Source organism: Muntiacus reevesi, chromosome 3 (genome assembly GCF_963930625.1).
Source record: "Muntiacus reevesi chromosome 3, mMunRee1.1, whole genome shotgun sequence".
Lineage (NCBI taxonomy): Eukaryota > Metazoa > Chordata > Mammalia > Artiodactyla > Cervidae > Muntiacus > Muntiacus reevesi.
In genome coordinates, this window is record NC_089251.1 from 256,158,051 (window position 1) to 256,230,139 (window position 72,089).

The 72,089-nt window shown below is 37.3% G+C and overlaps 1 protein-coding gene across 1 annotated transcript; it reads left to right on the forward strand.

Annotated features, from left to right (window-relative positions):
• The first annotated feature begins 5,739 nt into the window (after positions 1–5,739).
• On the forward strand, positions 5,740–39,227 carry NUP35 (nucleoporin 35). The gene is made up of 9 exons (XM_065927941.1): positions 5,740–5,833; positions 11,419–11,589; positions 13,750–13,877; positions 17,062–17,122; positions 29,809–29,950; positions 32,489–32,558; positions 33,310–33,438; positions 35,535–35,699; positions 36,685–39,227. Exons 1-9 carry the CDS (start codon positions 5,794–5,796, stop codon positions 36,760–36,762), a joined length of 984 nt encoding a protein of 327 aa, XP_065784013.1. The 5' UTR covers positions 5,740–5,793; the 3' UTR covers positions 36,763–39,227.
• Positions 39,228–72,089: the final 32,862 nt, after the last annotated feature.

Here is a 72,089-nt window from a genome sequence, read left to right on the forward strand (position 1 = left end):
TTGATCAAAAATAACACTGATGGAATCATATGTCACTGGAAGGCAGCATTCAGAGAACCACAAACCCAGAATAGAAATGAGGAACAGGTGTTCCACTTTGACATTTTATTTACCATGTTCAGAAAAGAAAGTAGGAAAGCAAGTATTTCAATTAAGATAATAATATCCATGTGCAGAAGACTATGATGAAGACTATGCAGTATTTCTAAAGTAGTTTAACAAGAAACATAAGAAGTAAAATTGTGCTATACAATGTTACTCATTCAAGATAACCCATTTTATTTAATTTTATACAAATTTCACTTTACCAAAAAAGGATAAGCAGAACTACAAATAGGTCTTCAATTTATAATATGTATAATAAGCACTTCTAATAGAATTAATGTGTAAAATTATTATTTTAAACATTTTAAAACATGAAAATTGCATCAAATAAGTTATATCAGATAATTACACTTATTCATTGTTTATATAGAGTTTGTTATTAAAATTTGTTCATTTACTTTTTCAACATAGTTTTCTTGAAAAGTGATAGAAAAACAGAATAGAAAATATTACAATCCTATCCTCAAGAAAATTCATCTAGTAGGGCTGAAAAGAAAACTTAAAAAAAAACAACAAGTATCTTGTAGCAAATGAGTTGGAGAAATGATGGGTTGGGCATTTTGAGATGAATTGATTTTTGAAGGCTGGCAGGGCTGAAGCATGTTTCCTGGTGGAAGAGAGCTGCCACTTGCAATAACAGAAATTTGTAAATTGGGATGGGAAGCAAAGAGATGCTAAACAGGGGTACTGCTGTGAGCAAGGAGTATAATGTGAAGATCTTTCACAAAATGTTGAAACACTTGCAAAGGGGAATAATGGGAGAATTGATTGGAGCAGAAAGCTAGGGTGAGAGCGTGAAGAGACTGTTTTGAAACTGAGGTTCTCACCCACCCCTGGTGAAGGCAGGGTGACAATATATATTCCTTTTAGGGTGCCTGCTGAATCAGCAAAAGAGATGCTCCTGCTGACCTGTCTCAGTTTGTTTGTGCTGTTTGCTTCCCTGGTGGCCCAATGGTAAAGAATCTGCCTGCAGTGCAGGAGGCATGGGTTTGATCCTTGGGCTGGGAAGTTCCCCTGGAGAAGGGAATGGCTATCCACTCTGGTATTCTTGTCTGAAAACTTCCAAGGACAGAGGAGCCTGGCAGGCTACAGTCCATGGGGTTGTGAAGAGTCAGACATGACTGAAGTGACTGACCACACACACAACAGCATACCATAGACTTGGGGGATGTGTTAACAACAGAAGTTTATTTCTTCAAAGTTCTGGAGGCTGGGAAGTCCAAGATCAAGATATGGCAGATTTGGTGTCAAGTGAGAGCCTGCTTCCTGGCTTACAGACAGCATCTTGTTGCTCTATGCTCACATGACCAAAGGGACTGGGGCGTGCTCTGGATGGTTTCCTGTATAAGAGCACTGATCTCATTCATGAGGACTTAACCCTCATGACCTAACCACTTCCCAAAGTTCCCAACTCCCAAATACCATCATACTGGGTGCTAGGATTTCCAACAAATGAACTATGGGAACACAGATATTCAGTCTACAGCAACTTCCACCCACAAAGGATTCTTATTTTCCTCTTCTCTCGTTGCCTGGGTGAGAATGTATACAGTGTAATGGGAGACACCAGTGGCTGGCAAGTGCTCCACATGTGAAGCTTGTGAAGTTGGAGAAAATGAGGCTACTGTAGGGAGTAGGAAGTCAGTGCGAGTTTGGGACAGCTGACTCGTGTGTCCAAGGAAGGGGGCATTGGATAGTGGTGTTTGGTGGGAGAGAATGAAGGCATGGCGTTGTTCAGAGTTGACCGCAATTGTCTAGGCACTGAGGAGAGAGAAAGAATAGGACTTGGTATCTGAGTGTTTGATGGAAGGGAAAATGGAAGTCAGAAAAAGCGAAACGGACCAGGTACTGTACTGAGCATATTGTTATTGTTAAGTCACTAAGTCGTGTTCGAATTTTTTGCACTCCCATGGGCTGTAGCCTGCCAGGCTCCTCTGTCCATGGGATTTCCCAGGCAAGAATACTGGAGTGGGTTGCCATTTCCTTCTCCAGGGGATCTTCCTGACCCAGGGATTAAACCCACTTCTCTTATGTCTCTTGCCTTGGCAGGCAGTCTTTACCATTGAGCCAACAGGGAAGCCTGTACTAAGCATTCACTTCAGTTCACTAAGCATAACCACCTTTCAAAGTAGGTGTTGTTTCTATTTTACAATCTAAAGAGATTGAATACAAATTGAAGTAATACAGGGTTTAAGTGTATGAGTTGAACTTTGAAGAAATGTCTATCGTTTTAGAGTCTACTCTGACATACTGTGATTTTGAATCTCTAAGAGGTCAATAGAAAGAGGGACAACTGGAATGGGGCTGGTTTTAGGGGTAACATGAGTTTATTCTTGAGGCTTGATGTGCTCATCAAGCATCTGGGAAAGTATCAGTTGGCTTTAGAGAGCTGGGGCTTACATTATTGGAATTTTTTTTTTTTTTTTTTTGGCATAGACATGACAATTTACGAGGACTCCCAGAAAGAACATAAAGAATTTAAGAAGAGAGAGGACAAAGTCTTGACTATTAATAATATGTCCAGGTTAGAATAAAGTAGGATCAGGTATAGAAAAACCAGAAAAAGAAAGTTATGGGATAAAATAGGAAGTGTAGCCTCACCAAAAACATAGAAAACATGGTCTAGACGAAAAGATGGTCAAAGCTGTTGACTACTGCAGATATCAAGAAGACAGGCTTAATCTGGCCACAAAGAGAAAAATAGATGGGGATCAGTAATTTCATAAGATTTACATAGTAGCCAGTACGTAATGAATTGAACAATAAGATGGTGAAGTTAGGGAAATAGATCATCTATGAAAATCTGTAGGCTCTTACTTTGAGATCTTGAGAAAAGGAGAGAAAATGTGAGAGAAATTCGTGTATGGTAGTTAGGAAAAAGAACAAGATATAGCAAAGTTTCTGTGAGAGGGACAACTAGGCATCTTTATAACTTGGTAAGGAAAGAGACAATTTTAAAGGGTAGAAGAATGAAAAGCAACTGAAAGAAAATGGCTTTCTTAAAGGAGAGAGAGTGTGTTAATTCGAAGAATACTAAAAATAGTAAATAATGCCTATAATCAACTACTAAAAGTTATATAAGGTAAAATAAGGGCCTTTCTTAAGCCCCCTGATTTACAAACCCCTCTCCCATTCTACCTTCCCTGTTAATAGTTTGGAAGGAATGTTTTCTAGATTTTTCCTTTATTTAAATAAGCATCTCTGTCTCTCTGTCTCTTTGCATCTGTTCTCAAATCTATACTTTTGTTAAGTTAAAATGAAATGATGCTATATAATGTTTTCAAATTGCTTCTTTCACACCAATCATGGAGATTTTTCTAGATCAATACATACAGTCACATATCCCATCCATTTAATTCTTTTTAACAGGTGCATGATGTTCTCTTATTTGGCTAGATCATAATTTATATTGAAATCCCATCATTGATGAATTTTTCTTGGTACCTGGTTTCTAGAAAGGGAATCGCTGGGTGTGGGGGACTGAATGGAGCCTCCAAAGTTATTCACATTTTAATCTCTGGAATCTATGAATGTTACTTTATAGACATGATTATTAACTTAATCACCACAACTGATTACCACCATGGAAGATTATCCTGGATTGTCTGAGTAGGCCCTAAATGTGATTACAAAGATCCTTATAAAATGGACTCAGAGGGGGATTTTACTATACAAGAAAAAGACCATGTGGCGGCAAAAGCAGAGAGAAACAGTGTCAGAGATAGAAGATGCTCTGCCACTGGCTTTGAAGCAGGAAGACAGGGCCAGAAGCTAAGTCCATAATATATGGTTAGCCTTCAGAAGTTAGAAAAGCAAGGAAACAGATTCTCCCTTGGAGCCTCTTGAAGAAACCAGTTTTGTTGACACTTTGGTTTTAGTCCTATAACAAACATTTTGGATCTCTGGCCACTAGAGCTATAAAATATAAATTTGTGTTGGTTTAAGCCCCGAAGTTTGTAGTAATTCAGTATGACTGCATCTGAACATGATTACATCTGCAAAGACTGTATTTCCAAATAAGGTCACATTCATATGTACTGGAGGTTAGGATCTTAACATTTATCTTGGGCGAGAGTTCAACCCATACATAACATCTGTTAAGAAAAAGTCACTTCATCTGTAAGTGGTTTTAAGCTTTGATTTCTGGAAACTTGTCATTTAATGCTGGAATTGTTATTACCTCACCCAGATTAGAAAAATCCTGGCTGGATTTGGGATTTCAGGAAAACCCCAGAGGAAATAGGGAGGATGGTGAGTATTTGGAGGATAGTGAGTTTGGTATGGATCAGAGAGAATCTCAGAATACACACATGTAGCACATCACTTTAATAAAACAAAGTGAGCAAAACTAAACAACATATTTTTTCCTTTTATTTTTTAATTTTAATTTTATACTACAGTTGATTAACAATGTTGTGTTAATTTCAGATGTACAGCCAAGTGATTCAGTTATACAGGTACATATATGAATTCTTTTTCAAATTCTTTTCCCATTTCGGTTATTGCAGTGTTGAGCAGAAGTCCCTGTGTTATACGGTAGGTCCTTGTTGGTTATCTGTTGTAGTCCTAAATTCCCAATTTATCCGTCCTCCCTATCCTCTCCCCTTGTTAATCATAAGTTCTTTCTCTTTCTGTTTTGTAAATTAGTTCATTTGTATCATTTTTTTTTTTTGGATTCTGCATATAAGTGATATTATATTTGTCTTTCTTGGTCTGATTTACTTCACTCACTATGATAATCTCCAGGTCCATTCATGTTGCTGCAAACTTATTTTCACACACACATATTGATAAATAAGATGTGTGTGTGTGTGTGCGCACTCTTCAAATAATATCTAAAGAAAAGCAGCGCAGTAGGGAAAGGCAGACAGCAGGGATGGCATAGGGAGGAACACACAAGATTCTGCAATGTGGTGAGTTCACGGGTATCATTAGCCTTCATTATTTAATCTTTTTTTTATATTCGTATATAATAAGACAGCAAGTATAAGTTATGCTTTAAGTAAAATGGGCTTCCCTGATAGCTCAGCTGGTAAAGAATCAGCCTGCAATGCAGGAGACCCCAGTTCGGTTCCTGGGATGGGAAATTCCGCTGGAGACGGGAAAAGGCTACCCACTCCAGTATTCTGGCCTGGAGAATTTATATAGTCTATGGGGTCGCAAAGAGTAGGACATGACTGAGCGATTTTCACTTTCACTTAAACTGTGCCTCTATAACCTAAAATTAAAAAAAAAAGGCATAGAGATTGTAGAAAATATGCTTTGAGAATGGTGTCATGCAGCTAAGGCCCAGAAATTGACACTGGAAAGCGGCATCATCTGTTTCTCAAAGGCAACTTTTCCAGGCGGTACTTGAGAAAGAGCGTTGGGTAAACTCTCGCTAACTATGAAAGCGTTACTGTAACTTGTATTCCTATACGACTCAAGCATCGACAAATCAGGAGGCTGAAGTCCCGAAATCACAACTTCCACGTTGTTTCATCACTTTACCAGAGAAATTCTTCCCGCACAAGTAGTCTGAGCGGACTGTTGCCCTAAGCCAAAATGACAGCGCCGGCGCCACAAGAGGTACAGCGCATGTCCGGAAGTTGCGCAATCCCATAAGGTAGCGCGCCCACACCCGTGGGGAGAGTTTCCGCCATTTTTGAAAATCAGGAAGGTCCGGGGGTGAGTGCTGCTGCTGCTGTGATGGCAGCCTTTGCTGTGGAACCCCAGGCGCCCACGTTGGGTGAGTAAAAACCTGCTTTTCCTCCGCTAGCACTGCGATGCACACTGTAAGCTTGAAAGCGGGCACGCTGAGAGACAGTAATCGTAGCTTCTTGTCTGCTAATTTCAAGCCGCAAAGAGCTAGCCCTTTGGCACGCCCCCAGGTTCCAAGTCCACCGCTTTCTCTAGGCGTCGCCACCCTGTAGCTACTAAGGGGGCTCCGGGACGCTGCGGGCTCCGAGGAAGTCGAAGAAACGGCGGTCTTGTGGTGACTAAGCCGCTTTGTATCCTCCCCACAAGCCAGAGCCAGACCTGTCCATACCTGAGACTCCGCCGGCGCGGCGGACGCTGTGCTGGGTTCCCGGATCCTGTCAAGCGGTGGTGGGAAGGTCCTCACCTGTGAACGCGTGGGTGGGCGGTTCCCTGGAGTGTGGTCACCTTTCACCGCTCTTCGGTCTCCTAGGCTTCTCCTTACTGCTTGATTGCAACTCCTCCCGGGATTCGCGAAAGGAATGTGTTTTGAATGGAAACTTGAGTTGTTCGCTATTTAATTAACCAGGTGATGGCAACCATTGAGATACTCCCTTAATAGGAAGCCATGAGTTCGCTTCATTTTCTTTATCTTGGGAAAATGACTCTATTGTAGAGGATCTTTTTCTCTACATTACATTCCTCTACATTTACGGTACCCACTCCAGTACTCTTGCCTGGAAAAATCCCATGGACGTAGGAGCCTGGTGGGCTGCAGTCCATGGGGTGGCGAAGAGTCGGACACGACTGAGCGACTTCACTTTCAGTTTTCACATCCATGCATTGAAGCAAGAAATGGCAACCCACTCCAGTGTTCTTGCCTGGAGAATCCCAGGGACGGGGGAGCCTGGTGGGCTGCCGTCTATGGGGTCGCACAGAGTCGAGACACGACTGAAGACACTTAGCAGCAGCAGCAGAATGATTTTAAACAATCATTTCCGTTATATAATGGGGGCATTGCTGATATATGTTGTTGAAAAAAATATTGCATGTCAATCTTGGATGTCGATTATTGTGTGTGTGTCGGTTGAGTTGTGGCTTTTGTGAGAATCGTGGAATAGCTTAAAACAGAACCCCCCCCCCAAAAAAAAAAAAAACAGAAAATAAACTATTATCATAGAGACGTATTTGAAAATTCGATTATAACTTTCTGACTTTGGAAAGGAGAGCAAGCACGGTATGTCTGTGTAGAATGAGTTTTATTAGAATTGAAGGCTATATGATGTTGGCCATGTTTTGTACAAAATCAGTTTCTTTTGACAATAGAGTAATTTGAACTGTTTTACTATTAGTTATAAAAATCTAAATGTGTAATATCAGGGGAGATACTCAGCTAATGGCTAGGTATTTATGTCTTGTATTATTTTAGAGGTCAGAAAACTTTTCATTTCCAGTATGAAAGTGTTCTGCTTAACAAAAGCATTGTCGAGTATATATTTCTTGGGGTTACAATTATGAATAAACCCCTGGTCGAAATCTGACATTAGCTGATATTGTTTAAATCCTTATTCCAGACGAGCTATAAACATTTTCCCAGCACCTTAGTTCAGTTCAGTCACTCAGTCATGTCAGACTCTTTGCGACCCCATGGACTGCAGCATGTCAGGCCTCCCTGTCCATCACCAACTCCTGAAGTTTACTCAAACTCATGTCCATTGAGTCCGTGATACCGTCCAACCATCTCATCCTCTGTTGTCCCCTTCTCCTGCCTTCAGTCTTTCCCGGCATCAGGGTCTTTTCAAATGAGTCAATTCCTTGCATCAGGTGACCAAAGTATTGGAGTTTCAGCTTCAGCATCAGTCCTTCCAATGAATATTCAGAACTGATTTCCTTTAGGATGGACTGGTTGGACCTCCTTGCTGTCCATGGGACTCTGAAGAGTCTTCTCCAACATCACAGTTCAAAAGCATCAATTCTTCAGCGCTCAGCTTTCTTTATGGTCCTACTCTCACATCCATACATGACTACTGGAAAAACCATAGCCTTAACTAGATGGCCCTTTGTAGGCAAAGTAATGTCTCTGCTTTTTAATATGCTGTCTAGGTTGGTCATAACTTTTCTTCCAAGGAGCAAATGTCTTTTAATTTCATGGCTGCAGTCACCATCTGCAGTGATTTTGGACCCCCCAAAAATAAAGTCTGTCACTGTTTCCACTGTCTCTCCATCTATTTGCCGTGAAGTGATGGGGCCAGATGCCATGATCTTAGTTTTCTGAATGTTGAGCTTTAAGCCAACTTTTTCACTATCCTCTTTCACTTTCCTCAAGAGGCTGTTTAGTTGTTCTTCACTTTCTACCATAAACATGATGTCATCTATATATCTGAGATTATTGATATCTCTCCCAGCAATCTTGATTCCAGCTTGTGCTTCATCCAGCCCAGCATTTTGCATGATGTACTCTGCATATAAGTTAAATAATCAGGGTGACAATATACAGTCTTGACGTACTCCTTTCCCGATTTGGTACAGTCTTGTTTTTCCATGTCTGTCCAGGTCTAACTATTTCCTGACCTGCATACGGATTTCTCAGGAGGCAGGTCAGGTGGTCTGGTAGTCCCGTCTCTAAGAATTTTCCACAGTTGTGATTCACACAGTCAAAGACTTTGGCATAGTCAATAAAGCAGAAGTAGATATTTTTCTGGAACTCTCTTGCTTTTTTGATAATCCAACGGATGTTGGCAATTTGATCTCTGGTTCCTCTGCCTTTTCTAAATCCAGCTTGAAGATCTGGAAGTTCATGGTTCATGTACTGTTGAAGCCTGGCTTGGAGACTTTTGAGCATTACTTTGCTAGCGTGTGAGATGAGTGCAATTGTGCAGTAGTTGAGCATTCCTAGCACGTAATGGAGCACTAAAACTAATGGTTACTTCAACAAACAATGCTAGCTGAGTAAGACACACCACTTAACATTTTAGGAGTAGAGACTCGGAAATGGAAATTTAAGGCTTGAGGATCCACCAATGTAACTCTCTAAGGAACATTAGTCTGAGGGCCCGATGGTAAGTGACAGTTTAGGTAAGAGTCCTTTGGCCCTCCCCACTCTGGTTATTTCTCTTGTATCACAATATGTATTTAGATGAGCCAAAAATTTTTTTTTTCTTTTTAATATTACATTTGAGATTATTTTGGGGATTTTTATGATTTTTTAAACTTTTAAATCTATATATACATCTAAAATTTTTGCAGGTTAATGTTTTATTTATTTATTTATTTTTTATTTTTCAGTGGGTTTTGTCATACATTGATATAGATGAGCCAAAATTTTTTTGACTTAATTTTTACTATACTTGGTGTTATTGTTGTTAAGTAGCTAAGTCATGCCTGATTCTTTTTTGACCCCATGGAAGGTTCTGGGGATTTCCCAGGCAAGAATCCTGGAGTGGGTTGCCATTTCCTGTGTCTCCTGCATTGGCAGGTGATTCTTTACCACTTTGCTACCTAGGAAGCCCATATATGTTTTGTATTGTTTTTTTTTTTTTTTCTTTTGGGGCTGGGAGATGGTACCTAAAACTTTGTACTTTGGGTTTATAAATATATGTTCATAATATACTTTTGTTTAGACTTTTGATTTGATTTTAGTATTATGTTCTTTGGAAACATTTAGTAGTACTGTGGTAACATGGTACCTAGCACTTTGAAGTAATTACAATGTAATGTAGCTCTTCACACCTGTTTCAGTATTTGCTTTCTTTTCCTTTTTCATGTGCTTGCATTGTTACTATCAAGGTCTGCTATAGTGAGAAATAAGAGGAAGAGTAAATACTGACAGCATTTGGATAGCACTAAACACAATTTTGATGCTTTCAGTTCAGTTCAGTTGCTCAGTCGTGTCTGACTGTTTGTGACCCCATGAATTGCAGCACTCCAGGCCTCCCTGTCCATCACCAACCGGTGTAGTTAATAAAGGCCGTATAAAGTGTCAAGTGTTTGAACTTTCTGAGTGCCATAAATCACAAATCAGGCTTGTTAGATAATTGAAAAATTAAATTTTCATAAGCAGAAATTGCAAATTCTACATGTACACAGTAGTGAGTTTTGGCTATTGTAAGGTACTATTAGAATAATAATAATAATAATAATAATAATAACTAACACTTGTGAGTACTGATTGTATATTAGGCACTTGAGTTAAGTGCTTTATTAGCTATCTTTCTAATCAAAGCTGAGTGCTGTGATTATGTCCATCTTTCTGAAAGACTTGAAACCGGGTCTCTTGACTCTAGAACTCATGTTTTCCTTACTGTGCTATTTTGTTTTGAAATTAGGAGAAGTAATAGCTTCCTTTTTTGGGCTCCAGAATCACTGCAGATGGTGATTGCAGCCATGAAATTAAAAGATGCTTACTCCTTGGAAGGAAAGTTATGACCAACCTAGATAGCATATTAAAAAGCAGAGACATTACTTTGCCAACAAAGGTCCATCTGGTCAAGGCTGTGGTTTTTCCAGTAGTCATGTATGGATGTGAGAGTTGGACTGTGAGGAAAGCTGAGTGCCAAAAAATTGATGCTTTTGAACTATGGTGTTGGAGAAGACTTTTGAGAGTCCCTTGGACTGCGTGGAGATCCAACCAGTCCGTCCTAAGGGAGATCAGTTCTGGGTGTTCATTGGAAGGACTGATGCTGAAGCTGAAACCCCAATACTTTGGCCACCTGATGCGAAGAGTTGACTCATTGGAAAAGACCCTGATGCTGGGAGGGATTGGGGGCAGGAGGAGAAGGCGATGACAGAGGATGAGATGGCTAGATGGCATCACCGACTCGATGGACATGAGTTTGAGTAAACTCCGGGAGTTTGTGATGGACAGGGAGGCCTGGCGTGCTGCAGTTCATGGGGTCGAAAAGAGTCGGACACGACTGAGTGACTGAACTGAACTGAATAGCTTCCTTATTTTCATAGTTGGAATAATAATATTACTTATCCTATAAATTGTGAAAAATACTTTTGAATGGATCATCATGAAGTATCAGTTCTCCTCTTAATTGGTTTTCTGTTAGGGAGACTTATTAATTATTCCTAACTTTAAAATGAATGGTTTTAAAAAATTACCCCAAGCATATTTCTTAGTTGGTATGCTGTCATCACTGTTATTTCATATGTGCTTTAATGTGCGCATAGTTACACTTTTATTACAGAAATGACACGGTTTTTGTGTATGGGGAAAGAAAAATGGGACATGCAGCTAAACCTGTTGTGTCTAATTTGCTTCGACTTTATGTTGCTAGTTCATCCTGTCCTTGTTTTTGGTTGTTACATAGTAGAAACTGCCAAAAATGGAAAGAAGTTGTTCTATATGTATTAGGGATTTTTTTTTTAGTCAGTAAGCTAAAATTTAAAAATAATTGTTGGTTCTTAAATCTATGAATAATGTAAACAGCTGTCAAATATTATTTTGTTCCAAATATTTTCATATTTTTCTGGAAAAATTTTATGGTTTTTAAAATAATTTAACTGTGGTTCTGTAATATTTAACAATTTTTATTAAATTCTCAAAATTGTTTATACTGGTCCTTGTATCTTTTTGTTACCTATTATTACATTGAAGTCCTTTCTCTGTATTTTATTTTCTGATTCATTTAGGATCTGAACCAATGATGCTGGGTTCACCCACGTCTCCAAAGCCAGGGGTTAATGCCCAATTCTTACCTGGATTCTTAATGGGAGATTTGCCAGCTCCAGTGACTCCACAGCCTCGATCGATTAGTGGCCCTTCCATAGGAGTAATGGAAATGAGATCACCTTTACTTGGAGGTAGGTAAATGCTTGGGCTTCCCTGGTGACTCAGCTATGAAGAAACTCCCTGCCAATGTAGGAGATGCGGGTTGGATCTCTGAGTTGGGAAGATCCGCTGGAGAAGGAAGTGGCAACCCACTCTAGTATTCTTGCCTCGGAAATCCCATGGACAGAGGAGTCTGGCAGCCTACAGTCCATGGAGTCTCAAAAGAGTTGAGACATGACTTAGTAATTTGACGACAACAAAGTTAAATTGCTTAGTGTAGTTTTAAGTACTATCAGTACATGTACTAGAATTTTAAAAAGAGTAGTGATGCAGCTTTCACTTTCATCAACTAAAATTATTGAAACAGGTGTAAGCAGTGTAGTTTACTTTAATTCTAACAATCATTTCCTAAAAATATGCATACTGCATTTTTTCAATCTAGCATTGATTGTAACATTCACCATTAAGCACCACTAGGAGAGAAAAACACTAAATATGATACACCATTTGCCATTTTTTGTAAATTATTCCTATTTCAGAGATGTTAAGTGTGTTTGGGTGGGGAGAGGAGAATATGGTCATTCAACTTCACCTGCTTCAGTTTAAAAAATTCCTCTTAAAATAATAGCAGCAAATATTCAGTCAAAAGAAGTATAATTTGTAAATTTGTAGATATGAATTTAACTTCTAGTCTTAATGAGTTAAGATTCTCACTCACTGTGTTTAGTGAAAGGACTTACTCCACAAACTATGTCTTGCAGTTGCCAGCACAAAATATTGTTATGTAAATGAAACATCTGATACAGACTCTTAGCAAACAAATATTTTAAAAGATAATTTGGAAGTTTTGACCACGAGTATTGAGAGCTACAGAAATGGTGAATTCCAATGTGAGCTAATAAGTGTTTTAATAGATGTTTAAATGGAAATTCTTCTTTCTTTAATTGTCCTTAAGATATTATTGGGCTTCCCAATTAGTGCTAGTGGTAAAGAACCCACCTGCCAATGCCGGAGATGTAAGAGACTTGGGTTTGATCCCTGGGTTGGGAAGATCCCCTGGAGGAGGGCATGGCAACCCACTCTAGTTTTCTTGCCTGGAGAATCCCGTGGACAGAGGAGCCTGGTGGGCTACAGTCCATGGGGTGGCAACGAGTTGGACACGACTCAAGAACTTAGCATGCATGCCTGTGAGGTGTTATTTGTGTTAAAGTGGTTTATAATTTTTTTTTTTAAAGTTTTATCAGGGAGAATTATCAAAGTTATAACTGAAGCGATTCAGTTAGAAACATTATCTCAGACAGATTATTTATTTTTACATATTTCAAGTGTATTATTTTATTGTTGTAGCTACCATATATTAAGTATTTATGAGCCAGGGAGTATCTTATTAAGCATTTTATATGTGATCCTGTTCTTTTATTGATCTTAAAGAGTAGCTGGTCATGCCTCTCTCTTAGAGGAGTGAACTGAGGCTAAGTGCAGTGTAGAACTTGCTGGAGCTCGCTGGTCAGTGACCACAGGCGGTTAAAGGTTGGGCCGGTCTTGTTCTGTAGCCTGTGCTCCAATGTACTGTCTTGACTCAGACATTAGTCTTACAGAAGGTGTGGGCTGCTCTACTAGTTGACATTGATGATTCTCTGACTTAAGCAGGCCTCTTTGTATCCCCCAAAGTTGGTCCTTTTCCTCTATGTTTATTATGTTCTTTATAAATTTTTACTGTGAGAAACATAGGAACTTGACCGTCAAATTCCATATTAAAATATTATATTTTTTCAAGCATATACAAACTGGAGCTGTTTAAAATTCTATTTCTAGTGAGAAATAGGATTAAATTTGGTATTGAATTGTTAAGCATTTTGTAGAGAAAACAAAACTTGTATGCATTCACTAAAAACTAAAATTTCTATATAGTCCTTGTTCTGGAAGCTTTGTTCTGGAAGGGCAATCTATGGATCACCAACACTAGCATCACTGGCAATTTGTTAGAAATTCATAATCTCAGGCTCCATTCCCCACGGTCTGAGACAGAACCCGAATTTTAACAAGATGCCCAAGTGACTGTGTATTAAGGTTTGAGAAACACTGGGAGACAGGAGTTTAAGCCATTCCTTTAAAAACATTAAAGGGTCTTACCAGCTAGGTGGGAGATTCCCTTGTTTCCTCACCCGACTGTGTCTTTTGTACGTTGTTAGGTGGATCACCGCCGCAGCCTGTTGTACCAGCTCATAAAGATAAAAGTGGAGCTCCGCCAGTTAGAAGTATTTATGATGACATTTCCAGCCCAGGACTTGGATCGACGCCTTTAACTTCAAGAAGACAGGTGATATACATATCCGCATTTATGACCATACGTACTCATTTCATGTTTTCATGTGGTTATACAGTGAGGGTCAGTAATTTGAAATGTTTCCCTGAAGTCTATTTTAGTATAACTCTGTTGCATAGAAATAAGCATTAGGGACAGTTACCATAGAGTCTACTTAAATTGTGCTTATTATGAAATGTGCTTAAAAATGTAATAGAATTCAGGTAATTTCCTTGTGTAGGTAATTCAGTGATTTTTAAAGAGGTACTTATTACACCTGTCCATACCCTCAGCCTCTTTAATAAACATGTAGAAATGATTATTGTTTAAGTCAATGATTGTTTAAAAGTTCAATATACATAGTTTTGTGACAGAACAAATGAAGATCCAGGGTTTTATCCAGATCTCAGGTACCTTGTGATGATTTGAGATGATTATTTTTAGGGATGGTTTTATTAGTATAAGACCAATGCCCTTTTAGAGCTGTTTACTTATTTTACTAAAAATGCTTCCTTCTGCGTGTTTATGAGTGATGGCTTAGTACGTTCCTGGTGTAGGTGTTCTGCTGGTGACGCTAAATCTTGGCTGGTGTGGATGTAGGTGTCCTGCTAGTGTTACTTTCGATTATGGATTGCAAGGTAGAGATTCTCTGTTCTGATGGGACTAATAGCACAAAAAAGTGTCCAGTACTTATGAAGTGTCTGTAGTGTACATGCCCTCATCTCATGTATTATTTCATTTAATCCTAACAGTGACTCTGGGATGAATGAATCTCTTAGGAGCTTTATCTATCACTGAGGAAACTAGGACACCAAAAGCCCAAGTCTGCTAGTCTAGTTGAGCCAGATTTTAAACCCAGGGAATATTGACTCTAGAGCCAGTGTTTATAAGAACAATGTTGTGCTAATACTACTGTGATTAGTCTTGATTGTCAGTTGAAAGGTAGTATGGATTTTTCTTTTAAGTAGCAAGTTTAGGAGCTTTTATAGTCAAAAGTTTTCTCTGCTATTACTGTTATGCTTAGTAGGATACAGAAACAAAGTGTTTCAGCTAAACTGCTAAGTTAGTTGTATAAAGATACTTCTGCTGTTTGATTTGGAGGAATATTAAAGGCCTTTCTTTAAATCAAATATAATATATTTATTGGCAAGTTCAAGAAAAGTAGAAAAATCTTTCAGAAAATTTTGATTATAGGCTTGATAGACCTGGCCTTCTGGGCCTATTTGTCAAGCAAAGCAAAATCAATTCATCGTGTCAAACAGAATCCTTCTCTTACCAACACTTGTGCACCTGCCCTCCCATCTAGTTTAGTAGCTACTAGCACAGTGTGGCTGTCGACACTTGAAATGTGGCTAGTCCTATAGTTAACTGAGATGTTGTTTTGTGGAAAGTTTTAAATCCTTCATTTTAGGTTAGAAGGATTGGTTAACAAAAGAAGTCCTTCATTACACACACAATAAACAGTTTTGATACTTAATAAAGGCTTATTTGATTAATTTCAATATACTGCCACTAAGAGAAAAGAAATAGAAACAATAGAGAAAAGTAACTGCATACACATCACCAAATTGGGCCGAAACCTACATCCAGACTTGAATAGTGCTGGGAAGTCTAGAGTAACAGCAGTCTGGAGTCCCTCTTAGGGAAGAGAGTCCTGGGCAGTGTGTCCACTCCACGGGTAAGTATTTGGGGACTCTTGCTTACAGTTCCAAGCTGCAAAATAATACCATCATCAGTTTGTGTGCAAAAATGCAGCTCCGGCTTTCAAGTTTCACATTGCTGTTTCTTTTACCTTGTGAGTCATAAGACTTCTTAGACCTTGGGAGGCTGGCCAGGCCTCCAGGGGCTCAAAAATTACAAAAACCACTCCCCTTCTTATCTAAAGTGCCACTTGATTTGCTGGTAACCGTTGGTGTGTTTGCTGGCAAGCACATAATTTGGCATGGTCAGAAATCAGTCAGAGGCCTGCTCTTCTGCTTCTGAAGTCTGAACAAGACTCCCTCCATTTTATTTATAATTTCCCTAACAGATATACATGCCTACTCTAAAACAATTACTTGTGTGGCTTGTGTTATGTTTGGACAGTATTGTGATAAACTTAACTAAGTCCTGAATATCCTGTTGTATTTTTCTAAAGGTTGATAGGTAAATCTGATGTTTAATTTGGTATAAGGCCCTCTGGCTTATAAGTTTATGCCATCTTTCATTACTCCTCTGATAATACCTGAAAAGAAAGGGAATTTATAGTTACTGCTATGTTCAAATGTTTAAAAATCTTGCGAGCCATAATTTGTAGAGAAAGCTTTTGACTTGAAAGTTGCTAAGAATATTATTAAAGTCCAAATTAGTTTTACCCCCTGAGACTTTGGTCAGCCTCTCTCTACTCATAAGTTCTCATTAAGAATTGAACAGTGAATTTGTATCCCCCGTTAATAATCTCTTGACATTTGATCTGGTTGCTGGGTAATAACCAGATTTTAGATTTTCTTGGTTTAATCAGAGTCTGTTAAAAAAAATTTCTCTCTGTTTACTTCTAGAGAAACAGTCTTTCTCATTCTTGGTTAGCTATTATTGTTTTCTGTTTTGTTTATAGAAAGATGTTTTAACTACTTGAGTAATTAGCCTCCAACTAATAAAAATAATTGGGGGAAAAGAAAGATTTTTTAACTACTTGAATCTTTTTCTCAGACTTAAAGGAACTAGTGTTTTTTACTGGTAGAGGCAGAGATATGCTGTTGTTTACTGTGTAGACTGATTTGAATCTATACTATTTCATGGTTTGTAAATGTCAATGTAGAAATACAGTTTTGCCAACTTTCTGTTTTTCAGTGTGAACTTTGATGATTTGAAGAATCACCATTATATCTCTTGTTTCAAATACTGTAGGTACTAAAAACAAATAACATTTTTATGTTAATAAAAATAGTGTCTTTTTACCTAGTGCAGCTTTTCTTATTTTAAACATTATAATATGCTAATGAGTCTGCCTTTTTAGATTAGTAGTATTCAACTTAAAAAAAAACACAACAAAACAAGCAAACTTAGAAAGTACTCTTCAATTGTGAGCTAGTAAAGGGCATTTCCAGTACCTGGTAGACATTCAGTTGTCTGTTGAATGGAGTTCTTCAACATATATTGTGGTTATTTTATGGTTAGAACTTTGCATTTGACCTGAACACTTTCTTCTGTTTTCGCGTAGGCAAACATTTCAGTAATGCAGAGTCCTCTCGTTGGAGTTGTAACAACTACTCCTGGAACAGGTAAGCAATGCCTTTCAATACCAGTGACAGTTTTTTACTCTTTGAATGAAGATAGTAAGACCTTTGTTGGTAATTGCCAAAATTTTGTCTTTTATTTTTCAAACTTGGAGACTTTCTCGAATGTCAGTAACTTTCTTTAGGAAGGAAATATTTGTATATTGGTTCTTTTCTGAACTTACAGATAAGGTTATGATATTCTACTGAAAAGCGATAAGAATTTAAAAGATTATATATTTGTGTCTCCTGAGTTGTTATAATTGTAATTAAAAAAAAAATTGCAATTGAGAAGATGAGGAATGCAGAGACTGAATAATAAAGATGTTTTGAGGGATATTAATGCATAGCTGTAAATCTGAATGTCATTGACTACAAACAGCCATTGATTATATCTCGTTTTTCTTTAAGATTAATGGTATTTCTGTCACTGTTAGCATCATCATAAGCATAGCTTTTTCAACATATTTATGTATTTATAATCTATCAAATGTTCATTCAGCAAATACTTGACATAACCATGTACCAGGCCCTGGGAAACTGAAAAAAAAAGATAATCTTTGCCTTTATGGAGCTTACATTTACTTATGAAATTTACATTTATAAATAAAGTAAATAGTTTGTTAGAAGGTAATATATTTTGTGGAGGAAAATTAAGCAGCAAAGGGAAGTAAGAAATAAGGGCTTATATAATTAAGGTAAGTGTATTAGTTTTCTTTTGATGCCATAACATATTACCATAAACTTAAAAGTGATTTAAACAATTCAGTGTGTTATTTTTACAGTTCTGGAGGTGAGAAATCTGAAATGGGTCTCAGTGGGCTAAAATCAAGGCATTGGTAGCCCATGTTAATTTATGGAGGCTCTGGGGAAGAATCCGTTTTCTGCCTTTTCCATCTTCTAGAGGCTGCCCGCATTTCTTTCTGGTCCTCTTCCTCCATCTTTAAAGCCAGCAGCATTGTATCTTTCTGATCATTCTGCTTCATGTCAAGTCTTGCTCTTTCTCTTTTAAGGACCGTGGTGAATGCTTCCAGCCCTTCTGGATAGTCAGGATAATCTCCTTATTTTAATGTCATCTGATTAGTAATATTAACATCTGCAGTCTTAATTCTCCTTTACCATGTAATGTAAGATTCCTAGGTTTTAGGGTTAAGGACACGGACATCTGGGGTGGGAGGGCGTTTATTCTGCTTACTACAAATAGTTACGGAAAACTAACATTTGCTCAAAAATGTTGAGGGAAGGTTTGCTAAACAGAGGAAGAAGCAAGTACAGAGGCACTGAGGTGGGATTGTGTCTGGAGTGTTTGAAGAAGTTGGACTAACGTGTAAAGAAGTTAGTGTGAAATGGAGTGAGGGAGGGGGTGAATAATAGGACATGAGGCCAGAGAGGGAATGGGGGTTATTGTATTAATAGCACTTGGTCTTTACCCAGAAAAGGTAGAAAAAAATAGGATGAGACTGCCCCTGTGATGTGAATAGACTTTGGAGTAAGGGGCAAGGGTGGAAGCAAGGAGATCAGATAGTTGGCTACTACCTTAACCCAGGTGAGAGATGATGGTGGCTTAGACATAAAACAGGACAGGAAAGGAGGAAAAGAGAAGCGACAGCAAAAGCAGATGAAATGAGAGAAGCAATAGCAAGACAGTAGATTTAAATGAATCGAACGGACAATTATATAAACAAACTGTGGTAAACACTCCTGTTTAAAGGCAAAATGGGTGACAAAAATAATACCCGATGACAAACAGATCTTTTTATCCTCCAGATCTTGATTTCTTCAAGCAATGTGTGAGCCATCACTGGCAATGTTCTTTAAAGTATAGATTTCTACTACTGGTTTGTTCAATGCTATTTCTATCATGTTCCTCAAATTTTTTCCAGCCTCTACCCACTGCCCCATTCTAATAGTATGCCCACACTTAAAGGTGTTACAGCAGCTTTCTACTTGGTACCAAAATCAGTATTTTATTTTATTTATTTTTTATTTTTTATTTTTTTTCAAAATCAGTATTTAAAAAAAAGTTTTTTGTTATAACAAATTATCACAAACTTAATGGCCTAAAACAACACACATTTATTATCTCATAGTTTCTGTGGTCAGATGTCTTGGGCAGAGCTTGGTTCTTTATAGCTCAGGTGTTAGCAGGGCTCTGTTCTTTTCTGGAAACTGCATGAATCTGCATCCAGGTCATTGGCCAAATTCAGTTGCATTCAGTTGTAGGACTGAGGTCTCTGTTTCTTTACTGGCTGTTGCCATTGGTTGTTTTCAGTGTCTACAGGCTGCCCTCATTCTTTGGCTTCTGGTTTTCTTTCTGTCTTCAAAAGCAGCAGTGGCAGATCAAGTTTTTTCAGGTGCTTTGAGTCTCTCTGACTTATCTGTTCTCATAGTTCTGATTTGACTTTTCTGCCATCTGCTGCTGTTAAAGGATCATTTGATTCTTTGGCTCACTGCAGTAGTCCAGGGTAGTTCTTTATTTTAAGATCAACTGATAAGTAACCTAATTCTATCTGTAAAATCCCTTCAGCAATACTTGGATTAGAGTTTGGTTGAATTACCAATCAATCAAACCCAGGGACAGAAACTTTGGGGTGATGTCTTTAGATTTCTGTCTACCACATATCATGGTGAAAAATCTAGGATGTCACTTCTGTTTCAGTTACTTACTTGAGGTGAAATGTTTTAGGGGAATTAGTTCAGGTTTTAGCCATCTTAATCTGATCAAACAAATAGGTAGGTGACATGCTTTGTTGTGTGATAATACCTTGCTGCTTGACTGTTTGCTAGAATAGTGACTGGGTGAGTCAGTAAGTGACTCCAGAGACACTGGAAATGCAAAAGCATGTAATTTAAGTAATGTGTTATATGTTTTAAAGCATTTCTTAGTTGTCTAAAAAGCATACATTATAATATTCTTATTGCTGTCAAGTAGAAGAGTACAGGGTTAAAGCTAATTAAACTTCCTTTTGTTAATCTGTTTTTCCTAATACTGTAACTCCTATGAAGTTCTTGCAACTTTAGAAACCATACATGAAAATATAAAAACTGTGATAGGGAAACATCCCTGTCATAAAATTGTTCACTGGGGAGCCACTGCTGCTGCTTCTTTGAGTTTAAAGAATTTATGTAAAGAAAGTCTTAATGGGACATAAGTGAAAAAGAATACTTTTGAAAACATGTTGTTGGCATGAGGACTATGATGCATGGTCGATACTAAACAGGAAATTGAAAAAAAGAGTTGAGAAAATTGAAGGAAAATGTGTAGACTTTTCATTTTTTAAAGTCTTACATTTAATGTTAAATAAACAAAAATTTCTATAATATGTAGTGAGGTCTTTGTATCCATGAGTTTGAGCAAGCTCCGGGAGTTGGTGATGGACAGGGACGCTTTGGCGTGCTGCAGTCCAAGAGGTTGCAGAGTCGGATACGACTGAGTGACTGAACTGACCTGAACTTGTATCCAATAAGGAGATTTTGATTAGTTTTTAATTCTGTAACTGAGGTTAAAAATCTCTCTTAAAATCTTATTTCTGGTGCAGGAAAATGTTGGTCATATATCAAAGTAGGTAGTCCAGATGAAAGAATTTCAGAAACTTTTTAACCATTATTGCCTCTGGTAAAGAATACTGAAGGTTTGCCCTATCTTTCCCCATCCTCACTGATCAGTTTTCTTCTTCTGCTATTTAAGTATTCCTCTATTTTTCATCTTATTTTTAATTAGTTTTTTTTTTCTTGAGAAGTTCTTTCATTTACTTGTCACCTCTCACAAATAGTATAGCATTTACATGTACTGAGCTAGAATCCTTATTTGTGTTAGCATATTGTTAACAGGTTAAGTATGATGTTTAGATTATAGCCATTTCTGGTTCCTTTTGTTGATGCCAGGAACTCATAATTCTAATAGTGTTCCCAGAAGAGCAGATAAAGGACTGATTTTTCTGTGAGCAACTTTTCCCTGACACTTCTTTTTCTGATCTGGGTTAGCTGTTCCGTGTATGTGCGCCTATGGAACTCTCTCTGCTAGGCTTTTATGTTTCTCCATTACTGGGTTATGATCTTTAGGACAGAGATTCCTTCTATATATCTTCATTGTTTACCTGTCACAGAGCTGGGTATAAAGGGATGTCAGTAAATGTTGCTTGACTGAGTGGATTGATGGATGTGAGTTGTAGTGAGTTGAATGGTGGCCCCCAAAATGACTTGTTCACGTTGTAACTCCTGGAACCCTGAGTACTGCTTTTTGTGGCCAAAGCATATTAAGCTAAGGATCATGAGAGAGGTGTCTCAAGGAGAATGGACAGTTAAGGAGAGAGGAAAAGAGGGCAAGATAATCCTGGTAATTACCTGGATACAAGTGCGCCCTAAATCCAATCACAAGTGTTCCTAGAGGCCCAGAGAAATTTGGCACAGACAGGAGAGGTATACAGAGGAGAAGGTGATATGAAGTGAGGGAAACATTGAAGTGTTGTAGCCATAGATCAATGAACACTAAAAGTCACCAGTGTCTCTGGAAGCTACAGGAGCCAGCAAGCAAGGAATTCTTTGATTGCTGGCCTTCAGCAGGTGTTAGACTCTGCTGAAAACTTATTCTTAGCCTTCTGGTTTCCAGAACTGTGGGAGAATAAATTTCTGCTGTTATAAGCCACTCAGTTTGTAGTAGTTTGTTAGAGCAGACAGAGGAAACTCCTATATGTATATAGTGTTTTGAGGCAATGACATCCCAACACCAAATGATGATTGGAATATTTGTGTCCAACTTGGCGTGGCATAGTTTTTCTTTAATACATTGAGTAAACATTAGCCTTAATCTAGATTATATTAGTTTCTTATTGCTGCTGACACAGATTATCACAGATTACAGTGGTTTCAAACAACTCTATTATTTTAAAATTATGGAAGTCAGAAGTCTGGAATGGGTCTCAATGGGCTAAAATCAGAGTGTTAGTAGGACTCCATTCTTTTGTGGAGGTTCTAGGGGAGAATCTTGTTTTCTTCTCCTCTTTTCCAGCTTTTAGAACTGCCCATATTTCTTGGCTCATGCATTCTTATCAACCTCAAAGCCTGCCATGGTTAGTTGAGCCTTTATTTAACATCATTTGTTTCCCCTCGCCATTTAAGGACCTTTGTGATTCTGTTGGGTTCACTATTAGTCCAGCATAATCTTCTTGTGTAAGATGAGATGATGAGCAGTCTTAATTCCATAGCATCCTTAATTTCTCTTTACCATGTAATGTAACATATTCACAACTCCTGGATATTAGGACATAGACATCTTTGGGGGACCATTTTTCTGCCTGTGGCATTAACTTTTTAAAATTAATCACCAAAATTTATTTAGTTTCATGCCAAACTAGCCATGGTACCATTGATTGGTCTCTAATTTTAGTGGGATAATAATATGTTTTAGTCAAAATAATAATTCCAAATTGTTTAAAAATAGCTCGTAGTACTTAAATGCAGTACCATAATGAAATGCTGCAGTCTTTAGCTTTATTCCTCCAGAACTAGCCAGTCCAGACCTTAGAGCTATTCCTTTTGGAATTTAGCTCCCGTTACCTGAATGAGTTGCTGTATTAGCTTTCTGTTGTCACTATGACATATTACCACAAGTTCAGTGATTTAAAGCAGCTTGGATTTATTTTCTTATAGTTCTAGAAGTCAGAAGTCCAAAATCAGTTTCATTGAGCTACAGTCAAGGTGTTGGTAAGACTGGTTACCTTCTGGAGGCCCTAGAGAGGATCCATTCCCCTGCTCTTTGGTTTTGTTTTTTCCAGATTCTAGTGGTTACCTGTATTCTTTGGTTTGTGGTCCCTTCTTTCAACTTAAAAATGTACTGTATCACTCCAATCTCTTTCCATCATCACATCACATCTCTTGTGAGGACACTAGTGGATTTATTGGGGGTCCACCTGAATAATCCTCGATAGTCTTCCCATCTCAGGATCCTTAATCATAAACGCATAATCTCTTTTGCTGTGTAAAGTAACATTCACAGGTTTTGGGGATTAGGATGTAGCCATCTTAGAGGGCCATTTCTTAGTCGGCTGTATGTAATTATATTGCTAATTCTTGATTTTCATTTTTAAAATTGCTGTATCTTAAGGTAATTGAAGAAAATTATCTTATGTCCCCTGCATTATCTGAATAGAATTGAAATATATTAAACTCTATTCCTTTGTCAGTGTTTTATATTACTGTGATTATGTAAGCTCTGTTTAGTGTTTCATCAGATAGTATATTATAATTTATTCTTCCTGTAAAATTTTAATTTTTCCTTAGTTAGTAATTGTTTCTTTTTTCCATTTGCCTAATTTTCTATGTGCCATTTGCTTCCTTTAAGCAAATGTTCTGCTGCTATGTCTTTTTAAAAATGCTCATAGTTTCATTTTTGTTTGTTTTGTTTTTAACTGAGAACTTCTCATTCTCAGCTTCTCTTCTGGCTGTTTCCTATATCAGCACGATGTACAGCTCTTACCTCAGGATTTGCCTTAGCAAGTTTCTAGAGTTGATCTGTTTTTCCTAGTTAACATGTTTTTTTAGTTTATTTTCTCATTTTGGTGAAGGTCATATTTGAGTACCTTTCTAGGAAAACTTAGGTGTGAAATAAAATTTAAGACCTTGAGTTTGAAATGCCTTTTATCTTCCTTATAGTGGGTTGCTTGTTTGGCCACGTATAGAGTTCTAGATTGGAATTTTGGGGGCATCATTCCTTTGTCTTCTGGCTTCCAATGTTCTGCAGAAGTCATACGCAGTGATGGTTCCTAAGGTGCTATAGGGGCTTGGTTTCAAAAAATTTAAGATCTCTGTAGGGTTGTTGTTTTCATTTCCACAAATCTGCCCTGCTCTGGGACTTTGTTTTTCTGGGGGAATTGATGGATCCTTTAAATCAAGACACTTACCCTGGGTTTTGGCAAGCTTCCTTGTATTTGATAATAGCTTTCCCACTGTTTTCTGTGTTCTCTATCTCTCTGGAATTTATTCTGTTTGTGAGTGCTGCAGAGATTTCTAAATTTCTACTTTTTCTGTGTTAGAGTGTCTTTTATATCTCTATTCTACTTTCTGAAAGATGTCCATAATATCAATTTCCAGTGCATCTAATAATTTATTTTGATATTTTAATAATCAATGATCTTTTTTGCTGCTGTTCTCTTAAAGTATTTAAAATGTAGCATCCTGTCTTGTTTCATGGTTAAAATAACTTACCAGTGAACTTCACGTTGGACTTTTATTCCTGTTTATACCGTCTGTTTCCTTCTAGATCTTTTTTTCCCCCTCTGTCTCTCTTTTTTTAATCTCTTATGCCTTTTCTTAGTGAAGGCATACATATTGAATGAAGCACTAAATAGCTACTTGGAGTCTGTGTGTGTGTGTTGACAATGGTAGGAAAGGGGAAATTAGTGGAGAGAGGTTATTCTGTCTCTTTTTGGGCTTTGCTGTAGGAGCATTAGACAGTTAGACAAATTTTTGTCGGAAAAATCTCTGATTTCAGCATATATAGGTCCTTTCTCTTAAATTTCCCAAAGAAAAGTTCTTTAATATTCAGTATTAATGTCTAAGCTGCTGTTCTGAATGTAGAATGGGAGAAGTCTTCTTTTCAGTATGCAGATTTCCACTCTTACATAGTTATTCTCCTCTGTGACTGGGACCTGCTGAGTCCTGAGCTATTGGCACTTCTTTTCCAAGGGGACACCTTGGTTTTTCGGGGGTGGAGTAGCTGCACAGGATGGGGAAGGGCTTGCCTTTTCATCTCTTATCATATCCTCTCTCAAACTGGTTTTCCTTGATTTCAACCAGGGGTCTGTCTCTCACCTTCTTTGGTCTCCAAAACCTTGGACTTTCCAGAATGATTGTCATTAGTCACCTGACAAGGACTGGAGATGAACACTGGTGTTCAGTTCACTGTACTATTTTGGATATTGTTACATTCACCCGGGTATGATGCGTTTGTCAAACTGCAAGTCTGAGCATACAGTCCCTGCAAGACTGTTGTATCTTCAGGTGCCGACTGTAAGTTTAAGGATCCCCAGGGCCACTTTCATTTCAGACTTGCTGGCTGCAAATTCAGGCTTTCCCAAGCCCACTCTAAGGTCTGATAATTCACCAGACAGATTGAGGATCCACTGAAAGTGCAATGCTTACAGTTAGTTTTATTGTAGAAAAGATACAGATTAGAACCTTCTAAAGAAAGAGATACGTAGGCTGAAGTCTGGGACTGTTCCAAACAAGGACTGTGACATGTTGTCCTCTTGGCATCGACATATGGCACTGTGCTCAGAGTATTGGCAAGTAGGGAAGCTCACAGAGCCTCCATGCCTTGAGTTCTCATTGGAGTTTCATTACATAAAAATGATTGCATCATTGATCAAGTGGCCAGACTCAGTCTCCATCCCTTCTTCTGCCCAGAGGTGACCTTTTTTAATAACATGAATGGTCTTTATGGGTGGTCATTATGGCATGACCTACTTCACTAGGAGTCACCTTGTTAGCATGAACTGTTAGCTTCACTTGAGGTTGAGGGGCCTGCCACAAATAACAAAAACACTCTCCTGGCTGGGGAAATTCCTAGGGTGTAGGGGTTATCTCCCAGGAACCTGAAAAGGCCAAACATCTCTTTGGACTGAGACCAAATTCTTTTTTATAGGTTGTTTCATGATAAGAAGGTAATAGCACTGCCAGGAACCTCTTTTTCTCCCAAGTTTCATATGCCATGTATCTATTTTAAATTTCCCACTCCTTCTATCTCTTATTTTCATTTAGGTTAGTGGTCTATTTTGAAATAATTGAATCTGGTCTTTAATTGAAGACATTTTCATAAAAGGTAATAAGTTCTTTTGCCCTCCACTTCCAGTCTGATCTTAAGACTGTTTGAGTAATGGTTTACCAAGGGAGATGCAGTTTGATGTGGTTTGATAGGCACACTTTTTCATTTTACAAAGCATTGCTTGCAGGCACCAGAAGTCTGATTGAAAGGAAGTAAAATTACTGGACCAATGAAACATTAACAAGGTGGGGGGGCATTAAGCTAAAGTTATGTCCATAGTTTTAGATTAGTATAAGTTATTATGTTTTTCAGAGTAGTTGATGGGGCAAAAATTAGATTGCTTATTTATTTGAGACTTAATTTTGATTTGTTTTATTTTTAAAGGTCATAATGGTTGTCTTATTTTGATCCTTCATTTAATTTCTTCCTTGAAGGTTATTACATGAAATAGGAAAGCTAAATTGTACCTTCTTAATGGTAATACAGGACATAAAATTTTTGAATTGGCTTTAGATTTTATACTAAAATGCCTTTTTACCATCTTTTTTATTGTGTTAAAGGCATGTCTTTGTAGTAAGAACTAAACTTACTTAAGGTTATCTTTTGTGCGCTTCTCTGTATTTCCTAGCAGGAAAGTTGGTAAGTTGATTAGCTCACTTATTAAAATAGGGTGTTAGATTTTAAATCAGGCTTATTTTAGATATATTTTATACCTATTAAATGCCTCTGTGATGATGAAGAAAAGAATAATTGCTAGGGAAAAGAAAAGTGGCCAAATGTATTCTAGCATCCTGTGCAGTTTAACATTCTTTAAGTTATTTACTTTGTATTGTCTCTCTTAAGCATGAATTTAATTTTAAAATTAGGTACATCTATAAACTGAACCATGTAATATACTAGAATTCCATGTCCTTCTTGGATATCCTTTTGTTTTCTCTAGAGTTTATAACTGTTCCATACCTTCTTTTGCTTGATTACTGTTGTAAAAATATTTAAATATTTGTTTGTCAAGATTCTAGTTGCTAAATCGTTTTAGCCCGATTTCTTGATGGCCGAACATAAAAAAATCAGTTTTGAGCATCTTTTCTTATTTTCTAGTAGGGGCTAGGATAGTGTTCTGAATTAAATAGATTTCTTAATTAGCCTAACAGATCTGAGGTGATCTGAAATTATTTATTTATTTTCTTAAGGAAAGGCTATATTAATGTGTTAAATTAGATTAATTCTGATTTCTAAACTTGAGTCCAGATGATGTAAGGGAATTCAAGTTGTGTGGCATAAAGAATTAAGAACTTTGAAATTTGTAAATGATCATATTTTTCCTCTTCAGTTAGAATCACATTATTACATTGCACTTTTTACTTTATTGATGCCTTTGACTTTTAATTCTGTTGAGGCTGTCGTTTTGGTTTGATACTGCTTGAAGGCAAGAGAATGGAGATCATTCTTGGAAGTCTTTTATTTTAGATTTGACTCTGAATATATTTGTGCTGTTGATGCAAAATAATAATTGTACCAAGTGCGTCATTCATAGTATTGAAGTTCTATCTTGTTAAAATAGTTAACTTGTGTGAGTTCTTATCTGTCTAATGTTCCATTTGATTCTTGAAGTAATGTATCAGTCTACTGTTGCAGGTTAATTTATGGATATAATAGAGGGAAACTTAACATTACAGAGTTACTGAGCTATAATTGACAGTCAAGTTTAAATTGTATACTATGTGCTGATTTGCTACACTGATATATCACAAAATGATCCTAGTGTTAGCTGACACCTTTCATCATATTACTGCATTACCATTTTTTTTTTTTTTTTTTTGTGGTGAGAAAACTCTACTCTCTTAGCAGCTTTTAGGTATGTAATCTGGTATTATTAGTGATAATCAGCATGCTGTACTTAAATCCCCGGAGCTTGTTCAGCTGTTCCCTTTGACCAGAACAACTCCCCGTGTCCCCTAGCCCCAAGTCCCTGGTAACCACTGCTGTGAGTTCTGCTTTTTTACACTCCACATATAAATGAGGTGATACAGTATTGGTCTGACTTCTTTCACTTACCATCTTGAATGTCATGCGCTCAAGGTCCATCCATAATGGCAGGACTTCGTTCGTTTAAATGGCTGAATGACATTTCGTTGAACTTACGTGGCACATCTTCTTTATCCATCTATTTACTGTATCCATATCTTGGCTGTTGTGAATAGTGCTTCAGTGAACATGCGAGTGTAGATATCTGAGATCCTGTTTTCATTTTCTTGGGCTATATGCTCAGAAGTGGGATTGCTGGATCATATGTAGCTCTATTTTTAATTTTTTTGAGTACCCTCTATACTGTTTTTCATAGTGTGTGTACTAACTTACATTCCCACCAGCAGTGTATAAGGATTCCCTTTTCTCCAAATCCTTACCAACCCTTCTCTTGGGGTTTTTTTTTTTTTTTTTAATGATAGCCATTGATGAATAGCCATGAGATATCTCATTCTGGTTTTGATTTGCATTTTCCTAATGATGAGTGATATTGAGCACCTTTCTTTGTACCTGTGGACATTTGTGTGTCTTTGGGAAAATGTTGATTGAGTTCCTCTTTCCTTTTTTTTTTTTTTTTTTACATTGGATTGGTTTTGTTTTGTTTTGTTTGTTTTTTGCTGTTGAGTTGTGTGAGTTCCTTATGTATTTTGGCTATTAACTCCTATCTGCATATGTATTCCTTATCACTCTTCTCTGCATTATGATTTTTTTTCTTACAGGATTTTGTTTTCTAACATACTAGGTATTTGCTTGTCTCTCTTCCATGAGAATTTAAGCTCTGTTAGAGATTTTTTTTCTCCCTTTGGTCTGACTTGGTCACTTTTTGTATCTTTAATACCTGGAATGATCCTTAGTGTACATTTAAAGTCTCTGTTTCTCAGAAATATGTAGTCTCAGTAGGACAGAGCTTCTGAGATAAAATGACCATGTAAAGTATTTAGCTTGACATGTTGGACATGAAGTACTCATTAATTGTAGTTGTTGAAGGATAAGAAAAGAAAAAATAGAATCAGACATTTCAGATAGAAATAACCTGAATAAGAGAAAACTGCATTTACATCTTAGGGACTAGGGTAGTACTGTGGAGGGGCACACTGGAAAAATAAGGTTGGAAGTATATTGATGCTTTTGAACTGTGGTGTTGGAGAAGACTCTTGAGAGTCCCTTGGACTGCAAGGAGATCCAACCAGTCCATCGTAAAGGAGATCAGTCCTGGGTGTTCATTGGAAGGACGGATGTTGAAGCTGAAACTCCAATCCTTTGGCCACCTGATACGAAGAGCTGACTCATTGGAAAAGACCCTGATGCTGGGAGGGATTGGGGGCAGGAGGAGAAGGGGAAGGCAGAGGATGGGATGGTTCGATGGCATCACTGACTCAGTGGATATGGGTTTGGGTGGACTCTGGGAGTTGGTGATGGACAGGGTGCCCTGGCGTGCTGCGGTTCATGGGGTTGCAAAGAGTCGGACACGACTGAGCAACTGAACTGAACTGATATTGTGGAGACCAAGGCAGTTGGATTTTGTAGTGTCTAATGAGAAGTAATTGAGTATTTTTAAGGCAGAGGTGCCATAATGAAAGTGGTGGGTTTGGAAGATGAGTCCAACAGAAGTCCTTGAGGTTGACTGGAGATCCTTCTGGTGTAGGTTTAAGTGGAAATTAATAAAACATTTAGAAATTTGTAATAAAAAATAAATTTGCAAAGTCATAAGTTACACTCAAATTTTAATGGTTTCCTCTCAAATTGTATAGTAGTATATAATTATGATTTGGTTACAGTGTATATTTTGAATTATTTATGGAATTGCCAACTTTTAATATACTTTTCCATTTAAAACTAAAGCTTTCATTTAAAATAAACCAAGATGTTTATATTGATAACTAACTTACTAAATATACTAATATAGGGCAAAGTATGTTTAGTCCAGCAAACATTGGTCAACCCCGAAAGACAACATTATCTCCTGCCCAGTTGGATCCTTTTTATACTCAAGGAGATTCTCTGACATCTGAAGATCACCTTGATGACACTTGGGTGACTGTGTTCGGGTAAGGTTTCTAGATAATTTATCTTTAAAGCAACGACGTTTTCTAATGAATATTATCAAATATATTTTAAAAAACTAAAATAGTTGCATAGCAGACACTCATTTATCCACCTAGATTCACCTAAATTCATCTTTCTTGTTATTGTTGGTACATTTCAGGGTACGTTGCAGACATCAGTATATATCACCTTGACATTTCTTCTCTTCTCTTGACATTTCTTTCCCTTCTCCGGGGGATCTTCCCAACCCTGGGATCGAACCTAGGTCTCCCGCATTGCAGGCAGATTCTTTACCAGCTGAGCCACAAGGGAAGCCCTTGACATTTCAGCATGTATATTACTTTTTGATTTTTAATAGTTTTTTCATCATTTTTCTGTTTGCCTTTTCTTAAATTATTTTCCCTTCAGCATATTTGCTGAATATTGGAAGAGGGTTGCCCCACTAGACTTAGGAAGCCCCTTCCTTTGTTGGAACTGTGTCTGTGCTTCTATTGGACTTTCCCAGTTTTGAACTAACAAGTTGAATTGTATTTGTATATATATGCATACTATGCCACAGGGTTGGTACCTACTAGCTGTAGAATATCGAACATTAATAGAAACTGCATGGTAGTCCTAGATGCATTTGACAGTGTGATGTCATGCTGTTGCTGGACTTCACTACACTTAGTTTTGGGGTGAAAAATACAGGAACATGTGAGCTTGAAGGAGAGAGCAATGCACAGGTGGGTGTTAATGTACTTTATTCGGCTTATTTAAGCTCAGAGGGGTGTGTAAGATCGCAGTGAAGTTTTCCTTCTTACCTTTTCCCCAGCAGCTACAGTTCCTCTCCTCGTAAGGTCGTTACTGCCACCTGCCTTTTGTGTCACCTTCCAGAGAGAGTCGTTGTTGCTGATTCTGTTTAGGTAAAAAGCAGGGTCCTTGCTTTTCCTTGCTCTCCAGAAAGCCCACCCTCAGCCCTGTGTCCACAGCCATTAAGCTGACTGCTGCTGCTTTTTTTTTTTTTTTATGTTTGTGTTTAAATTTTTGTATTCTCTCATGAAGTGCTTGTCGGTATGTTTTTGAATGTATCTGTACACTCAAGTGTGTTTTTCAAGTTGAGTAGTAATGGTGTCACTTTTAAGCTTCCTCAGTAGTTGGATAAATTAATTGAAGTATTATACTTCTGTTAGTCCTTCATTGTTAAGACTTACCCTTTCCCACCCACATATTTTTCTGTTGGTTTTATATTTTAGTAACCCTGCTTATGAGTTTAATTGCAAGAATGGAAACATTTTCTTCTAAGGGATAAAATATCATCTTTTGATTATTTATAGGGAAGTACAGCTAAAAAGTACAGTTAAAATACATTATATATGTTCTTCCTTTGATGATTTGACTTTTTTCCTTCTGACTCAGGGTCATCATGAAATAGCAATTTTTTTTTAGTGTAATGATTTTTAAAAAAAATTTAATTGTAGGACAGTTTCTTAATAGTGTTATGTTTGTTTCTGCCGTACAACAAGGTGAATCAGGCATAAGTATACATATATCCCCTCCCTCTTGAGTAGAGTGATTCTTTGACAGGATATATTGGACTGTTTCTCCTCAGAGTGGTTCTAGACTCTTACGTTTTATTTCTCAAGTGCCTCCCTCAAGTGCAAACATTATCTCTCTCTCTGGTTTTGGTATTTTTTAGTACTGCTGTGCAGTCATCCCGACTTTTTTGTTGTTTTCTTTGGAGTTAGAAACCTTATATCCAGACTTACATAACATAAAATAAATTTCCAATCTTGAATGCAGTATTTTAGTCACATAGATTTTAATATGTGGATTTTCTTATTTATTTTTGTGACTCACATTTTTTCTTTTAAATTTCTAATTCAAACTTCAGATAACTGAAGTTATTGGTTAAGGAAACTCCAGATTTTCAAGTTGAAAATAGCTTTATTTTTTGAACTATCAAACTTACATCTCATTGTGATAGTCAAGACATTCAGCACTTTATGAAGAAGAAAGTAAAAATCACTTAGAATTTTCCATACAGAAATAAGGCCATTTAAAATTTTGGTAGCCATCTTTTTAATTGATTGTTTACCATTGATTCTGGTTCTGAGTTTTTGTTTCAGGAACACATTTTTGAATTTTCAGGTGGTGCTCAGTATATATTGATATGACTCTGTATAATGTAAAGTTCTTTGCTCTTTAATAACCATAGTAGTATATCTCAGTGTTTCTCCACCCCCCTCACATGCATGTATGCACATACACATACCCACGTAAAATAAGTTATATACAGAACTGTGACTTGAATTTTAGAAATTTCGGGGGGGGCGGAATTTGGAGATGGAAAAAAGCGACTGAGTCAGAACTAATTTTAACATAATTTGCTTTTGGGTGATGGGCAAATGACTAGATTTAACTAATAATAGAGGAAAGCAGAATGATCAAGGGTCTCTTATTAATGTACTAGACATCTGGGGGGTGTTTATCTTGAAATGCTTGTAAGTTAATTTGCATTCGTCATTATTGAAGTTGATTGGGCAAGTTTTTTTCCCCAGGTTTCCTCAGGCATCTGCTTCCTATATATTATTACAATTTGCACAGTATGGGAATATCTTAAAACATGTGGTAAGTCTTAATTCTTTTCAGTTCAAAATTTAAGCTGAGGAAAGATAATCTGTGAATTTGCTGCTGAATGTCTTAAAAGTTTTTCTTTCTTTTTTAAAATTTTCAGAGAATATATCTGTTGGAGTCTGACAGGCTGGAAGTTGCATAGTATTTGATAAAAAGAGATAGGGAAGATAAATAAGTGAGAGTTTCAGGCTTTCCCCCTTTTAAAAATAGTTAACAGTCTCTTAAAAAAGATTATGAAAGTTTTCCAATTTGAGCTTGTTTTATTGGGGTAAATGAAAACGAAAAGGGTATTTCTTACTTAGAGTTCTTAGAGTTTCTTTAGTTTTGCAGAGAGCTTTTTTTTTTCTTTAAATTACCTTGCACAATAAATTATAAATAACAAATCTTTTTATTGCTAGAGATTGACTTGTTTAACTCCTACAAAAAATCAGATAGATGAATACAGTTTTAAAAAAATTTCATAGCAAGTGTGGATAAGACCTTTTTGTAAGAAACAATTATCTTTTGAGAATTACTTTGCTTTTAGGGAATGTTTGCCACATATTCTTTATATAAGAGATTTAAGAATTAGAGATACTGAAATTGTTTAAGTAGAATTTTTGTTGAATTCTAGTATACAGCTTTTACAGGACATCAGATAAAAACTAGAAGCAGATTTATTTTGAATGTTTCTATTTTCTAATAGAAAATTTGAATTTTATATACTTTATATTTTAATTTAAGAAAAAAACTTCATTTTTTGCAGATGTCTAACACAGGAAATTGGATGCATATTCGTTATCAATCTAAATTGCAGGCCCGGAAAGCCTTAAGCAAAGATGGAAGAATTTTTGGAGAATCTATCATGATTGGTGTAAAACCGTGTATAGATAAAGTAAGTTGTTGCTGATGTGAGGAAAACAGCTTCATTTATATGAAGAACACAGAGCGAAGTTCTAACCCTGGTGGCGTGTCACTTTGCTTCACTGTGCTGCTGTTGCTTAGTTTTTAAACATGTGATGGATGATGTTATAGCACTCTTATATGATAAGTCAAAGATATTTAGTCACAATACTCTAGACATAATAGATCCTAACCCCTTCACTCTACAGGTAAAGAGGTCAGGAGGTCTCAGGTAACGTACCCAGGGTTGTTAAGGTGAGGCCTACATTCTAGGTCTTTTAACTTTTAACCCATTCCCTTTTTTGCACAAAGCAACATCAGAGTCTTTAAGTACTTTAAAGGAGTGGTGCTATTTCAGAAGGAAGTATTCCATATGAATGGTAACTGAGGGTTTCTGTAGAAAGACTGAAGCTTTTTTTAAAATGTAGTATCAAATAGATTTATTTATATATATATTTTAAAACTTCCTAAAAACTGTATTTATTTATTTGGCTGTGCCAAATCCTAGTTGCAGCATGTGGGATCTAGTTCCCTGACCAGAGATTGAACCTGAGTCTTATGTGTTGGCAGTGCAGAGTGTAGCCACTGAACCACCAGGGAAGTTCCTGACTTTTCGTTTTATGTTGAAATATAGTTGATTAACAATATTGTGATAGTTTCAGGTATACTGCAGAGTGATTCAGTTATACATGCACATGTGTTTGTTCTTTTTCAAATTCTTTCCACATTTAAATTGTTACATAATACTGAACAGAGTTCCCTATGTTATATAGTAGGTCTGTCCGTGTTGATTGTCAGTTTTAAAGATATCAGTGTGTTCATGTCCCCGTAACTATTCCTTCTTCCCGTCCTTATCCCGGCAACCATAAGTTGATTCTCTTAAGTCTGTGAGTATCTTTCTGTTATCTAGGTCCATTTGTATCTTTTAAAATTTCATTTATAGGTGGATACCATATGATACCATATGATATTTATCTTTATGTGACTTACTTAGTATGACAATCTCAAGGGCTGTCTGTGTTGCTGCAAATGGCATTATTTCATTATTTTTAATGGCTGAGTAGTACTCCATTGTATATATGTGCCACATCTCTATCCATTCCTCTGTCAATGGACATTTAGGTTGCTTCCATGTCTTGGCTGTTGTAAGGTGAAGCTTTTTTATTAGTCATTTCTGTTTTAAAATGTTTAAATAATACTATATGTTTATATGGGGCCTCCCTGGTGGCCCAGATAGTAAAGAATCTGCAGTGCAAGAGATCTGGGTTTGATCTCTGGGTCAGGAAGATCCCCCTGGAGAAGGGAAAGGCTACCCACTCTTGTATTCTTGCCTGGAGAATTCCATGGACAGAGGAGCTTGGTGGGCTACAGTCCGTGAAGTTGCACTGAGTTGGATGTGACTGCAGTCCGTGAAGTTGCACTGAATTGGATGTGACTGAGTGACTCATATATACACACACAGACATATATCTATATACTTTTAAATAAACTGAGTACATTTTAAACTTTTCTTTGTAGCTTGTAAAATCATGATCATTCTTTAATATATGTGAACTTTTACCTACCAGGCACTGTGCTTGTTACTAATATATATATATATTAGTGTGTATATATATATATATATACTAATATATATATATTAGTGCATGAATTAGACATGGCTCCTGTTATCATAATATTAGATTGCTTAGTAGTTGTGTAATTATTACATTGTGCTGCAACAGATCATCATAGAGGCTAGAGGAAAATTTGGGGTTACTGGGTATAAAATAGCATTGGACTTTGATCCCCTACCCACCTCAACTTCCCCCAAAATTCTCTTGTCTTTCTTACTGATTTTCCATTGTGTTTGTTAGGAGAGTCTTGAGAGTTGATAGTAGATATTTGAGGTCATTCAAGTGAGATTTCTGTTTGAGCATTTGTAGTCTCATGTGCTAGCTAAGAAGCAGGTATTGTTTTATCAAGTCTAAAATTAGTGAAAGGTGAATTAGATCAAATAAAGTATGCTTCTTTTAATGATGTTTTCTTTGGACGTAATAGTGGATAAGATGTTTTACATTAATAAACAGAAGTTCTTTATTTCTCCAGAGCGTCATGGAAAACAGTGACAGGTGTGCTTTATCATCTCCATCTCTTGCCTTCACACCACCGATCAAAACCTTAGGTACACCAACCCAGCCTGGAAGTACTCCTAGGATTTCTACCATGAGACCTCTTGCTACAGCATACAAAGCTTCTACTAGTGACTATCAGGTATTTTAAGGATTGGATGAAAGAACATACTTTAAAGGCTGCAGTGCATAGTGTGTTTGTTTAACTTTTTCATTGGGTTGATTTGTATGCCATTAAATGCCATTAAATATTTCCTATTGAAATTGATTACCTTGATGAAACCAATACACTTTGTGTTTTTAAATTTTCTATTTTATGAATTACAATTTTGGCCATGGAAATTTATCTTGAATTTTCAAAAAAAAATCGTCTTCATTTTAAAAAACATTTTGAGAGTTGTTATTTTAGTTTTTTCTAAGTTATGTTTGCATATATAAAAAGTTTCTTGTGGACATCTCTGGCGTGAGAGAATGTTAAAACTATATTAGTTGATAACTAAATCTGATGGTATCACAAATGAGGAACCTTAGATTGGAAGCAGTTTTGGTGATCAAAAGAAAACATTGCCCGGCTCCCATTTCAAAACTTACCATTTCAAAAAAGCTTAAAGGAAAAGTTCATTACGTTTATTGAAGAATACTAGAAATATTATGGCTCTCATTCAGTATATAATTGTCTCTTGCTTAATTAGCCAGGAGTTCTAAACCTGCCCGGCTACAGACCCAAGTCCTAAGACAGCAAATAAGACACTTCAGCAGAGCAGGTGGCCTTCCCCTTGAAATTTGGGGGTCATTCTAGAACTGGCTTAATTTTTCCTTTTAGTTTTTTTTTTTTTTTTTTCTTTTAATCATCATTGTAAAGTCCTCATCTCCTGTAGCTTTAGTGTTTGCCATTTTACTAATTGGGCAGCAGATGCACTTTGCTTTGCCAAAGGAGTATAATTCTGCCATTCTTAAAAGCATATAGATCTTCTAACTAAGCCTGTGTTTTAATCTTTAAATATACAATTTTGTGCTATAAATCCATTTTAGTGTTTGGTAGTTTAAAATTAGCTGTTAACTCTAGAATGGACTCTGACACTAAAACCATAACCATACAATTTTATGTATCTGTGTTTTTTTGATAGGTGATTTCTGACAGACAAACACCAAAGAAAGATGAAAGTCTTGTATCCAAAGCAATGGAATACATGTTCGGCTGGTAGTGTAGGAAGAGCTGAGACGTCAAGTACAGAGGAGAAGACTGCCACACTAAAGCAGAGTTAGCAGGGTGCTGCTGGGATTCTTCGGTTAGTTATATAACCACTCTTGACAGTGTCGTATAGCTGTCTCATACTTCCTTTGGAAGCTTTTTTCTTTAAGAATATAGCATACTTGTAGCTCGCACTTTAAAAGATGCTTGAGATACATTTTAAAGAAACAAATCCCTGTAAAGAAGATTTTGGGCTTCCTGTGATAGTGCATGATTAACTGCAAAAACTCATTGATTACTATAAATTATATAATTGAGTTTGTAGTGAGGCTTTGTAGTCTTCATAAGTTGGTGAGGTGAATTTCATGAAGGGTAACTACAGCTGCTTCTAACAAGACACAAAGATTATAATTAACAATTTGAATTAGGGTCTTTTAATTTAGATAGTATTTAATATTTTAATTATCCTTGTTTATATTTTCCTGGATGATCATCTTTCAGTCTTATAAAGCCAATGCAATATTTTAAAAAAACGAAGTTTCTTGATAATAAACTTGTCAATTATATGTATTGAGCAGTTTTCGAAAGTGATTTCTTAATTAGTATAAAAAGTTTGAAGTCTTTGCAGAAATAGAGAAACTATGTCATGAACCTTCATCTGCCTATAATCCAGCTTTCGTAACTGTGTAACCATTACTATTTTGCCATGCTAGTTTAGTCTCTCATTCTTTTGTTTAAGTATATCTGAGATGTGATTTTAAATACTTGAGGTTATATCAAAGAAAGAATATTTCCACATGTAATTACAATGGCAGTATCTCACCTGAAAGAAGAAGAATTTCTTAAGTTCTAATATCTAGTCCTGTAAAAACGTTTTCCAGTTGTTTCCAAAATTTGTTTCAATTTTATAGTTGGTTGGTTTGAGTCACTATTGAGACCACATCTACACAGTGTGTTTGATTTTGTCTTTGGAGTGTCTTGAAGTTTAAATCAAAGTTTCCCTGCTCTTCTCCACTGTTCAGTACACCTTGACTTGTTGAAAGTACCATGTGAGTTGCCTCTGTAGTGTCCCACGGACAGAATTTGATCAGTAGTTTTTTTTGTTTTACTTACTCTGTCATTTGTCCCATATCCTAGATGTTATATCTAGAGAAGGTTAATTAGATTCTGTTCTCATTTGTTTGAGCAAGAATACTTCATGGTAGTATGGGATACTTTATGTTAAACCAGGGGACATTTAGTTCTGGTTGTCCCACTTTTAATCCTGAGGTTGGTCACTGGGCAAAAGCCAGACACTATCATTGGATAGGTCCCCATTAACCTTTTATATAACATTTTTAAAAGTTTGCATGAATCAGTGATTTCATTAAGGTTTGTAAAATGATGCTTTTCTTTCATTCCCGTTGCATTTATTAGCTGTAATTCTTTTCATATAGAAGAACTTCGGGCCATCCACTAGGGCTGTTTGGTTATCATGGAATACATTCATGCCAGGATGCCAGGATAAATATTTAATTTGTTTCCTTTATCAATTTTTAAAGTAATTTTTGGTGCCCTGGCAACCTCCACTGCTGTTCTGAGTTTAAAAAACAAACTTTAAAAAAAAAAAAAAAAAAAAAACTTTTTATCCTTTTGTATCATATGTACTTACGGCTTTAAGTTTTTTTTTTTTTTTTTTAATTCATTGTTTCAATTGCTTGCAGACATCGTCCTAACTCAAATTATCCTCCTTGGCCAGTGAAAACCTCCTCAAGCTGGCACTTGTGTGAAAAGGAAGTTTTGATTGACATAATATTTCACCACAGAACATGTCTCTAGGTAGTCTGCATCTTTCTTTATATAAAGAATAACTAAAATAACACATTGTGTGGAAGGTTTTGATACCCTTTTTAAATTGCAGTAAACTACTGTGAAGACTTATTTAGTTCTCTGCGATGAAGTGATACTAAAGAGTGTACTGGGATGGGTGAAAGTTTATTTATCATTACATTTATAAAGTACTTTTTGTCTGAAACTTTAAAAATCTTTTCCAACTTTTAAAATAGGATTGTATTTTATATCCTGTTTCATTACATACAGAACTCAGTTATTCAAGGTAGAACTGGATACTTCTCCCATTAAAACTGTTGGATTTGTATTTGAGTTGCATTTTTGTAAAAGGGCTGTGGATTTTTGTTTTGAGAGGGCATTTTATTTTCTTAGACCTCTGTGGAGCATGAAGTTTGCTTTCTAACTAAAAATATTTGTTTGCTGTGTTTGAGTTTGTTCTTTTTACCCAGTATTGTCTCTGACCTATCTTCGTATATATCGTATCATTTATTTAAAGAGAGCCAGGAAATAGATGACATATTTGAGTATGTGTGTGTGCAGAATTGTTGGATGTTTTCACAGATGAACTGTGGTTTTGTTGTTGTTTAGTCGCTAAGTTGTGTCCAACTTCTTGCGACCCCATCGACTGCAGCACGCCAGTCTTTCCTCTCCCTCACTGTATCCCAGAGTTTGCCTGAGTTCATGTCCATTGAATCAGTGATGCTAATCCAACATCTCATATTCTCCTTTTGCCTTCAGTCTTTTCCAGCATCAGGGTCTTTTCCAATGAGTTGGCTATTCGCATCAGGTGGCCAAAGTGTTGGCGCTTCAGCCTCAGGCCTTCCAATTAGTATTCAGGGTTGATTTCCTTTAGGGTTGACTGGTTTGATCCCCTTGCTGTCCAAGTGACTCTCCAGAGTCTTCACCCACACCACAATTCGAAAGCATCAATTCTTTGGTGGTGAGCCTTCTTCATGGTCCAACTCTCACTTACATCTGTACGTGACTGCTGGAAAAATCATAGCTTTGACTGTACTGACCTTTGTCAATAGAGTGGTGTCTTTTTAATATGCTGTCTAGATTTGTCATAGTCTTCCTTCCAAGAACCAAGCGTCTTCTAATTTCGTGACTGCAGTCACCATCCACAGTGATTTTGGAGCCCTAGAAGAGATAGCTGTCACTGCTTCCACTTTTCCCCCATCTGTTTGCCATGAAGTGAAGGACCCAGATGCCATGACTTTAGTTTTTTGAATGTTGAGTTTTAAGCCAGTTTTTTCACTCTCCTTCACCCCCATCAAGAGGCTCTTTAATTCTTCTTGGCTTTGCCATTAGAGTGGTATCGTTTGCATATCTGAGGTTATTGATATTTCTCGAAGCAGTCTTGATTCCAGCTTGTAACTCATCCAGCCCAGCATTTCATGTGACGTACTCTGCATATAAGTTAAACAAACAAGGTGACATTGTACAGCCTTGTCATACTCCTCTCCCAGTTTTGAACCAGTCAGTTGTTGCATGTAAGGTTCTCACTTTGCTACTTGACCTGCATACAGGTTTCTCTGGAGACAGGTAAGATGGTCTGGTATTCCCATCTCTTTAAGAATTTTACACAGTTTGTTGTGATCCACACAGACAAAGGCTTTCGTATAGACAATAAAGCAGATGTTTTTCTGGAACCCTTGCTTTCTGTGTGATCCAGCAGATGTTGAAAATTTGATCTCTGGCTCCTCTGCCTTTTTCTAAGCCCAGCTTGTACACCTGGACATTCTTGGTTCAAGTCCTGCTGAAGCCTAGCTTGAAGGACTTTGAGCAGAGCCTTACCATGGGAAGTGAGTGCAGTTGCCTGGTGGTTTGAACATTCTTTAGTCCTGCTCTTTTGGGATTGGAATGAACACTGACCTTTTCCAACCCTGTGGTCACTGCTGTGTTTTCCAAATTTGCTCACATATTTAGTGCAGCACTTTAATAGCATCATCTTTTAGTATTTTAAATAACTCAGCTGGAATTCCGTCACCTCCACTAGCTTTACTGGTAGTGATGCTTGCTAAGGTCCACTTGACTTCACACTCCAGGATGTCTGGCTCTAGGTGAGTGAGCACACCCATCATGGTTATCTGGGTCATCAAGACCTTGTTTGTACAGTTCTTCTGTGTGAGATCTCTCCACTATGATCCGTCTGTCTTGGCTGACTGCATGGCATAGCTCATAGCTTCATTGAGTTACACAACCCCCCCCCGCCTCCCTTTGCCACAACAAGGCAGTGATCCATAAAGGGAATGGTTTTATTACTATTTTTTGACAATAAGAGTGAAGAAATGTAGAAATGTGTTTAGGAGCTTAAGTTCTGCAAAGAAACCAATCTTGGTTAAAAAGATAGGAATCTGTAGCTTCAAAGTTTGCATTTAAATCCCCTCATTCCTTTCTGAAATGTTTTTGCCTTTTTCCCCAAAATGTTAATTAGGTTTCATAAAGTGTTGTAAAACTAAGGAGAACTTCCCCTTCTATCTCTCCTGTTGCTACCTGATCTTAACTTTTTTTTTCTTTTTTTTTAGTATATGTGCTGCCGAAGTGAGCATGATCTTAACTCTTTTAAAGTTCTTATCATTCATTTGTCAAATGTTTACTGAGTGTTTATTTTGTCTTATTCATTGTGCTGGTTACTGGAGATTGAGGCGTGGGACTTTGATCTTTTCCCCTGAGATTAAAGATAGATGGTTAATTTATTTAGTGTTCCCTCCACTCCCTTGCCATTTTCACTCTTGTTTACCCAAAGTTTGGGCTTCCCAGGTGGTGCTGTGGTAAAGAATCCTTTTGCCGGTGCAGGAGCAAGAAATGCGGTTTCATCGCTGGACCAGAAGATCCCCTGGAGTAGGAAATGGCAACCCACTCCAGTATTCTTGCCTGGAAAATTCCATGGACGGAGGAGACTTGCGGGCTGCAGTCCATAGAGTTGCAAAGAGTCAGACGCGACTGAGCATGCACACACACACCCAGGATTTACCTTGTTTACCCTTCTTTAGTCTCACTACCTGTATCGGTTCTCCAGCCCCCCTCATCTTTCCCCACACTATGAAGAAAGAATAATAGAAAAAATAGAATACTAGAAAAAGACAAACAAACTGTTGTGTTGCATTGTGATTTTTAAATCAAAGTTTAAGTTTGATGTACAGCTTTATTATCTTCTAACTTGCACATAAAGGAAAGGGTATGGCCATTGACAAATCTTGGGCTAGATGACTTTGTGTTTTGATTTTTTTTTTCCTTTTCAGTTTCGTGTTTTCTATCTCATCTATGTCTCTGATGTCCAGAGTAACTTAAATGGCAAATGCTCCACATACTTCTTTCCTTCTATTCATAGTTTAGACACCTGCATGTTATGACACTAAGGAGAAGGTGAGTCTCCGTTTCTCCAATTTCCTGTGAGTTGGTTGGCAATGGCTATGTGATTTAGGGCATGAAGACACTCCTGTGATTTACACAGTTAACCTTAAATGTAAGTACTCTTTTAAACCTCAAGTACTTGCCAGGCATTTTTAAAAAATCTCAATATGTAGAAATAGACTAAGAGTAAAATACACTAGTACATTGTAGGTTCAGTCAGACTTGAAAAAGGTTGAGATTTCTATGTGAAGTAGAAATCTGATTGAAGTTAAAGTTCTTAGTAAGCTTGTAAGACTTCTGGGTGTTAATGAAGCAAAAGTGTAGGTATTGTGACTCAGATTCAGCTTTGGAAGTTCACCTCACATTAGTAAATAAGTTGAACCAAAATTATTTTACCTTAAAATTTTTAACTAGGTTATTAAAAGGTAATGTAATGATGTAATTTTTAAATAGCTTTCCGAAATGGGTATCTGATTATCTTGGTCTAATACTCATTTTCTTGACTCAGTGTTCTTATGTTAATTTCAAATGCTGGTAACCTATACAGTTCAAATTACTATAATACTAGCTGGTTAATTAAAAGGTAGTGTTTAAAGTTACTGGAATTTGCTTTTTATAATGACTGAAAGCATAGATTTTGGAGTGAGACTATTTAAAACTCCTGTCTGATAACTATATAACCTTGGATAAGTTAACATTTTTTGTGCCTCAGCCTCATCATGTATAAAATGATGATAGCATATTCGTCATTGGGTTGTTAAGATTAAATGTGATTTGCATGTAAATCACTTAGTATAGCATCTGGCATGCACTGCTGCTAAGTCACTTCAGTCGTGTCCGACTGCGACCCCACAGACGGCAGCCCACCAGGCTCCCCCGTCCCTGGGATTGTCCAGGCAAGAGTACTGGAGTGGGGTGCCATTGCCTTCTCCACTGGCATGCATTATGCATCTATTAAACATCAACTATTAATAGTTAATATGCTTGCTAATTAGTCTCATTAAAAAAATGAGTATGTGATGGATTAAAGATGGCAGCATATTTTTGACATTCCTCCCTATTGAGCCACAGGATCGATTTCTCCTTCCTGTGTATCTGTGTGTGTATGTGTTTAACTGATATAATACAGTGTAAGTGATGGTATGCCAGGCCCAGAAGTAGCCTAGCAGCTTCCACCTTGGTCTCTTGAACTCCTGATCTCCCAGGTGGGAAGACCCATCATCCTGTGGGGGAGAGATGGAAAGGGCCTTAGACTGCATGGAATGGGAGAGGGACTTAGTGCACAACAAAGCCTTCTGAGACTGCATGGAATGGACCAGGGACTTAGCTCTCAGCAAAGCCTCCTGTTAACAAGGCACCAAGTATGTCAGTGAGGCTGTCGCAGACTCCTAGCATAGCCTAGCTGCCAGCTCAGTATCACCAGGAGCCCATTCATATCATGGAACAGGAGAATTACCCAGCCAAGACTTGTATGAGTTATTGATTCACATGATCGTGAGATATAAGAGTAAATGGTGGTTGTTTGAAGCTACTAAGCTTAAGGGAGGTAGGTTATGGAGCAGTTGAAACAGAAGGTAAGAACACGTTACACATGTGTTGCCTAAAATCATATAGATATATAGTGATAGCAATTGGACAGAAACCCAGATTCTGTAGAGCTCAGTGTTGTGGAATTATAGTATATTTTCTTTAAAACTTAAGATTATTTGAATTTTAAGTCATTTAATTAAGATGCATTGGAGTTGAGAACTGTTTTAACGAATGTCCTGGGTTCCAATTGTGGCTGTAAAAATAGCTATTATGTAATAGAATATTTAAAAAGAAAGTGTTAAAAACTATACATGAGTTACTTTTGGTCTTATAAAGTTTCTTAAGAATTTACAATATATAAAGCATCAACTCAACATAAATCACTGCACACATTTAATTGTGAATATATAAACATCATTAAAGTTTGATAAATTCTTCATTTAAATATTCTACATTCTCTTTGTGCCAGCACTTATTATCTAGGGTTAGGCTTCCCTTGTGGCTCAGCTGGTAAAGAATCCGCCCGCAGTACGGAAGACCTGGGTTCAATCCCTGGGTTGGGAAGATCCCCTGGAGAAGGGAAAGGCTACCCACTCTGGTATTCTGTCCTGGAGAGTTCCATGGATTCTATATAGTCCATGGGGTCGCAAAGAGTCAGACACGACTGAGCAACTTTCATTCATTCATTCATTCATTAAGGCAGAGGGAAATTTGGGAGACACAAAGGCATCTCTGGCCCAGAGGACACGTGGGTGGTTTAGCTCCAAGTTTCTGCAGTCTGTGAGAACTCTCAGGTCAGTGTATGCTGGAGTAGAGACTGACACTGGGAAGAGACTCAAAACCTTTTTCTGAGATGTGTCAGCGAAACAGGTGTCTTTGGAGCCTTTGGGTCATATCTTAAATGATCAGGTTATTGATTAATCAGTAAAGAATCCTTTATAAATTTAAGCCATCTGTCTCTTACTGGCTGTTTCTTGTAAGTAGCTAAGTCTTGCAGAAGTAGTTTTTGAAGTGTAATTTCAAGTGGAATTTAACTGGTTAGACTCTTTTATTGGTGAAAACAGCCATTTGTGTACCTGTTACTTCAGAAAAGTGTTTAACTCAAACTGCAGATGTGCCTCCCTCTTGTGGTGACTGTCTGAAGTGTCCAAAGTGAAAATGTTTCAGAGTAAACCTGAGATAAAAAGTCAGTGCTGTATTCAGGCTTTTGGAACTGATGAAACTTCTTTTTTACATCTTTGTTTCTTTTTGCCTTTTTTTGTTTGTTTGTTTTTTGTGTACTTGTTAGTTTTACTGTACTTCTTTATCATAAAAGGTCAAAAGTATTTTTTAAAGGGAATGAACAGTTATAAATAAGTCATTTTTTCCCAAAATTTTCTTTTGAGCCAGAATAAAAGAAATATTGATCTTAATGAATTAAAATATGAAAACACTGAGTAATGTCATTGGTTTAAAAAGGATAAATTGGTAAGGACCAAGGAGATAATTCAGTATTTCAGGCAGCTCTATGGCAGTTCGCATGACCTACAAAAAGAACATAGAACATATACATATAATCCTATCCATCCATCAATATTTGGAAAACTTCTTTAAACTACCAATTCAAGTAATACTTATTGAGCTCCCAGTGTCTACTCCAAGGCTTCCCCAGTGGCACAGGAGTTGCAGGTTTTATCCCTGGGTGGGGAAGATCTCCTGGAGTAGCAAATGGCAACCCACTCCAGCATTCTTGCCTGGGAAATCCTATGGACAGAGGCGCTTGGTGGGCTACAGTCCAGGGGGTCGCAAAAGGAGCTGGACACGTCTCAGCAACTAAACAACAACGTGTTTAGTGAGCAGTAGCCTTGGGTTACATCAGAGGGATAAAGATGCTCTTGTGGAACTAATACTCCAGCAGAAAGAGACAGCAGGAAATAATCATAGTAAATAAATTACAGAGTCAGTCGTGTCTGACTCGGCGACCCCATGGAGTGCAGCACGCCAGGCTTCTCTGTCCATCACCAACACCCAGGGCTTATTCAAACTCCTGTCCATCAAGTCGGTGATGCCATCCAACCATCTCATCCTTGGTCGTCCCCTTCTCCTGCCTTCAGTCTTTCCCAGCATCAGGCTCTTTTCCAGGGAGTCAGTTCTTTGCATCATGTGGCCAAAGTATTGGAGTTTCAGGTTCAGCATCAATTTTACCAATGAATATTCAGGACTGATTTCCTTTAGGATGGACTGGTTGGATATTCTTGCAGTCCAAGGGGACTCTCAAGAGTCTTTTCCAACACCACAGTTCAAAAGCATCAATTCTTTGGAGCTCAACTTTCTTTATAGTCCAACTCTCATGTCCATACATGACTACTGGAAAAACCATAGCTTTGACTAGACGTTCATTTGTTGGTAAAGTAATGTCTCTGCTTTTTACTATGCTGTCTAGGTTGGTCATAACTTTTCTTCCAAGGAGCAAGCGTCTTTTTTAATTTCATGGCTGCAGTCACCATCTGCAGTGATTTTGGAGCCCCCAGAAAGATAGTCTGTCACTGTTTCCATTGTTTCCCCATCTGTCTGCCTTGAAGTGATGGGACCGGATGCCATGATCTTAGTTTTCTTAATGTTGAGTCTTAAGCTAGCATTTTCACTCTCCTCTTTCACTTTCATCAAGAGGCTCTTTGGTTCCTCTTGGCTTTCTGCCATAAGGGTGGTGTCATCTGCATATCAGAGGTTATTGATATTTCTCCTGGCAATCTTGATTCCAGCTTGTGCTTCATCCAGCCCAGCCTTTCTCATAATGTACTCTCGATTATTATATATATATATAATGGGATATTATTCAGCCATGTAGCTCAGCTGGTAAAGAATCTGCCTGCAACGCAGCAGGCCTGGGTTTCATCCCGGGGTGGGGAAGATCCCCTGGAGAAGGGAAAGGCTACCCACTCCAGTATTCTGGCCTGGAGAATTCCATGGACTGTATAGTCCGTGGGGTTGCAAAGAGTCGGACATGACTGAGTGACTTTCTTTTCATGAAAAGTGAAATCTTGCCATTTGTGGCACCATGGATAGAATTTGAGGGCAGTATGCTAAATGAAAGAAGTTGGATGGGGAAGACAAGTAATGTATAATCTCACTTACATGTGGAATGTTAAACAAAACAACCAAGCTCACAGTCTGAGAGAACAGGTTGGTGGCTGCCGAAGGTGGGGTGTGGGAGGACAAAATGAGTGAGAGGAGTCGCAAGATATTGTACGAACTTCCAGTTATAAGTGATGGAGTGTAATGCACAGCATGGAGTTAATAATACTGTATTACATATATGAAAGTTGCTGAGAGAGTAGATCTTGAATATTACCTCAAGAAAAATGATTTTAACCATGTGTAGTGATGGATGTTACCTTGGCTTCTTATTGTGATCCTTTGCTGTTACATACAGATATCAATTCATTGTTATACACATGAAACTAATAAAATGTTATATGTCATTCTTACTTCAATTAAAAAAAATTATGTAATTGAAGTATAGTTGATTTACAATGTGTTTATAACGTGTTAGTTCCAGGTGTACAACAAAGTGATTCAGATATATATATAGAGAGAGAGACATTGATATATTCTTTTTCAGATTCTTGTAGGTTATTACAAAATACTGAGTATAGTTCCCTGTGCTGGACAGTAGGTCCTTGTTGGTTATCTGTTTTGTATATATAGTAGTGTGTCTGTGTTTTGGTTGTTCAGTTGGTCCGACTCAGTGCAACCCCATGGATTATAGCCTGCCAGGCTCCTCTGTCCATGAAATTCTCCAGGCAAGAAGTGTGAGTTGCCATTCCCTTCGTCAGGGGATCCCAAACTCCTAATATATCCCTCCCTCCCCTTTTCCCCTTTAATCATCAGTTCAGTTGCTCAGTCATGTTTGACTCCTTGCGACCCCATGGAATGCAGTATGCCAGGCTTCCCTGTCGATCACCAACTCCCAGAGCTTGCTCAAACTCATGTCCAGTGAGTTGGTGATGCCATCCAACTGTCTCATCCCCTTTATATCTTATATCGCAATTAAAGAAAAAAAGTAAGCAAGCAAACGAACAAAACAGTATGGACCTTGAGTGGGAAGAGTATATTGGTTACTCAGGTGGACCCAATTTAATCAATCAGCCCTTAGACCGCTCAGAGGATCCCCTCCTCCTCCCAAGTCAGAAACAGAGCTTCTGAGAAGAGTTCTCAGCTGATAGCAAGCAATTGGAGACAGTCCTACAACTGCTGAATTTTGGGATCAGCCAGAATGGGTAAGAAAACATTCTCTCCTGAAACATTGGAAAAGGAACGCATCTCTGCTAACTTCTAGATTTTTGCCTTCTAAGACTCAGACTGGTTTAAGCTCTTGGACTTCTGACCTGTTGGAACCATGAGGTAATAAATTGACACTGTTTTAAGCTGCTAAATTTGTGATAATTTGATTTGTCAGTAACAGAAAACACACTGAGTGACAGCAATTGAATACTTTAGTAGAGGAGTATTATGATAGGACTTGGGTCCTTTTTACTAATTATGCAAATTTCTGTGCTCTCTTGACAATACAAGTGGTTTTTTTTACAATTAATCTCTCACTAAAGTTAATCACTTTCTGACTTTGGTAGTTGAAAACTGAGTAATTTATACCCTGAATAGCAGATACTGTTTTTGACAGTTTGAAAAGCCTTTTTACATTTTCTTAATTTCAGCTTTAATATATATTTCTTTTCCAAGAAGTCCAGATTAATATGATTTGGAACAATTTAAATAATTTAAAGTTACTTCATTCTCTTTGGGAAAAATAACACTATCTGTAGCAAGTCAGGCTTGAATTGTCTCTGAAGCCAGTCTTTACCGCTTCCTTTTTAGCCCCCTTTTTGCAGTTTTTTCTTCCCATAAGGTAAGTCCTTAATAAAACTGAAGTTACTAAAGAGTAAGAAAGGAATAAAAAGCTATTAAGATTGTTTTTAAACTGCTGTCTCAATATTTCTTAAAATTTGGATGTATTTTCCATAGCATTCCACTTTGGCTGTCTCAAGCAGAAGCAGCATATGTGTTTTTTGAGTCAATTCTCAGTAAATAACTCTTCTAAGTTTGTGTAGAATAATAGCTTACTAAAGCCTAATTCACCTGAGGCATCACATTTCAGCTCAGGACCACAGAGCTTCTCCATCAGCTGTGGATAAGAATTTGAGGTTCTAAGGAAAACCTCTAGGCCAACAGGCAGAAAGGCCCAAAATGGGACTCAGCAGTTACTCACAGAATGTTCTTACAAAGAGATTTCCTCAAAATCATCTGTATTCAGTATATTAATAGTATACATATTGATGGAAGCTAGTCCTCTATTGTGCTTTTGTGTTTCAAAATAATTGAACAGCTTTGCACTAGGAGGACACTATCTTTAAAAAACCATTTTGAAGTGGTAGAGCTATAATAAGTAAACATTCTTAGGGACAAACTCCCATCTCTTTGGAGAAGAAAGAACTTAATCCTCTTTCTTTGTGGTAAAGTGCTGGGCACAATGGGTATTACTGCTTCCACAGCTTTATAAAATAAAATATATGAAGTTACTTTACTAAGTTTCATTTATGCATTGTAAATTGAACCAAATATTAGGCAATTGGTTCTCATAAGGGTCAATAAAGCCTGGTCTCACTGAATCTTTAGCATAATACAATTTCTCCTGAAAGCCAGTTTCTGCTCCTACTGAAACCCTAACTCCAATGTAACCTTGTCAGATTTAAGTTAAAACGTTTGAAATATTAATGATCAGTATTATGATTCATTTAGGAAAGAGGAGTTAGTACTTTGCATTACTGAAAACCAAGGAGACTGAGGGCTTTAATGTAAAATTTAATGTAAACTTATTCAGAATGAGTTAAGAAGCTGCATTCTGAGATTTTTGGGGGAACCAAACTCTTGTCAAACCTAGAATATTGCACTTCTGCAAATTAAGACTTTTGGTTCCCCTTCTAATTCAGTCCTAAGAACACGGATCAATTACCCATGCCAAAGGTATATATTTATTTCAAATTATTCTGATTAATGCTTTGACTTTACTACCGTTTATGGTAACCACATCAACCTATTTTTGACAATTAAGTATTGCGACTTGGTCACTGTCACTCTGCTACTATCCCTATTGAATTCAAGGAGCCCAGTTCAATGGCAGCAGTTCCTCTGTCTTTTCTGGCCTGCAGAGAACAGCCACCTCAGAGCTTTGAAGATGCTGGGGTACCCCTCATGAATGTTTATTTCATGGTCTTGGTGAAAGGAGTGTCCTTTGGACTCTTCAGGAGACACAGCGTTGGGGGGTAGCTGAGCAAGTCTACATGATGAATTCTGCCAGCATCTGATTTATCTAAGCCTTTGGTATCTTCCTCTTCCAGATTTTCCAGAGTATTATCTGGGGACCCTTTGGGGTTGCTGAGAGCCTTGTTTAGCTCAAAAATTTTTTTTCATAATAATAAGACATTATTTTGCCTTTTCCATTCTTACGTGAGTACTCCTAAGTACAGTTTTTCAGAGGCTAAATAATATGTGATGATAATATCTCTATGATGGCTAATGGAAAATGTGGTTGTGTATTCTTGTGTTCTAAATTTGGTGACAGGGGAGTTCTCAGTGTTTTCTAAGAGTGTAAAGAGGTCCTGAGACTAAAAAGTGTGAGAACCAATGCACTATAATCTTTCAAGGAAGTTCTCATTTCAACTTCATTTAGAGTCAGCTACCTTTGATTTAATAGATTTTTCTCAGTTATATTTTTAATTGTACTGATTTCTGCCCTAATATTTAGTTTTTTATTCCTTTTGTTTAGTACCCCCCGCCCTCCGGTTTCTTAAGATAGACCCTAAGTCGTTGGTTTCAGATATTTCTTCTTTTCTAATTTAGGCACTTAATGTCATACATTTTTCTTTAAGTATTGCTTTAATGGTATTCTTTCTATGCATTTAAAAGTGTTGGATTTTAATTTTCATGTGGTTCAAAATATTTAAAAATTTCTCTCAAGATTTCTTCTTTGACTTATTTATTTAGAACTGTGTTGTTTATTTACCTTGTATTTGAGGATTTTCCAAACTCCTTCCTATTGATTTCTAGATAGTTCTGTTATGATTTGAAAATGCAATTTTATGATGTCTATTCTTAAGATTAGATCTTTTTTGTTTTATGGCCTTGAAGAAGACCTGTCTTCTTGTATGTTTCATATACATTGGAAATAATTGGAAATAGACCATATATTAGAATGTTTCAGAATAATACAGAAAAAATGGCGTATACAGTGGTAGATCACAAAACCCAATTATTCACCTTATGTCCCCTTTGGAATGTGACTTTGCAGTTTGTTGCATCACAGAGTGAGGTCCATTTCTCCACTCTTTGAATCTGGGGTGGTTTAGTGAGTCGCTTTGACTAATGGAATCAATGGAACTGATAGTGTAAAAGTCCTAAGTCTAGGCCGGCCCTTGCACTCTTCTTTCTCTCTCCTGCAGTAATCCTGCCATCACCATAAAAGCAAGCCTAGGTTAGCCTAGTGGAGCATGAGACAGTAGGTAGAACAAAGTTGAGACCTCCCAGGTATTTTGAATCCACTCAAGTTTGGCCCAGATCAGCAGAGCTGCCTGGCTAACCCTAGCTGATGACAGAGATCTGAGTGAGGAGGGCTAAGACCTGACTGCCCAGCTGACTGACAGGAGAAACAGTAATGGTTGTTGTTTAAGATTCTAAGTTTGGGGGATAGTTTATTAAAATGCATGTGATAATTGGTAATTGACAAATGACCCAGGTCTAAACTTAGTTACTCAAAGCATGTTTACATGGAAACACGTAAAAAAAGGGTTACAGACATAGGTAATTAAATTCAAAGTACAGTATTACAACTTTTGTGGTGGCAGAAGTTCATAGTTCTTCACAAAGGCACATCTCTCCCTCTTTCTACCTTTGATTACCTGCATCCATTAAAAAAAAAAACCATCCTATTCAGTAATGCTTTTAGACAAAAACAAATGAAAGACTGTTTGGTCTTAATGATTCAGTGTGCGGGCACTCTGGGGATGGAGTCTTCCACCCACAATCTATATGATCTTAAGAGATGATACTAGTGCCTACCACATGGAGCTGTTGAAAGGGTGAAATGAATTAATGTTTATAAAGTGCTTAGAGAGTGCATGGCAAGTAGTAAATAGAGTTGACCCTTGAACACAAAGGACTTATAATGTGTTGGTCCACTTATACTCAAATTTTCTTCCACTAAATGCATACCAGAGCAGAATGCCATCTGAGGTTGGTTAAATCTGTGGATGCGGAACTGTGTCTATTGAGGGTTCACTGAAAAGTTATACCTCGTCTACTGTGTGGAGGGTTGGTGCCCTTAACCCTGAGGGTCAACTGTATTATAAAAGTAAATGTTAAGCAAGTTATTCTTAGTTTCATTAAGTGCAGACATCCTATTACTGGGAAATTACAAAGCTTATGCACTTAAATTACTTCATAAAGAAGTCAGTCTTCATGAGTAATTTTATTAGTAAGTTTGATATATCTAATATGCTTGAAATATTTTATTCTATTACCAATCACGGCACTCAAAATGCTACTGAGACTTACTTGCTGGTTGTGCAGAGCAGGCAGTAGAAAAGTAATAGCACTTACAGGTCAGTTCACAGAGCAAATGTATGTTCTGTTAAATTCTAAAGAAGCCTTTCTTGAGTGATTTTAGACTATAAAAGTTTGAGGTTGGCAATTCTGTGACTACGAAAAAAAAAAAAAAAAAAAAGCCCGTGAACTCCTTGCAGCTTTAAAAACATTCTTAAAATTTAACCTCTTTTTTTTTTTTTTGCTGGACATAATGCTAATTATATTACCATTCAACTGTAAGGCCCTTTTCTTCCTGCTAAAAACAGTAATATTTGAGGCTCCTAAAGTAGTTATTTACATTTATATTAAGCTTGATAGATGCTGCTTTAATGTTTAATTTTTTTGAAATCACAGTTTGTGTTAAAGAGATTTTTCTAAAGTGTGGGAAAATATAGGGATTACACTGTCAAAGGTCAGAAGGAAATATAGTATAACTATGTTCTGTAGATATATGTCTATACTTGTACTTTGGTCCTTTCCAAAAAGCATTTGAAGTAACTTCTAAAAATATAATGTTACAGGATGAAAATTATTTAAAGGGAACACCAATTGAAGAATGTAAAAGGAAATTGTTTTTTCCTTTCATGCATTCCTTTCTTTTTCTTTGCTTTTCTGTTTAAGAATATTTTTGCATGGAATAGAAAATCAGATGTTATAGAAAAGTTGATATCACCAAATTTATATTAAGGAGACTATATATTCTAAGTTGCTGACCCATTTGGAGGTTGAAGCAAAGCAGAACTTTCAGGACTAGAAAGTCATCAATAGATTTGATATAATGTCATATCATATATATTAATATATATCTATCTGATATACAGTTAACTCCAATTCATTGATTACTCTTTGGGATGAAATAGAATTAGAGCAAAAAGCTTGAGGAATTTTGTGGTCTCCTTAATGTAGAACTCATCTGTATAGTGTACATATTTCTAGTTACAACACTGATGGTGTTTTCCAGATGTAAAATCTCCTTAGGGCAGTGCTGGACAGAAACTAATTAACTCCATATGCTGAGAAACTGAAGCAAAAAAAGTGTATTTATTTAATTACACTTGAGTCACAAAAAGCTTTTAATTTTTATCTTTTCAATAAAGACTATATAAATGATTTCACAGTAAATATTTTATAAAATTTTTAAATGAATGTTTAAATGCTCTCACGCCTAAGAAATCAACAGCAAATAAATTTGTAGGAAAAAGAATGTTGTAACGGTTGTTTCCTAATCTGTTTAATGGGATTAGTTCTTGAAGAAGTGAAAGTCCTAGGAAGGATTTTGGAATTCTAGACAGAAAGCACCTGAAGTTGGAGAAAATAAGCACAGGAAAACATATGCAGGTAGACTCTAGTGATAGTTTTAACAGCTACCACATAGTATCACAGTGTACCGTAGAGTATCACAGATTGAGGAACTTCTGGTCTGGCTCCTGATTTGTAAGGATGGAAGTAGTAGTGTAGACTGATGAGGTACAGAGGGCTCAGAGCATCTGAGATAGTCCATAAGACACAGCCTAAGAGGGGGAACAGAAACTTTATAGCCAGTTGGGATGTATGATTAATAAACGTTAACTTGGAAGGTTGAGAAGAATTTTGTTTGGCAGTATTCTTGGGGACTGATCTCTTAAGAAATGCAGTCATCATGGAGTACAAATCCATAATCCTTAGAGGTTGGTAAGAAGGATCAGAATTTGAAAATATACAGACACTGGGGAGAAAGTTTAATAATAGCCATGTGTGTGGCACTTTAGGAGGAGAGAGAAATGTCAAGAAGAATTTTAGGCAACATGGTGTGTGAGGTACTATGTAAAACTTCCCTGGTACTGCCCCTTTCAGGAAAACCATGGTAAATACATAATTTCTCGAGGCTCATGCAATACTTGTTTTTTTTTTTTTTTTTTTTGTTTGTTTCTTGGTTGATACCCATGGCTTCATGGAAGCTCCATTATGCTTTATGTGTCTATATCCTTTTACCTAGGGTTATCCAGAATATTTCCTTTTAAAGGAATTGTTCTTTCCTCTAAAAACTCAACATGCACATCAAAAATTCTCTAGGAAATGAAAAATTTTTATCCAAAATTTGGAGATAAGATACAACATTCTCATTTTTTTTTTTTTTTTTTAAAAAAAGAGAATAGACCATTGTCTCTTATAACACTCAATATCTAACTTCTTTTTATGGGCATACTGTTTGTTACTGAAATAAAACACACTTTATACAAACCAGATTCTTCTTGTAGTTTTCTAGGTAACTGATGTCATAACCTTCTCTGTTTTAAAAAAGTGGGATCTATTTCATCACCCTGTATTTACCAGTGTAATGAAATATGTTCAATAATGTTCTCATATCCTTCACCATCCACAGTTGTAGATTGAATAGTATTGGAGAAAAATTTCCTGGGGTCTAGTAGAGAGGCGTATTGTAGACTATTAGTCATGGTATATGACAAAGCTTTCAGAAGCCAACTGAAATATAACAAGTGGCAAGCAAAATCTTCATCGTTATTTGCTAATTGCAATAAGAAGCATCTTTCTTACTTACTTAATTTTCAAGGCTACCTAAAATCCTGCCAAAGTAAGGATCAGTGGTAGTTATTGCCCTGAAAATCCAGCACAGCCCTACAGCTCCCTTTCTGTAACATGTTTTATTATGCCTCCCTTACAGGGGTTTGGCTTCCCTGCTGGCTCAGACAGTAAAGAACCTGCCAACAATGCAGGAGACATGGGTTCAATCCCTGGGTCGGGAAGATTGCCTGGAGAAGGAAATGGCAACCCACTCCAGTATTCTTTCCTGGGGAATTCTGTGGACAGAGGAACCTGGAGGGCCACAGTTCATGGGGTCACAAAGAATAGGACATGACTGAACGACTAACACTTTACTTTTACTTTACAAAATAAACGTAATGCCCTAATTGTAAAAATGGGATAGAGGCCAACAAAAAATATATATTAATATATAATGAACATGTATTTCAGTATGTAAATCCATGAGCACAAGTACACGGGAAGGCATGATGATGTCATGAGGGGCTTGCACATACACAGAAGCATGCTGCATGCAATAGCTAAGGATGCAGATTGTATTGTACTGATAAATTGAGAAAGCATGACTGATAATAGTATGATTATCCAAAATGATAAGCAATTCTTGGTTAAGTGCTAGATAAAAATACTACATGTTTTGCTTCATTTTCTTAGTGCCTGCTGTGTGATCTCTGATGAAAGGATGCAAAAAATACTTTGTATTTACATATAAAAATGGAATTAGTTTCTAGGCCCAAGTAATTATGAACAGGTTTTTACCTACAAGAATCTTGTGTGTTTTTTGTCACTTCATAATTTGTGCAGTCCTGGTCCTCATATTGTGGTGTATCTGGCATGTCTAAATGCCACTAGTGTCCCTCCCAATTATTTTGACAACCAAAAACATTCCAGTCAGTCAGTTAGCTAACTGACATATTCACTAACCACCTAGTAACTACTAAAAATAGTCCTGTCTCAGTTGAAAATGTTGGTAGGAAGAGTATAAATACAACAATTACTTGTATATCTGTCTCCTGCAAACAATAGACTCCTCTTGGTGGTTTTAACAGTTAATTTTCTCTTCTTGACTTTTTCATAGGCTAGGTCTCTAAATATTGCATTGTCCATGCATAGCTAATTTCTGAAAACTTCTAATAAAACTCCATCCCCTGGAAGTGTTTGTGAAAAAGTTTATTTACTTATGGGTGTGCTGGGTCTTCGTTGCTGTACGTGGCTTTCTCTAGTTGTGGTGAGTGAGGGTTAGTCTTCATTGCAATGCATGAGCTTCCCACTGAGCTGGCTTCTCTTGTTGCAGAACATGGATTCTGAGGTGTGTGGGCGCAGGAGTCGTGCACAGCCCCAGCTACCCTGTGGCATGTGGAATCCTCCCAGACCAGGGATCGAACTAGTGCCTCAGGGATCGAGTTAGTCCAGGTGGACTTTCAACCACTGGACCACCAGGGAAGTTTAACTGAAAAGGTTTCATAGATAACTAGTCATAAAATAAAACTCGAGTGTGATGGGCAGAAAAATGGCCCCCCAAAATGTCCATGTCCTAACCCCCAGAATCTATGATTATGCTACCTTACCTGGCCAAAGGGACCTTGCAGATGTGATAGAATTAGGGATTTCAATTATTCTGGATTATCTGGTTGCTCCCAGTGTGATTGCAAAGACAGTAATAAGTGAAAGGGAGAGGCAGGAATATGAAGAGTCAGATTGAAGATGTGGTTCAGCTGGCATTGAAGATGGAAGGAGGGGCCCTGAACCGAGTAATGCACGGTGGTCTCTAGCAGCTGGAATAGGCAAACAAGCTAATTCTCCCCTGGAAATTTCAGAATAAACAGTCCTGCTGACACCTTGATTTTAGCCCCGTAAGACCTATTTTCTTCTACTGACTTCTGGAATTGTAAGATAGTAATTTTGTGTTAAGTCATATACTCACTGATTCCACCTTAACCTCCAAGTCAGACAGCTGCATCCATACCCATAGCTGTTTCAGTTGCTGAGGAGTTCACTTCAGTTGGACTTTCACTGTTTGTTGGGATTCAGCACTAGTGCTAAACTGAATAGGCAAGTCAAATACAATGGTATTGTGTTTTTCTTTTCTGAAGCAGGTGTACCTAAGAATGAGAAATATGGGCTGCTCTTGTCCCTCGTTTCTAGTTATAGCTATTAGGAAATATTCAAGCATAGTTTGAACAAAGTGACAGTTTTCTTCATAGGCAGACTCTATTAATAGCATTCAAATTAGCTTCAGTAGTTTAGGAACTTTATTAACTGTATCCTCAGTCCCTCACAGAGTACATAGTGTTGAGTAGATTTTGAATGAATGAATGGGTGTTACTTATAGCTTGTCAGAGAATTACTTACCTTCTAGTACCTCAGCACATCACAAACTTATTTCTCTGAAATTATTTAATGCTCTTCTCTAGGGTTTAGAGAGAATGAATATAACACTAATCAATTTGGACAATATGTTTTGTTTACAGTCCTTAATTTGCTGGTAGGTCTCCTTATTTGATTTTTCTTTTCCTTTGGTCCTCTGCTTTTCTCCATTTTTCCTTTTCTGCTTGAGAAAATGACCCCATTTTTGGGCTGCAAACATTTCCTCTTAGTAGTTGATTTGAAGCATGAGTATTAATAGAAAAATTCCACTAATGAGATATAACATGAAAAAACTACAATAAAATATAAAATCTGGGGTTGTTATAGCCACAGTATTAAGTTTCTCCTGCTATACGATTAAGACTTGTTTGTTCATTATAAAAATTTATATTTCTACCTTGCCATTCAATACCATTTATCTAACCATCAATGTATTTGTAGTTTAGCTCAAAAAAGTCCATGTTGCCCCATCACAAAAACACATTTAGTGCAAATGAATTGATTCCTTCCTTCATACAGCAACTCTGTATGATTAATGAATTAGTCTATTAAACTTTGAATTGAAGAGGAACAATCAATGGAATAAATTTTTTGAATCATTAGGTACAACATTAACTCTCAAGCAAGCCTCTTTGGTGAAGCTATATTTTCATATAATGTTTTCAGTGTGTTATTTGATAAGAAGAAAAGTTCTCAGTAAGATCGTGGTACATAACTATTAATAAGCATTGAAGTCCTAACAACATTGGCTGTCAAACCTGTGTGTATTAATGTGAATTAAGGAGGTTTTCTTCTCCTAAGAGGAAAATAGATTGTCATAGGTTAAACAGTGATCAGCAAAACAAAGGCAATGTCAACTTGATAGAAAGCCTTCAATTTAGAGGAGTGACCTTTAAAAGGGAATGCATAAGTAATCTCACCATAATCACTTGGTGCAATATTTTGGGTTCACAGTTTATGTTGCAGTAAAGCATATCTATTGATTTGATTAAAAAAAATTTTTCCCTTTGGGAAATCACCTCAGATTTTAAAATTAAAGCAAAAGACAGTAATGACAACAAAATATGAATAAAACAATCACAGAATGAAATACTGGTTTGAAAAAGTCACCCTTTAAAGACATCGTGGAAAGTCAAAGTATTTTCAACTCGGCTCCAAATTACACAGAGCACGTAGAAAATAGTTGTTGGTGTGGAGTTACTAACCCAATATATTTTTATTTTAGTTTAGTTGTTTGGCTGTGTTGTGCAGTATGCAGGCTGTTAGTTTCTTGACCAGAGAGGGACCCTGCGCCCCCTGCACTGGCCGCATGGAGTCTTAGCCACTGGGCCACCAGGGTGTTTTTATCCTTAGTAATCCCTAGTTCCAAGTTGATCCATGGCTTCTTTTACTTAGAATTGTGCAAAGAGGACTAATATAACATTTTATTTTATACAATAGCAAAAATAACTCTTCTTCCATTCAGACTGAGCATTAGATTTAGTACCCCAAAGGAAAGGAGAAGGTTAAAAGTGGAAGCCTGTTTGTTCTCGTTCTAGAACATGTGGAAAAGACCTATATCTGACTTCTTTTCTCCAGGCTGATAAATTTGTAAGAAAGCAAAAGAAAAAAAAGAAAATAGCTTTTGTTCATGCTTAAAACAAGCATGTAATGCTTTTGTAGTAAAATATTTAAATGAATACACTGATAACTAAGTAAATAGGCAGAAACTTGCTTTTATGGTCAAGTGAAACATTTACAGGGACATGAAAGTTACCTAAGTTTTGGTTAGCTAACGTGGCAACCAATTTGATATTTATTTTAACATGCTGTCTCTCAAATAACTTCAGCTTAAAATATCCAGTATGTCAAGGTGCCATATTTGGGGGTAGCATGTCTTGAGCCCTGTCAGAGACATTTCAACTCTGGAGGCTTTCTATCCCATTTAACCAATTAGGAGACCACACTTCTTATCCCAGCTAACTAGCTGGTTGAATTAACAAGTCAGTCCCTCTGGATCTTGTTGGCTTATCCATGAAAACGCAGAAGTAAATTACATGATCTATATAAGACTCCTACCTTAAAAACAAATTTATGAAATTAAAATATGAATCTTTAAAATTAACTTCTAGTTCGGAGAGTGTTTTGTTTTCTTGTCAGTTAACTTTAAAAAAAAAATATAGTGTTCTTTAGAATGAGACTAGTGGATATTAAAATTCCAATTGTATTTTTAAGGAGGGACTATATACCTTACCGAAATACATATATATACATATTTTTTGGCCTCAGGTTGTTAGCATGTTGAGTTTGAATTTTCTATTATGCTTTTGAACACTCCTCAATTCTACATATGCCATTTGTATTTCAATAAAATTAAACTAAATGTATGTCACTTTGCATGTAGGAATGAACAAGCAAATGAACAGTATATAGCCACATATTTCAGTAGATTAAACTGAGCTGAAATTATCCTTCATGCTGGCACTATAATAGGCTATTGATCGCAGATTGCATTTTTCTGTTTCTCTATAATTGAATTTTGTTCCCAAATGAACGAGTATGTTCATTTTCAGGTTGCATTTAGTGAAATAAAAAACTGCATCTGGGATCAGTTTTATCATGTGCCCAATGGAAGACTAAGCCTTTCATTGAATTAAGTATGGAACACTGTGACTATTAAAAAAAGTACACCACCTTCTTGGAAGAAATTTTTTTCCAAAAAAGCTAACATTTAAGTCTTCATTGTTTTAAAAAATTCTGCATAACTATACCCATACATCAGACTATATGTGAAACTATAGAACTTTCTCCTATGAGTGAAAACTGATATGATGCAATTACATAAATTAGCCCATTTATAGGAACTAAAATTTAAGCTAAAGAAAATAAGACAGAATTAAAAAGGATCTTCAAGTAGAGAATAGTTGTCTGCCAAAACTAGAGGTGATTTTCTGTTTTAGGCTAGACCTTCCTTTGGAAATTTTTAATAGTAATGAGTTGGAAATTTTAAGAAGCTAAGAGAGATAGAGATCATTCTGTTGTTTTTGAGATTGCACCCAAGTACTGCATTTTGAACTCTTTTGTTGACTATGAGGGCTACTCCATTTCTTCTAAGAGATTCTTGCCCACAGTAGTAGATACAATGGTCATCTGAATTAAATTCACCCATTCTAGTCCATTTTAGTTCACTGATTTCTAAAATGTTGATGTTCGCTCTTGCCATCTCCTGTTTGAACATTTCCAATTTACCTTGATTCGTGGCACATTCCAGGTTCCTGTGCAATAGCCCAGGTTCCTATGCATCAGACTTGACTTCCATCAGCAGTCACATCCACAACTGGGCATTGTTTTCACTCTGACTCTGCCTCTTCATTCTTTCTGGAGTTATTTCTCCACTCTTCTCCAGTAGCATATTGACACCTACCAACCTGGGGAGTTCATCTTTCAGTGTCCTATCTTTTTGCCTTTTCATACTGTTCATGGGGTTCTCAAGGCAAGAATCCTGAAGTGGTTTGCCATTCCCTTCTCCAGTGGGCCATGTTTTGTCAGAACTCTCCACTGTGACTTATCCATCTTGGGTGGCCCTACATGGCATGGCTCATAGTTTCATTGAGTTAGACAAGGCTGTGGTCCATGTGATCAGTTTGATTAGTTTTCTGTGATTGTGGTCTTCATTCTATCTGCCCTCTAAGGGAAAAGGATAAGAGGCTTTATGGAAGCTTCCTGATGGGAGAGACTGATTATGGGGAAAACTGGGTCTTGTTTTGATGGGTGGGGGCCATGCTCAGTCAATCTTTAATACATGTTCAATAAATCTTTTAATCTGTGTGGATCACAACAAACTGGAAAATTCTGCAAGAGATGGGAATACCAGACCACCTTAACTGCCTCCTGAGAAATTTGTATGCAGGTCAAGAAGCAACAGTTAGAACTGGACATGGAACAGTGGACTGGTTCCAAATTGGGAAAGGAGTACACAAGCCTGTATATTGTCACCCTGCTTATTTAACTTATATGCAGAGTACATCATGAGAAATGCTGGGCTGGATGAAGCACACGCTGGAATCAAGATTGCCAGGAGAAATATCAGTAACCTCAGATATGCAGATGACACCACCCTTATGGCAGAAAGTGAAGAGGAACTGAAGAGCCTCTTGATGAAAGTGAAAGAGGAGAGTGAAAAAGCTGGCTTAAAACTCAACATTCAAAAAACAAAGATTATGGCATCCACTCCCATCACTTCATGGCAAGTAGATGGGGAAACAATGGAAACAGTGACAGAGTCTATTTTCTTGTGCTCCAGAATCACTGCAGTTGGTGACTGCAGCCATGAAATTAAAAGACGCTTACCTTTAGAAGAAAAGCTATGACCAACCTGGACAGCATAATAAAAAGCAGAGACATTACTTTGCTGACAAAGTTCCGAATAGTCAAAGCTATGGTTTTTCCAGGAACCATGTATGGATGTGAGATGTTGGATCATAAAGAAAGCTGAGTGTGAAGAATTGATGCTTTTGAACTGTGGTATTGGAGAAGACTCTTGAGAGACCCTTGGACTGCAAGGAGATCCAACCAGTCCATCCTAATGGAAATCAGTCCTGAATATTCATTGGAAGGACTGATGCTAAAGCTGAAACTCCAATACTTTGGCCACCTGATGCAAAGAACTGACTCATTGGAAAAGATCCTGATGCTGGGAAAGATTGAAGGTGGGAGGAGACGGGAGCAACAGAGGATGAGATGGTTAGATGGCATCATACATTTGATGGACAGGAGTTTGAGCAAGCTCTGGGAGTTGGTGATGGAGAGGGAAGCCTGGCGTGCTGCAGTCCATGGGGTTGCAAAGAATCAGACATGACTGAGCGACTGAACTGAACTGAAGAGATATCATTTAAAGACGTTTGGGTGTTCTTTATTCTTTATCACTTGAGATGCTTCCAGTAACATTCAGAGATTAGCCACACCACTTTCAGTCTTCTACCTTAAAGTGACAGTCTTCAACTGTCCAGCATGTCTTGGGTCTCAAAGCTTTTCATTTGTTCTTTGGTGATTGTGTGCAGATAACAGAGGGTCTTATTTTCAACCCATGGCCTTATAGTGGACACAAGGTTACTGTTGAAACAAAGTGGGAACGTTTCTGACCCTTTCTGAACTTTCTCTTGGTGGGAAAGGGGAGAGATGTGCCAATGGTGAAATTCAGTGACAGAGCATTCTCTCAGGACCCACTGTTCAGGCCTCTGGGAAAACTTCCCTACTTCTCTTGCCTAAAGTCCTGGAAGCAAAATGCTGGGAGGATTGTGTGTTGTGGTGTTGTTCACATAATAAAGAACACAGCTTCAAGGCATGGAGAGAATGTGAACAGAGGAAACACTTAGGAGAAGAAAAATGAATGGATTTAGCACATCCTTCTTGCAGAGAGCTTGAATGCAGTAGTGCCATTTTCTTGTTTCACTTTGTGTTCCAGCATGTGGGTTTGGAAGTACTCATAAGTTAGCATTCTCAGTGGTTGCACTTGGTGGCTGAGGAATATTTTGCAGTGGTAAACAATTTGTTTTATTCTTAAATTTGTATGCTTTTTTGTTTAGATACAACATGCATTAAGTTATTGCCACATTGACAACTAGATGGCTAGTGAAGGCTAACGTTGGGAATGGTTTTTTTTTTTCCTAAAGTATTTAAAAATAGTGATATATGTTTTAAAAGTTAAATCTATTGACGTTAAATCATTTCTATTAAAATTAACCCACTAGTGTGGTCTTCCCTCATAGCTCAGTTGGTAAAGAATCCACCTACAATGCAGGATGCCTTTTAATTTTAAGAAATAGTTTTGCATATTTTAAGATGAAAATAAACTATAAGATATATGAAGAATAATTTAATTTTTTAACATTTACTTTAACTTGTTGCAGTCCTTTAATGGACGGGGACCTAGTGGTCTGGAGTCAATGATAGGAAAGTGAAAGAGAGAGAAGCTGATACTTGTGGTTTAAGCAGAGAACCAATAAAACCCTAGAACAGGGCTTGCACCGCTCACGAAGGCACAGGACGCCCTCTTGAGGGGTTCTTGAAAACTCGGGCAGGGGAATGAGCTCTGCGGGCTTCTAAGCTCCAGAGAGTTAGCCGGAGGGGGCTGGGGGGAAGAGAGAGAGAGGACCTCAGCTCTGATGCAGCAAAGGTGCTTTAATGATATTTCTGTGAGTATATATAGGCCGTTGTACAGGGAATTTCTTCCGACAATGATAAAGACCAGAAAACCAAGCATACAGCAACCGTTACCAAGGGAACAAGCGGTTAACAATGGTCATAGGGTTAGGAGACGGTCCATATCTCAAGAAAGAGGAGCGAGTCTAAGCAGTTTTGTCGTAAGGAGAATGTTTACTGAAGGAGATTCATGCATGTGTCTCATCCTATGACCTCAGTCCTGGGAGCAGCATGCCGTTCCACTCGTTCCTGTTGCCTGGGAGTGATAAGGAACAGAGGATTTATGAGAAACAGCACGTAGGAATCCTCCTGTTAAACGTTCTCTGACATTAACGCACATTTTTATACAAATATATCCACATTTGAGGGGCTTCCCTGATAGCTCAATTGGTAAAGAATCCACCTGCAATGCAGGAGACCCCTGTTCAATTCCTGGGTTGGGAAGATCCACTGGAGAAGGGATAGGCTACCTACTCCAGTATTCTTGGGCTCCTCCTGTGACTCAGCTGGTAAAGAATCTGCCTGCAATATGGGAGACCCGGGTTTGATCCCTGGGTTGGGAAGATCCCCTGGAGAAGGGAAAGGCTACCCACTCGAATATTCTGGCCTGGAGAATTCCATGGACTGTATAGTCCATGGAGTCACAGAGTCAGACATGACTGAGTGACTTTCACTCACTCACTCACCCACAATTGAATCCTTTGAAAACAATTATATTTACTTTTTAATTCTTTAAATCACTGGGGCTCAATCAGTACATCAAGATTGTGATAAAAGTTAGAAAAAAGTGGAATTTTACTTTTTAAGCACTTCACTTGGAAGTGAAGCTCAGGAAAGAAGAAAATGGCAGGGGGTTGGGGGAAGGAAGAGAAAATTTACAAAGAGACAAGAAAGTAAAAGTGAAGTCCCTTAGTCGTGTCCAATTCTTTGTGACTCCATGGACTGTTGCCTACCAGGCTCCTCAGGCGACAATCCATGGCATTTTCAGGCAAGAGTACTGAAGTGGGTTACCATTTCCTTCTCTAGGGGATCTTCCCGACCTAGGGGTTGAACCTGGGTGTCCCACATTGCAGGCAGACGCTTTACCATCTGAGCCACAGGGAAGCCCAGGTTGCTTAAAATTTTAAAAGCTAGAAATGAAGTTTCCTTTGAGCGTGACCTATGTAGAAATCATGAATAAGATTATAAATTTTTATTTAATGATAATTATTGGTCAAAGCAAGGCAAATGAGAAAGAAAATTATCCCCATCAAACCCACAGTTTGAATAGGTTGTATGAAATCCCTGAAACTTGGTATTCCTTCTTAAATAAAGGTGGTTTTAACTACTGGTTAAAATGATGAGTATATGTTAGCTACCAGTTGTGCTCATGCCCCGGTTCCTCATGTGAAGGATGGATCTTTCTATTCCTTCCGTTCTCTCTAAGCTCACTCCTCTCAGGCTTTTGTCCCCACAGCTTCTCTGAAACACCAGACAAGGTTACTAATGTCTGGCACCTTCTCCATTCCACAGTCAATTCTCAGTCCTCATTTACTTGATTTCATTGTTGTTGTTCAGTTGCTCAGGTCATGTCCAACTTTTTGCGACCCCATGGAATGCAGCACGCCAGGCTTCCCTGTCCTTTACTATCTCCCAGAGTTTGCTCAAACTCATGGCCATTGAGTTGGTGATGCCACCCAACCATCTCATCCTCTGTCTCCACCTTCTCTTCCTGCCTTCAGTCTTTCTCAGCATCAGGGTCTTTTCCAGTGAGTCAGCTCTTGGCATCCACTGGTCAAAGTATTGTAGCTTCAGTTTCAACATCAGTCCTTCCAGTCTACTTGATTTAAGAGCAACTAATACAGCAGAGTAGTCACTCCTCTCCCCTTGATACACATTTCTATTTTCCCCTAGGACAGCATGCTTTGTTATTTTCATTTTATCTTATCGGTTACTCCTTCTCAATCCCTTTTTCTCTCTGTCTCCTTAATGCTGAAGTGCCCAGTGCTCAATCTTAGGCCATCTCCTCTGTGTCCACTCTCGTTCCTTAGGTGAGCTCATCTATTTTCATGCTTTGAAACGTTATTTTTGCTGACAACTTTCAAATTTATATCTCCTCTCCAGCTTTTCTCCTGAACTTCATATTCAAATATTCAACAGCTTAATGGACATCTCTTCTCAAGATGTTTGATACATCATGCTTAAAATGTGTAAACTGAACTGCTCATGCTAGCTCCCAAAGTTGTTCCCTCTGCAGTTCTGTATGTTAATGAATGATAACTCTATCCTTCTGGTTGTGACTTGTAGTCAACTTTTGACTTCCCTCATTCTCTTACAGTCCTCATTTTATTCATCTTTTAGTAAATCCTGCTAACTCAATTTTCAAAATATATCAAGAATCCCACCAAATCCTTTTATTACCATTGCTCTGCCTTGTTCTACCCCACTATCATCTTTCACTGCATTGGTCTTCTAACCAGTCTCCCGTTTCTACCCTTTATTCTTTTGTGTGTGTGTGTGTGTGTGTGTATGTGTGTGTGTGTGTGTGTTTGTGGCGGTGGGGTGGGGAGGGTGGTTGCTCAGTCATGTGTACTGTTTGCGACCCCACGGACTGTAGACTCCAGGCGCCTCTGTCTATGTAATTTTCCAGGCAAGAACACTGGACTGGATAGCTATTTCCTTCTCCAGGGGTTCCTCACGATCCAGGGATCAAACCTACATCTCTGGCATCTCCTGTGGTGGCAGATGGATTCATTGCCACTGTGCCACCTGGGAAGCCTCTTTCTTAGTCTTATTTTTAAGTACTTTCTTCACTACCAGGCATCCACTTAATTTAAAGCACTTAATCCTGAGACTTGTATAACCAATTTGAACTTTCTGAAGGATATATGCAAGCTTCATGAACATGGCCTCCATCATTCATTCATTTGACAAATATATTTTTCTTGAGTTTATTAAGTGACAGGCATTTTGCTTGGTCCTGGGAATACAAGCATAAATAAAACATAGCTGCAGTCTAAAGAAAATTACAGTTGAATAGAAAGGAAAAAACAGAAAACATCTCTCTTCACTATGAGAGATGGCATAGGGTGGGTAATTAGTTTGGATTTAGACATGTTAAATTAAAGGTGCTTTTGGGCTATTCAAGTAGGGATAAATGGGTCTGGAGTTTATGAGAGAGGTTTTGTGTTATTGTCACATAGGAAGTGAATAAGGTCACTCAGGAAGAATGTGGAAAAAGGAGATTGAGTCTAATTTTGTAAAACATTTATAATGGGAGGGAAAGAATATAATTATAGGGAATGTTTCTTTTCCTTTTGGACATAGGGTAGTATTGTGCTTCTCAGGTGACTGTGAAATTATTGCTTTGGTCACTGGAGTGTGAGCAGAAATGATGTGTATCACTTCTGGGGAGGAGCTTTAAGAGGCAATACAGGAGTCAGCTGGTTCCTTTTTCCTTGTCCTGATGATTATAAAATGCGTTGAGCTGAAGCCTCTGTCACCCTGATTCCCTGAGTGATTATCAGTATCAAAGTCCCTTAAGAGTGGTCCCAGACTTGCAGCGTAATTGAGGGAGACACTTTTGTTGGGTTGCACCAGTGTTTTGTTCCTTACAACTCATAACCTTTTCTATCCTAATGATTCAGAGAGAGCCTTAAGAAAAAGAGATTTTCAAGGCGATTCAAGAAGAAAAATGAGGAAGAAGTTTCAAGAAGACATCAAATGCTTCATTGCAAGATAGAGATTGAAAAGTGTTCATTTGATTTGGCATTTAGGTCATTTGCAGTTTTAGTAAGTTATGCAATGTGAAAAAAACAGTGCCTTTCAAATGACAACCAAAGGGAAAAAAATCCAGATCTGGACTGGAGAAAGAGCAGGGCTCTTACTATTGCCATTTCCTTGCCTCTCATTTACTTTGCAAACATCAGTAATTGCTTATGAGTCTACCAGTTTCTCCTTACCGTTTCCCTGTCTCTGTTGGGGCCCTTTAGATTCTGTGGTAACTTCCTCCATTCTTTCTTAGTAGAACTTCTTACAAGGGAAGCATATAATTTTATTTTATTTTTTTTTAATTTTTTTTTGGGGAAGCATATAATTTTAATTCGCATTTTTTCACCTCTTCAGCCTATTGCAAATTGACTTTTGACCTCATTGATTTAGTGAAATGGCTCATAGCAAGGAAATTTTTCATAAAAATCATATATAATTAGTTTTTAAACTTTCTTCTTAAATCTCTTTAATTTTATATTATGACACAGTACACAATTATTTGCTGAGTAGTTCATTTCCTCTTAGCCAAAGAGAAAATTGAAACTGTCAGTCAAACTGTATGGAATAAGAAATAACATTTTTATTAGCAGTAAACAGAAACTTGTATAATAAACGTATTTTTGTGTCACTTGAAATGTTACCTTCGGTTGCAAGTTTTGAAAGTATTCAAGGTATTTTCTGTTCTTATTTATTTTAGTTGGGATTTTGATTACAGGCAGCTTGCTTTTAATTTTTTTTTCCTCCTGCCTTACAGTCACAATACTTGAGCACACATATGAGAAGGCTTATTCAATTTGAGACTTCTCTATAGTATATGCAATAACATTACAAAGATTTTCTTCATTTAATCCTCAATCAACTTTTTTGAAGGGTTTTTTATTTTCCCCCTATTTACAGATGAAGAAATGAAAACTCAAACAGGAAGATAAATTATCATATTTACATTGCCACAGCTTATGAGTGTGTGTGTGCTCAAGTCTGATTCTGAGTTTAGAGCTGTTTTTACTATCCTCAGCTGCTTAGATGTAGTACCAGTACATAATTAACAACATATAGATACAGTAGCACTTCAAAGGAAATTGATTTTTTAAATTGACAGTTTTGTTCAAAGATTGCAAGCCCATACATTTCTCCTAATTTAAGTTATTTTGTCAAGATCTTATATGTTGAATGAGTTTAGATATTAGATGAGTTTAGGTTGGCAGTAAAGAACTATTCTGCACTTTAGTAGATATTCCTTTGTATCATTCTTCTCTAAACAGACATGGTTACACTATCTTTAACATAGAAATGGGTCTTTTGATACTCTTTTTTGTTTGTTTTTGTTTGATACTCTTCAGCAATGAGAAGAGGTTAAAGAAGTTTGGGTAGAACTAGTAGGAAGAGTAATTGGATATGATTGTTTTCTTAAATATAGCCACCAGACTGTTGATTTAAGTTTCGGTCTGTCCTAAAATATTCATGACAAAATTTTGTCAGCATCTCTGACTCATTTATCAGTGTCTATGAATCTTCAAAATAATACTCTGTCTGTAAGGCAGATATGTATATGATTAACATCTAGGCTATCTAGAGAATTTTAAAAATTAGAGGAATAGATATGTGAACACTAGATTAAAAAATCTTGCTTTGCTTTTCTCACTTCAAATTTATAAGAATAAAAGCCTCAAAGGCAGCTTCCTTGAGAATATGCCCATTCTACTGGAAACACTCAAGACAATAAGATTAACATTTATCGCTGACTCAGGAAGAAAAGAAATTCAGGGAATTTGGTTCTAGAAGGGAAGCAGAACAAACAAACAGGATGAGCAATCATTTGCTGGAAGAAATAGAATTGTTTAGTTTCAGGCATATTTAAATTGAGAATGACAGAGGTTTACCTCCAGGAGCTACGAGCATGATCAAAAACCTGGAGGTAGAAGCATATTATGTAGGAAACAGTGAAGGCACTGCCTATCTGCAGGAGGTTGACAGGGACAGGAAGGCCAGGTTGTAGGGGCTGCTCTTGGTGTTAGAATGCATGCTGAATGCAGAGAAGAACTGTTGCTGTTCAAAGACATTTCTTTCTTTCTCTGTTTTATTTAGATGTAATTGACATATAGCACTAGTGATATTATAATATCATTGATATATCAGTATATGTATTGATACATTGATATTTATATGTGCATTGTTGTATGAAACAAAATGTTTGCCACAATAAGCTTAGGTAACATCCTAAGCTTAGGTAACATCCATCACCTCACATCCATCACATAGTTACACAGGTTTTTATCTTGTGATGAGAACTGTTAAGATCTATTCTCTTAGCATCTGTCACAAAAAGATTCAGTATTGTTAATTATAGTCATCATGTTGTATATTACATCTGTTGGGCCTGATTTTGAGTTTTGAAATTTGGAAGGAAGTAACCAGACTCAAGAAGCTTAGCTTTTACTGTTTTACAAAATTTTGGTTTCATAGACTAGTGAAGTTCCTAAAAGAATTCTTGAGGACTAGCATATAGTTGTCAAATATTTATTTACCTATGGAAGGATGTTTAAAAAAATCACCTTATCTTATCTTCACTATTTCAAAAAAGAATTGAATTTTAACCTCAAATTATAGGTAGGAAGGGCAAGAGTGTCCTTCCAGAGTAAAGGACAGAACATTAAAAATGAATAATCTTGGTGTTATTAAAGACTTACTGCATTGTCCTTATTTTCTCATTTCCTCTTTCACCAGTGAAACTTTGTCATACACTTGCATGTCTCCTCAGATTGATGGCTGAGATTTACTGAGCTAGGAGAATATCGTAATTATTCAGGCATAAGATGATGAGAACCTGGGAAAGGAGTAGAAAGAACAAGTGAAGGAAAGGAAGATGACAATGAGAGAATGACTGTATTGGTGACAGATGGATGTAGAAGAAAAAGGAAGAGAGTGAAAGATACCTACCAAACTGTACTGTGCCCTTATAATTTTTAATAGTCACATGGCACATCACATTGCCCCAATTCATCTCATAAGAGATCTTTTGGAATGGCATGTCAACCGATTGATGTCTTGCTGTTGTCTTCATCAAGACCAGAAATGCAATTTGCTTGACATATGAAGATCACGTTTCTATTGGTGATTGATGAGTTAAAATATTTCTCCATCTACAGGCAAACTGATCTTGAGTAAGATTTTAAAGGAGGAAAGAAAGTTTATTTTATTTATTTTTATTTATTTATTTATTTTTTGAAAGTTTATTTTAAAGGAGGTTAGAAAGCTACCTTGATGAACCACCATCAGATAGTCATATCAAGATTCCACAGATTTTTAAAAAAAACAATTACCAGGATTCTTGATGTTTTGTTCTTGAGTCTTGAGACTGACCATTTAGCAATTACCAGGTTTTAGTGATGTAGAGTTTCTGATTCTTTTTCTTTCTCAGTAGGATGATGCTGTGATATAAGAGGAGGTATAAGAGTTGTTATATTTGTAGAAAAAGAGCAAATATGCTTTGTGACTTTGGAAACTTATTTATTTAATATTTAAAGTTACTCACAAGAGGATACCTTGTTTAGGAAAGAAGATGTTTTTTTTTTTTTTTTCTTTAGAGGAGGAAATGTGTTCAGAAATAGTTAATGGCAACTGTGTTATTTACTGGATGTTGATCCTACAGCATTAATTTAAGAGGTACTTTATCTATGATTCTAGACTTCTTTTAAACGTCAAAATCTGGAAAGGTTAAACTGACTCACTCCACTGCTAGGTAATAGCTAGTATTGTCTTTGATGTAGGGCATTTATTTATTTATTTATTTTTTTTTAATATTATTTTATTAGTTGGAGGCCAATCACTTTACAACATTTCAGTGGGTTTTGTCATACATTGACATGAATCAGCCATATAGTTACATGTATTCCCCATCCCGATCCCCCCTCCCACCTCCCTCCCCCCCCGACTCCTCAGGGTCCTCCCAGTGCACCAGGCCCGAGCACCTGACTCATGTATCCCACCTGGGCTGGTGGTCCGTTTCACCATAGATAATATACATGCTGTTCTTTCAAAACATCCCACCCTCACGTTCTCCCCCAGAGTTCAAAAGTCTGTTCTGTATTTCTGTGTCTCTTTTTCTGTTTTGCATATAGGGTTATCGCCACCATCTATCTAAATTCCGTATATATGTGTTAGTATACTGTAATGTTCTTTATCTTTCTGACTTACTTCACTCTGTATAATGGGCTCCAGTTTCATCCATCTCATTAGAACTGATTCAAATGAATTCTTTTTAACGGCTGAGTAATATTCCATGGTGTATATGTACCACAGCTTCCTTATCCATTCATCTGCTGATGGGCATCTAGGTTGCTTCCATGTCCTGGCTATTATAAACAGTGCTGCGATGAACATTGGGGTGCACGTGTCTCTTTCAGATCTGGATTCCTCAGTGTGTATGCCCAGAAGTGGTATTGCTGGGTCATATGGCAGTTCTATTTCCAGTTTTTTAAGAAATCTCCACACTGTTTTCCATAGTGGCTGTACTAGTTTGCATTCCCACCAACAGTGTAAGAGGGTTCCCTTTTCTCCACACCCTCTCCAGCATTTATTGCTTGTAGACTTTTGGATAGCAGCCATCCTGACTGGCGTGTAATGGTACCTCATTGTGGTTTTGATTTGCATTTCTCTGATGATGAGTGATGTTGAGCATCTTTTCATGTGTTTGTTAGCCATCTGTATGTCTTCTTTGGAGAAATGTCTGTTTAGTTCTTTGGCCCATTTTTTGATTGGGTCGTTTATTTTTCTGGAATTGAGCTTCAGGAGTTGCTTGTATATTTTTGAGATTAATCCTTTGTCTGTTTCCTCATTTGTTATTATTTTCTCCCAATCTGAGGGCTGTCTTTTCACCTTACTTATAGTTTCCTTTGTTGTGCAAAAGCTTTTAATTTTCATTAAGTCCCATTTGTTTATTTTTGCTTTTATTTCCAATATTCTGGGAGGTGGGTCATAGAAGATCTTGCTGTGATTTATGTCGGAGAGTGTTTTGCCTATGTTCTCCTCTAGGAGTTTTATAGTTTCTGGTCTTACATTTAGATCTTTAATCCATTTTGAGTTTATTTTTGTGTATGGTGTTAGGAAGTGTTCTAGTTTCATTCTTTTACAAGTGGTTAACCAGTTTTCCCAGCACCACTTGTTAAAGAG

Excerpts from the sequence above, each read along its gene's own strand:
- NUP35 (XM_065927941.1), top strand. The coding sequence starts at position 5,794 with ATGGCAGCCTTTGCTGTGGAACCCCAGGCGCCCACGTTGG. Across the intron at positions 33,439-35,534 it reads TAAAACCGTGTATAGATAAA|AGCGTCATGGAAAACAGTGA; the intron begins GTAAGTTGTTGC and ends TTATTTCTCCAG. Across the intron at positions 35,700-36,684 it reads CTTCTACTAGTGACTATCAG|GTGATTTCTGACAGACAAAC; the intron begins GTATTTTAAGGA and ends TTTTTTTGATAG.